At 46.5% G+C, this 70,641-nt stretch overlaps 1 protein-coding gene across 1 annotated transcript; it reads left to right on the top strand.

Annotated features, from left to right (window-relative positions):
- Nucleotides 1-20,863: 20,863 nt before the first annotated feature.
- Nucleotides 20,864-41,154, top strand: LOC118700296 (diencephalon/mesencephalon homeobox protein 1). The gene is given in 6 exon segments (XM_036404685.2): nt 20,864-20,961; nt 20,963-21,017; nt 34,632-34,797; nt 38,189-38,367; nt 39,538-39,892; nt 40,754-41,154. Coding segments are annotated over 6 exon segments (1,254 nt in total).
- Nucleotides 41,155-70,641: the final 29,487 nt, after the last annotated feature.

Raw genomic sequence — 70,641 nt, 5'->3', positions numbered from 1 at the left:
TTCATTTTGTGACAACTTCATGTTCACCAGCAGCAGCTTCTTTCACCAGAAGTTAGCATTACAAGTGGATACAGGTGTTAAAATATAAAACCGCTCTTTGTGCATGGAAAAAAAACCATCAAAACCTCTTAGATCTGCCTTAATATTTTCACTCCCAACATTTAAAGTCCCATCAATGTCATGAGAGGGATTTCACAAGATTCTTTCATTCTTTAAAATATGAGTTTAGGAGAACAAGAGAGAACTTAACCAGAGGAGTTTAGATCTCGGTGGGCTCCTCCAGCTGCCTTTCTACCATCCCCTGCAGGTGCTCCAGGGTGGATGAAAACACCATTAAATCACTTTTTTTTTTACTTCTATCTAATTTTTGGAGATGCGTTGGTCCCCCTTCTTGCAAAGGAAGACACCCAGGGCCAGCATGGATGTGTGACATTGTTTCTCTGCAAGGAATGAGGCAAAATCAGCAAAATGCAGCACCACACCCAGATGCTGAGACAGCACAAGGAAATCAGCACTGTGCTCACTCTTACAGCACTTCCTTCCTTTCTCCTCTTCCCCTGCTCCCTCCTCCTGAAGGTCCCCCCATCCAGCCCCTCCAGACACGTCCAGAGGGATCTTTAAAACTCTATAAAAAACATAAGAAGCTGTTTTCGACTATTAAGAGAGACTGTTGATAACACAGTCCCAATAAAAAAAAAGTCTATATATGTGCTTTCTACAGCTTCCCTTGGAAAATAATTCATTTCTCTCTGCATTATATTTCATGGCAACCTAGAGACTCAATATGTTCTGGATTACTGCATCCATTTCTGTTTCTGCTCTAATGGCCCACCAGAGTATGAACCTTCCAACCAGAGTCCCCTAAATCTGGTGGCTGGGGAGCAAGTTGTACTTTCTTGTTTTCCACTTGATAACTAGCCCCTTCCAGCATTGCTTTTATGGCAGTAATCTTCCTAGGCTGGTTGCAGATTGCTTGTCCTGGCTTTTTTTTTACTTTTTTTGCTTGCTTTCTTTTTTGTCCTTGTCCTCCAGCCACTAGAGCCAGTGGTCACTGTGGACTATCCATCATGTTGTTTTTTATGTCAAACTGGAGTTCCCCAGGTCTGTTTATTCCTTTTTTTTTTTCCCCTCCCATCCAAATACCACTGCAGTCTGGCAATTCCTTGTGTGAGTGAGCTGTCCCTTCCATTTAGAGAAAGGGATGTGAGATTGGCAGTGCCTATCAACAGGATAAACATATCCTGGGTTTAATTTTATGGCTCCACACTACAAATGATGGGGCAAACAGAGGAGGCTAAGCAAACACCTTTTTCCCCTTCAGAAAGTGAAAGATATTTTTTAAAGCATGAAAGGTATGGAGGAAATAAATGAAATCAAGCCCTGGCTGTCCATGCCAGCCTTGCTCAGTGCCATGAACAAGTCCTGACTGTGTGGTGCATTCCAGGTGCTGTCCATGGGACAGCTTCCACCCTGCTCCATTTGCACCTGAGATCCAGCACCAACACAATCCACATGTGGTTCTTTTTCCGCATTGCTCTGAAAAAGAGATAAGATGAAAAGCCTCAGTGTTGTGGAGGGGAGTAAATTAGAGCTCAAGCAACCAGCGCTGGTGAAAAGTAAGGGCTAAGCCCTTGTTTCTGCCTCCAAGCTCAAACATGAATCCATAACTTATGTTTAAAATTTATAGGTAAAATACTTTGTCCCCAAATATGGAATAAAAGGATATATGAACTTTTCAGAAAATTAACTCAGAAGCATGTAGCTTAGCATTTTTTCTCAAAGGCATTTCTAGGAGAAAGAGAACAATTTCTTCTACAGATCTTCTTAGCCCACAGATGTCACAACCCTTTGTCAATCACACACACACTGTGTATTTTTTCACTTTTCTGATCCAGCAATAATTCAGATCTGCATCAATTTTACTCAGTTTTAAGGTCACTTTTAGGGCTTGGCTTCTCTGTTCTCTTAATCCTGGTGCTTTTCCTCCTCAGGACACTTGCACTGGAAGTGTTTTCTCTGCCTTGCTGCCATTTGATTGTGCCTGTGAGAGAGCAGCAGAGAATCAGCTGAACTCCTCAAAGCCTTGCTCATCTATCCACAGATTTGGCTTCAGGTCCTGCAGAGTTAAAGGTGTGAAAAAGGCCTTTGTGCAGCCTTTCCCAAGGCCAATTCCTAAGGTTAGACTGATCTTAGAATCCATACCATGTTTACAACTTCCATTTTCAAGAACAGGTTGGGTTCATTGGCATTAAAAACTCTCTATAGTGCATCAGTCTTAATCCAATTTTAAAAGGCAAGGCCAGCAACTGTGTTAAAGGGATTAACTCTTATTAAATATAGTGTATTTGAGTAAGCCCTAAGGGAAGGACTCCAGTTGCTCCTGTTTGCATGGATGGAGGCAGTCATACCAAGTTACATCCCAGGGACCTGGCAGTGAGCTCAAGCTATAAATTACATCATATTACAGGAAAGCAATTTGTGAAGTATGGAGGTAATTGGAAAGCTGTGTCCTCGCCAGGCTGTATAAACATTCAGAACCAAAACCCTCCTCTCCTGTAAATCCACATGGGAGGGAAAAGGCAGGTGGGGAGCTGAAATGCCATGGCAGAGGAGCTGCTGTCCAGGTCTCACAGCAGACTAGGAGCAGATGCAGTAACATTACACTGCTGAAAGCCATAGAGAGGGATAGACCTACAGCCTCCAAACTTTGGACATAGACAATTAACAACCTAAAAACAGAAAATGGATTCTAAATGCCTTACTTTCCCTCCTGCCTCCCCACAAGGGATTGATTTTAACTCCAAGGAAGGAAAGGCAGGCAGCAGGCACATCATCCCACGCACAACCCACCAGCAAGCAGGCCAAGGAGGCAGAGCCTGAGCCATCCACAGGTCTCACAGGGGCTCCTTCCAATCCATTTTGCAAGTCCTGCAAGGTCACAAACCTCCTGTTCAGGAGATGCTCTGAGCTGGCCCAGCAAGCTGCCCCATGCACCTTCAGGTGTCTGCAAGGACTCAGGCAGGGACCAGCCTGCACAGAGGCTGCTCTCTCTTCACAGTGAAGAAGAATTTACACACCAGACTGGCATTACTGTGGCATGTCCAAGTCTAGGGATGGGAAACAAATTACGTTGATTTAAAGACAACCTAACATTGCCCAAGAAAAATTGACTTGGCAAGCTTGAATGTGTGAAAGCCTCTCTTATCCACCCCACGTGGTGTAAGCAGCACATGGGAACAGCACTTAGTACCTTCTAAAACAATGGTGAATTTCAGCCCCACTAACAAATCCCTGCTTATTCATTCCTAGCAGGAGCAACAGAAGATATACGGATTTGTAAATATTTTAACCCAGCTAACAACTGCTGCCAGGGAGTTTCCAAAAATCAAGGTCTTGGAGAATGACCTTAATTCTGATCCAAAAAAAAAATACAGCAGATTAAAGAGCAACTTGTCATCAGCTATTCCCTGTAATTAGTTTAATATGATCAGCTTTCCATGATAATGGAAGGCAGCATCAGAGCTGTCCAAAGAGAAACTTCCAGTGGATAATAAATACTGACAGATTTCAACCAGATGGCTTTACCAGACTGCAACTTTGCAAGTGATTTTGAAGCTCAAATATTAGTGCTTATTACTTAGGATCAGCCAATAGCCAAGAGAGATCTGCAAATGGTTCCAGCCCAAGGGCAGGAAGGGCAACTAAGGGCAACTGTAACATATGGATAAAGACTTTGATTAAGGGGTGAAAGATCATTTTTGAAAATTACTTTCAGTGAGCACTCAAAGCCTTGCAAGTACAACACTCTCCTCTTCATCCTGGGGCTTCTCCTGTGTGGTTGTGCTCCTGACTGAGCACCCAGAGGAGCCAAACCCAGGAGGGGTGAGACAAAACCCAGCAGCATCAGGGCTGGCGTCAGGGAGCATCAAGGTGTCACTTCTAAACACCTTTTCCAGGTGGCTTGGTGTTGCCTTCAGTCCTGGGATGGACAAAAGGAAGGGGGGACAGAGGAGGGGACATCTCTGAGTGCCTCTCCAGGCAGAGGTCCAGGAGAGAGCAGTCTGCACAGCCAAGCCCTTTGTCCCACAGAACACAGCACAATTACCCTGGGGTTGCTGCAAGGACAGGAGCACCATGAGAAACAGCCTGCAGGTTTGGTGTCAGCAGCAGAAGAAAAGGAGCATAGATCCACAGTCAGGGGTATGAGATCAGTCTCTTTTGCCAGACACAACCACTGAGGGCTCAGTAGGGTTGGCCAGAGCTCTGAGACAGGAGACCACAGAGTCACAGAATATGCTGGGCAGGAAGGGACCCTCAAGGATGAAGACCAGCACAGGACCATCCTCAAGAGTCACACCATGTGGCCAAGGGCGTTGTCCAAACCCTTCCTGACCTCTGTCAGGCCTGATGCTGTGACCACTTCTCTATTGCAGTGCCCAGACACCCTCTGGGTGAAGAACCTTTTTCTAATATCCAGCCTAAGTCCACCTGGACCACAGGGCAGCTGGAGGCCTGGAAAGACCCACACTTGAGGGGAGAGCAGCCACCTCTCCCTTAGCTCAGCCTCAGTTTAACAAAAAAACAGTGCTCAAACTGGGTGCCACAGCTCACTGAGACAGGCACTGCTGACCAGTTTCTGGCCAGGGGGAGTCCAGCTGCTTTCCTCCATGGGAACCTTTGGAAGCACATGCTGCTGGGGTGACCAGGCTGAGATCTGCAGCCACGGGACACCTGCACAAGCCACACAGTTAAAAAGGCCAAAGGCAATGCCCACTGTGTCCTACCAGCACCTCCAGGCCAGAAGAAGGAGACAGCTCAGAGAGGGGAGCGCCGGGTGGCACCCAGCCCTCCATCCCTGACCACAGTGTGGGGACAGCCCTCACGTGCCACCAGCACTGCTGTGCCAGCCTGGGGACGTGGATGTGGGCAGGAGCAGGAGGGACACCACAACAAACCAGTTTTGCCTGCCTGGGTTCAAAGATACATTTCAGCTGTCTTCTTACTGCTCCACTCGGGTGAAAGCTGCCGGTGTCTGAAGGGGCTTTCTTGCTTCTCTCGGCATTATGGCCAAAATATCATTAAGACTTCTGTAGCTGGAACTGAGCTGTCAAGTAAGAGAGAGAACTTGACTGAAGGCATTTTTGCAACCAAGGGATTTTAATTTTTCCCCCTTCTTTTGCCTTATCCAAGAGAAAGAAATATAACAAAAAACCAAGACAGGGATTTTTCAGCTGAATTTATTTCTTCCAGCATTTGCTGCAATGGGGACATGTTTGGGTTTGCTGCCTGCTTGCTGTTTGCAGGGGGTTTTATGAGCTATTCACATCCAATGTTGAGAAAAGCAAGAGAAAGTAGAAAAGGCTGAAGGAGAGAGCTGGATGCTCCAGGCTTCAGATTCAAAACCTGGAAATGAAAGTCAGCTCCCAGTCAATTTTTTAGGGTGAAAAGCAGAAGTGATATCACAGTAGCACCAGTACAGTGAACTCCACAGATTTCAGGTGGGTTCATCTAGACAACAAAGAAGAGGATTTTACAATCTTACAAAATATCATGCTGAATAATTGCATTAAGCCTCAAAATGTTCCCACCGGGTTGTTCCGTGCCCTTGTCCATAGATTGGACTTTAAAGTCAAGAGATAAAAAAGAAAAATAAAGCATAAAAAAAGAAAAATAAAGCATAATGTCACACATTTCCTTTCTGGTTTTCAGGCTTTTGAAATGATACATAGGTCCCTCCCTGCAGCTTGATTAAAAGTCAAAGTGAAGAGTCTAGCACTATCACATGACTCCCGGTCCTGGAGATTTAGGGATGGAGAACAAATGGGGTTGCTCACCAGGCTGCAGGCTTTTGCAACTTTCTTTTCAGTAAACAGATTGATTACCAGTATTGAGATCAAACTGGGTATTCCCACATCCCATCACTTCCCCTTTGAACAAAGGAAAAATATAGATTCAAATCTAAATCTAGGGGAAAAATTCTCCCCACTTCCAGTCACTACCCAACTTCTGAAAACAAAGGAGATGCCTTCAGCTTACCAGATGCTTTTTGGGATAAGCTTTACCCAAAGAACCTTTTTTTTTTTTAATACAGATCAAACCCCTTGTACAGATCCCCAGTGCAAATTCCCTGATGCTTGTTTGACTTCATTAGCACAAAAGCAAATGAAGGCGCTTTCCCCATTGTCCTGCTCCAGTGGAAGAGCACTGAAAAGGCAAAGTGCCAGTGGCCTGTGGAAACTCTCCCAGGCTGCCCCATCAGAGGGACAGAAAACATCCCATTACCTCCACAGTAGAGCTCTTTGGAGCCCCTTTACCTGCCAGCTTCCCGTGGCTGTTTTGGGAAAGGCAGAGTCCCCAGCATCAGGGCTGCATCCTCCAGGGCTTGTGAAAATCAGTTTTTCTGAAGGCCAGCAGGGAGGAGAAGAATATTGGGGGGAAAAAATCAAATTAGTGCCTTTCAAAAGCTTTGTCCCACCTGACATTTATCTCCTGGGCCTGACTATGGGCTACAAGACCCAGCCCACTGGCTCATTCCTGTTCTGCAGTGTGGGGCTGGGGCAGGAGTGGGGGTGTATTTTCACTCTGGCTGTGTTCTGAGGTTCAAAGTGTTAAAGTTTCCTGCTGATCATCCTTCTCCTCCACTGGGGCTTCCCTATTCCACATCTGGTGCTGAACACAGACCACATCAGCAGGTAACACAAGGTGCTATGAAATCAGTCTGTCACTGAGCAGTCCAGACCCATGCTGGCCACACCAAAGGCTGCTTCCAAAAATCCCAGCTATGTGCCACATCACTTCTGCAGGGTCGTGATCATCTGGTTGAAAACCACTGCTGCCTGGGCCTCCAGAGGGGAAAACAGGTCCAATAAAGGCTCTTTGCACGAGCAGGATGGGGGCTCCACTCAGCACCCACCAGCTCTGCTGCTTCCCTTCCCCTCGGCCGCTCTGAAGAGGGAAGTGAAAAGCTCCCACCTTGCTTTGGGAGGAAGAAAAGAAAACAGCTTAGCTGTGGAGGGAAAGACAGCTACTATTTGCTATTCAAATCAGGAGTCACTTCTGGGCACAGGTCAATGAGAAAGGGAAACTTGAAGGCTGAAAGGATACGGGCTTTGGAGATTTCAGCCCAGAAATGGTGTTTACTGGTTTCATGTGCTGTCGGAGGGCAAACACACCCCGCAATGCTGGCTGGACTTCAAAAGGGTCCTTTCAGTGTGGCTGAGCAGAGACAGCCTGGGGGTCCTGGGGGAGCTTAGCCAAAGATTATACACGTCCCTCTGGCTGAGGACAAAGCTCCTGGGCAGCCAAGGGCCTTGGGAAACACGTTCCTGTCACAGCTGCACAGGGAGTCAAGTGCAGCCAGCGGGTGCAGTGCCAGCACTGGGACCAGGTAGAACATCTGGGAGACCATCAGCGGCTTCCCTCAAAGGAGGATCCATGGCCATTGGTGCAGGCTGGGCTGAACTGCAGCAAGAAGGGGCTTGGGGCTCCCCCACGAGCTGGATTTATGGGGAATGTTCCCAAGGAGTCAGGCAGAGCCGTTCCCCATCTGACTGCAATCACATGACACGTGGCAAAAAGATGTCATGCTCAACAGCCTCCCATAATGGGAGAACATCCAAGGAATATGCCCGGAGTTTCTCTGCACACTGAGCACCAAAACTGCTTTATTTCAGCAAGTTTCCACACAGTGGGGAGTTCCCTCACTTTGTTTGGCTTCTACGTTTATGCCATGTCAAAATATTCCTACAGCTTCAGTTTATTGAATACCATGTTCGTGCTGTATTCAATGTTTGCTCACATCCTGTGATGTCAGAACTCCAAAATTATCCCCAGATCATTTTGACTTCCCAGTGGTATTTGCACCAAAGCACATTTCAAAGTGCTGGAATTCCCCTGGGGAGAGAAATGCTAGTTTGGGTTTTTGTGCTGCTCCCCAGCCAGCTTGCAGGAAGGACCTGTGACAAGGAAAGGTCCCATCCCCAGTTTGGGGCAAGGTCACCAGCGTGGGAGTAGATGGCTGGGGTTCCATCCCTTCCCACCCAGGTGTGCTGAGGGAACTGAGACCTGCTAACATCCCCCTCCTCACATCAGCAAGGTGGCCAGGCTGCATCAAACGTGTTGGAAAAATGTGGGTACAGATTTTACTTGTTCCCTGGGAGCAAAGCATGAGTAAGGATGAAACCATGATGCTGCAATGACCCCACTCTTCGTCCTCCTCATCCTGCAGGCATATTGCTGAATGTCAGACTAGATGCTGATGGATAATGAAAGTTCCTCACAGTAAGTGCTGAGATATAAACCAGGGGAAGAAACCAATGGGTTTAGCTGGCTTCCTGCAGCACCCAGGGGACACGATGGGAGTGAGACAGGCACCTGCTCAGTGAAGGGGCTCAGACCAGCAGGAACCACAGTGGTAACCCCTGATTGCTCCAAGCCCAGCATTTTCCCACAGCTGAAGCCAAGCAGCACTAAGCCACACACACGCTGAGCCCCCAAGTCAAACCATAACACTTCTACATCTCACAAGGAAAAAAAAATTAAAAAGGAAGGAAAATTCAGCACTTGGTTCATGTTTGGAGGGAAAGCTTGGCCTGACTGTTTAAGAGCTTGACTTCTCCTCATTACCATCCTTACACACAACCATCCTGAAATTAATAAAGAACTATCTTTAATACAGTCAAAGTGGCCTCAGATGTGAGCCACTTCCTCGGCCCATTATCAGCATCATGTTTGTTTTTCCATATTGACCGTGTGTGTAATATAATCCTTGTTTATGATAATTGATTTTCCTTGGCCTGCCTTCCTGGGAATAATATGCACACTTTTTAACTCTCTCTTTAAAGATCAAATGGCATTTGGGCCTGGTGATTTGAATCTGAGTTGGTCAGAGCATTTAATACAATAAAAGTGAGCTTAAAGGAAAGCAGTTAAACCCTGGATATTTTTCTTATTGCATAGCCTGAAAACCCTTGAATTGAGAGGAAAGTTTGCATCTATTTTCTTGTCGTCTATTTTAAAAGCTGTCAGAGTTGGTTAGTCTCTCTTAAAATTAGTCCTTTGGATCATCTTCTTACTAAAAACAAAATCTGAGCTTTTTTTTTTTAAAGCGATAGCGGATTAGGGCAAGAAGCTTTGTTTAGCTAAAGCGAGGGATTAGAGGAGATTTGCCCCCATAAAGTTGTGGTTTGATGGTGCTTTTATCCCTGGATGTTGCTAAAGCTGTGTTGCTTCAGGATTAGGAGCATACAAAGAGTCTCCTTGTGCTGTTTCACAGCCAAGAGAAAGACAGGGGGGAGAGGGAGAGACAGGGGAGCACATGCAACAGAACTGGGAATTCCTTGGTCACACAAATCTAAAGTTTAAAACCCCTGACGCAAACTTTGCTGGACACGTTGTGAATGCGAGATGGCCAGACCTGCAGTGGGAACGGTGGGTGCTGGGGCAGAGGGGTGAGGCTGCCTGAGCCTCCCAGGCCCCTGCCTCAGACTGCTCCAAAATGGCCAAAGTTCAGTGGGGATGGCAAGAGAAGAGCGAGGGGAAGGCAAGGTCTCACCAGGGCTTGGGCAGCACTTCTCCTGAGTGAAACTTGCATTTCTCCTGAGTGAAACTTGGACCACCATCAGCAAACCTGGTGAAAAGAAGCCACAGCACTGCTCCGGACACACTGGGAGATGAGGGAATCTCATTTATTCAAACACAGCCAGCTATGCAAGGGAATGGTGATCCTCAGCCTTCCCACCTTTGGGAGATGCTTAAATCTCAGCGTGTGCTGGTGAGATGTCCCCATCAGCCAGACCCAGGTCCTCTGCCATGATTCTGTAGGAGGCAGAACAAGCTGGAAAAGGCTCATGTGATGATATCCTTGCAAAAAAAGCTGTAAGTAAAATAGAAATAAATCAAGACCGAGCACCAACTGATGATGGCATTTCATTTTCTCTGCCAACAGGATTTCCAAGCATTAGAAGAGAGACCGTGGGGTTTTTGGCAGGAGACAGAGAACCTCCAAAACCCTAAGGTTTTACACATATGAGAGATTTACCCTTATCCAAATCAAAATACAAAGGGGCATTGCACTTGCCAACCCTTCCTGCCTGACAAGATCATTTTAAAAGCAGGGATGAGGAGCAAGAAAAAATAAACCCCAGCTCAAATCCAGAAAAACTCCTGAATGACAACTTATTTCTATCCTATTGGGATTTATGTATGTCCCCAGCTCTTTCTTGATTTTGGGGGACATGGGGTCATGCCTTGATACCCACAGCACTTGTAGCAAAGCTGTGAGAGTACAGATGCAGCACCATATTGGGCTGCAGGTCTAAAGGATCCTCATCCTCCAAACCCCAGTGTGTGTGACCCTGTGCAGCTGTGCCAGAATGAAAAATAAAAAAAAAAAAAAGTATCCTTGCTTAAATGAATAAGGGAATCAAGCTCTTCCCTCCAAAACAGGAAATTACATTTTACTAAAGAGATAGTACCCATTAAAAAGAAGCCCTTAAAATCCCTCTTGTCACAAGTAGATGATTACATCAGACTTTTCTGGAAAATTGAGTGAATCAGAAGGTTTTTGACTTTATCAAAGGACATTCCAGATGATAAATGTTATAGTCTAAAAACTGTAGGTTATACACTTGCCCATGTGTTTGAACGTGAGCACACCAGTATGTGCATATGTACTTTTTTAAGCAAACACCTTTGCTCACTTCATACCAAATTGAGAAGTTTTGGTTAAAAAGTTGGTTGAGAAGTTTTGTTAAAACCAAAGGGATGACAAGCAAAAATCTAAAAAACTTCAAAAATCTCTTCTGTTTTGCTTTTCCCTTTGCTTTGCCATAAGGAAAGTCCTGCTCCTGCTGGTGGAAGGGAGAATGGGTGGGAGCAGGACCCTGGGTGGTCTGGCTGACACCAAAGTGAACCAAAGTGACCCCATGGCAGGGTCTCACTGGACCAGCAGTTTGCAGAGGGGCCAGAGGTGGTGGGATGGGTGGGAAGTGCATCCCAGGGTGGGGGAAAGGTGCTTGGAGAGATGATTCTCTGGAGGAAGGGTTTTCCTCATCATCCTTGCTGGTGTCTGGCTGCTCCTCCCCACCTCTGCACAGGGGAATGCCCTTCTCCTTGGCTCACAGGAGGGTAAATAAAAGCCCTGGCTGATGTAAAGTGCAGATGTTCAGCTGTTTCTTGGGCATGTAAAGTCTGAGGTTTTATCCAAGCAGCCCTCACCTCCATGGATAGAGCAATGTCACTTGTTCCCTCCAAGTGCCAGGCATCAGAGCACACGGACATTTCAGCCTGAGATTATTTCTTTACTGATTAAGTGCTCTATCAGCTGCAAGAGGAGCCACAAACCTGAAGGAAAACAAAGCCTTTGTAGCTGGGGAGAAGAGGCAGAAGCCTCTCTCTCCTGTGCACCAGCCCAGCTGCATTTTCCTTCCTTGTGGGGCACTTGCCAGCAGCAGAGCGCTGTGACTCAGGGACAAACCTCCCTAAACAAGAAGCACTTCCCCTCCATCATCTTTGCATCATATGACCTTCAAAACAAATCAGAAGGTAAAATAAACACATAAAAGCAGCCAGGGTATTTGGCCTGACTGAACTCCATCAGGGCTGTGGAGCTGGAGGAATGCATTATCAGTTCTGAGCAATTTTTGATTTCTCCCCAGTGTGGGACTGCAGAAGTGGCCTTATTGAAAGGCCAGAATCTGCTTCTATTTCAACCAGTGACAGGTATATTTATATTAAGTTGATTCCCTCTTGAAATTATCCAAGTTTAAAGAATTATCTGTCTGCAAGGGGGGAACAAAACCCCAAAAACTAAAAAAAAAAACCCCATGCACCAGCAGTGGTTGTTCAGGATGATGTTCTGGGTTTGGAAATTACCTATTTAAGTCAATAAATGGGTTAGGAGGCATAGAAGGAAAGGAAGGTAGAGTTTGGGGCTCTTAATCATAGCTTCGCAGGCTTTAGCTGCTCTCCCACTGTTGAAAAATGTTTCAAAAAGCAAAATAAATGATCTTCTAGTTACTAAAATATTGATTTTGCCTACATCCAGTAATAAAGAGCAAGTCACCTGTAGGTAAAACTCTTGTAAAATATATTTGATACTATAATAGTCTGGAGATAGAGTTACATGCAGCTGGGAGAGGCAGAGGGATGACAAATCATTTCTAATAAGGTGTTTACCTAACATATTTCTCATGTGTTACACAAAACTGAGCGGGGCTCATTTTCCTCTCCCCTCCTCTGTCACCCCCTCAGAGAAACCCACTGAGGTGGGGTGGCACAGGGGATGGCACAGCCTTGGCTGGTGCCTGCAGCCACCACATCCCCAAAACTGGCGCCAGTGCAGGGAAACTGGGATGAAACCCTTCCTCCAGCTGCTGCAGCAACCCAGCACAAGGCTGGAGCCACTGGTGCACCAGTGCTGCTGGAGGTGGCCACTGGGCCATGCTCCTGGTCTGGGAGGAAAAGTTCCTTTTCCCCAGTCCTCTCATGTCCTTGAAATTTGTGCTGCAGAAAACACAGCCAGCCTGGCTGTGTGCCTGGGAGATGGATTTTATCCCCCAGGAAACGTATCTGTCATTTTGCTCAGAGGTAGGGACAAAATAAATGCAGTCATGCATTTGAGCATCCGTTACCGAAGGACTGAACTTAGTGCTAAATGATGTAAATCTAGATAAATATCATTGCTTTTGAATAAATTACTTGGGGTTTACACCAGCAAAATAGCACTGAGCTGCATCCAGCCTCACTGCCAGGATTGGCAGAGCCTGCACTGTTGTCCAAGAGATCAGCATTGGGGCTTCTTTCTGAAGGGATGGTTGGTGAGATCCAGCTCTGGGTCTGATCTGCTGCTGAGGGACAAATCCTGGGTGCCAATGGCAAAGCCCCCCTCTGGTTTCAGGGATGGAAAGCTGGGATCACCCAGCTCTCAGTATAAATGGAGCCTGGGTGCACGCTTGGAGCAGCCAAGCTGCAAGAGTAATGTCTTTCCTGAGGACAAGGAGAAGCAGCTCTCTGGGGTATAACCACAGCAGACAGTGATGCTGGATCCAAAGCATCCTCCAGTGCAGAGCCTGACCTCAGCTAAAGGAACAGAGGGCTGATACAACAGTGGCTTAAGGAAAGTCAGGGTCAGAAACACCTTAATTGCCCCAAACTCATTACAGGACTCGTGCCCACACAGGCAGGTGCATCATTTGCTCCCAGAGGATGCAGGTCCTATTATGGATGCACCTTGTGCTCTTAAAAAAAAAAAAAATTTTTTTTTACAGTTTACACTGCCCAAATTATGGGGTGTTGTAAGGGAAGCCCAAACAGAGACTCCCTTGCTATTTAACCACCTTTGCTTCTCATGTGGGGAGGGTCTCAAGCTGGAAAATGCAGTCTCTCCATGCCAAGCCCATGGGGAGGGCCTGAGTATAAACAACTTCCTGAAGTTTGTTTTCTGCTTGGATAACATTTCCAGCCCTCCAGGAGCTGTAACATCCCTATCACAGCCTTCCTCCTGAAACATTCACATTTCTCTCCACGAGTCCCATCAGGGTCTGAATAACAAAGCAGTGGCCACATGGAGAGCTCTTCACTTCTCAAACAGGCAAGGAAAGGCTTTTCCAGCCAGGAAACACCTGCAAGAGGAGAGGCAGCATCCCAACCTGCATCCCCTGAGTGTGGAGAACATTAAAATTCCAGGCACAGCCAAGCTTTACGGGATGTCTGTGAAGCTGCCTGGGTGGACAGGTTTGGACCAGGTTTCAGTATGACCATTGTAAAAACCCAAGAGATTATTTTCCCCTAAATTAATCCATGGGTGAGACAGACACCAAAAACAATAACCAAACCCCACCATGTTGCCCACCCTTTACAAAGGGGCTGGGCAGGCTTCTCCAGTTCCTCCTCCAGCAGCAGCAGATGGGCTGAACCTTCAGCCTCTGCTCCCGCCCTGCTGATCTGTGAGCCTGACTGGAAAGTGCCTTGTTTTCAGATGCTTCCCTGCCTTTTGTCTGTAAAATACAGAAAAAAATGTAAAAAGGAAAAAAAATATCAGCAAAATACAAAGGTGAAGGGTCTACAATGACTTTAAATTTCCATTTTTGCAGCCTCACTGGGGAGGAGGAACATTTTTCTCAGATCTAAAAACCAAGGAGCTCCCAGGTCTTTTTGGCCATGTGGTGGCTGATGGACCAACCTCCCCATGCTGTGTGCCTCAGATGGCCTGGGCGATGTCACCTGCCCCCACCACTCCATCCTCAAAGAACAGGAGAGGTTTCATACCCAAACTGCAACTGCCCACAGCAGCAGGGCCAGCTCAGAACCACCCACATTTCTCCCCTGGCTGGATTTGTTTTCCAGGCTACTTAGTTACTTGGAGGGTGCCTTCAAATTCCTGATAAAAACCCAAATCTTCTAGAAGTGGGTTTTTAAACCACCTCCACTCATTTACATAACCTTTTTTAAGCAAATAATGGCATTTCATTGGCTGCAGATTGATGAATAAAAACTGCATGAGCATAAGGAGTAGCTTGGGCAATGGATGGCCCCAGACCAGAATAAAGCCACAGATAAAGGGCTCTGAATCCAACCCAGGTGTTAACAAAAAGGCAATTTTTGATGCACCCAGACAGAAAATAAATTAGTAACATTTTAAATTAAAGAGGAGCCCTTCCGACACATTATTGCAAAATTTCGATTTTGCTGGTTCTTTCCAGGCAGCCTGTGAAAAGACAGGAGGAGAGACACCTGTGCCTTTGTGACAGAGCAGAGCAGAGGTGTCCCCAAGGGAAGATGGACCCTGAAATCCATTTCTGCCAGGAGGGCAGGGACTCAGCTGAGGGAGGCCTCTCCTCTGGACTCTGCCTCCGCTGGGCACATCCCTCCTCTATTTATTTGCCTTTTCTCATCACCTTTCCTGCTTATCTCTTTTGCCCTGGATGCCCTCCTTCATCTGCAGCTCCCGGGCTGGAAAGGGCCCCCTGTTTGGCAGGAGCCTCTGAACACAGCTGGGATTCACTGAATAAATAAATAAGTAGATCTGCCTGTCATAACTATACTTTAAATTCCCTGCACGGGAGAGACTTCCCCTTTACATTCTCTCAGCTAACACTTTTACCAGGAACCACAGGCTGAAAAAATTGATCTTTTTGGCTGGTTTCACCTAATGCTCTTGGTAGATTTGATTCCTTACAGGTATTTTTTGAAAAATAGGCTAAACTAAGGAATGGCTTATTACAGTTACAAACTGCAGTTAATAGCAAAAAAAAAAAAAAAAAAAAATTCCTTGGCTGCATTTGAGAGAACGTTGAGATCAATGAGGGAATATGAAGCATTTTTTACTCAAAAACATAAAACTAGTTATTATTACAATTAAGAGAAAGCAGAAATGGGAGGAGGAGATGAGCTTGCTCTGTATTTTGTGATATTCAGCTCACATTCTCCTGAGGGGCAAAATTCTAAACTCACATGCCTCTGCAGTCAAGGTTTAAACTTTAGGTCTAGATGGAAGTGTTCTCTCACTCTTGACAGAGGAATGAAAAGCTGGATGAAGAATTGGAGGAAGTGTAGGAAAGCAAGCAGGAGAGAGAAGGTGTTGGGTTCCCTTTAAAGCAGGTACCTAAATCTGAGGATTTTTTTTAAACCCTCTTTAAGATGAAGGCTCTGCTAATAACATGTCCAGAAGATGGCTCCTGGCAAATTGCTTTGTTATTCTTGTCAAAAAAAAAAAGTCCCTTGGAAGCAGTCAATTTTAAACCATATATCAAAATGATTAATTGCCCTTAAATGAGCAGATGTTGAAGTACCCTTGAATGGGGCTAACGCTTTTTGGATTGCAAACATAATGTATTCATGGACTTGGAAAAATATCATTAGGGCTATTAATTAGCTATAAGCACCAAAAGCTTTGGTGACTCCAAGGTGTTCACTCTCTCTCTTTTTTTTTCCCCCCGTCTTCTTCTTTTTAAGACTTAAGGGGGAGCAACTGTTTTTTCTGGAATAAGGTTAGCAGGTATTTTTTTGAATGCAGTGCAGAAAACCTTGTCAAGTAGCTCAAATTGGAAAAAACTGTAAGAAATACTGGCTGACCTCTAAATATGGGTAGGAACCTGCCCCAACAGCCAGGACTTAAGGAGGGAGCACTAGTGGGGCAAAGAAAGAGAAAGGAGAGAATAAAAAACCAAAACCTGACATTACAGGAGGCTGCTTAGAATATAATTCTACCCTCAGCCAAAGGAAAATGTGCTAAACCACAAATATTGCATCAAGGTTTGAGTCTGTTTCGGGGGGAAAAGGTGCTTTGTGTCCTCTTAATTTGGGGAGAAAGAAACTTTTATTGCATACTTGACCCCAGAGGAAAAAAAAAAAAATAAATTCCTCTCCCCACTAATCTCACTTTCCTCCAAACCTCCAAGAGCAAAAGGAGAAATGTGGCAAGCTGTGGCTTGAGACTTTTTAGTAACAGAAAATCCTTAACTGTGAGCCAACTGAGAGCCTATTTTGGTCTCTTTTCAAATACTGCATCAAATATATTTTCAATGAATTCATGAAAAAAAAAAAGGAGGCAGAGAAGAGAAAAAAACTTTTTAAATCTGTTTAAGTTTATAAACAAGATTAAAGAAACAATGTCAAGGGTCTTATGGAAATGGTGATAGTGCCCCTTTAAATAAGAGCAAGTGGAGATTTTCTATATCACTGTGCAGTTTAAATCTTTCTTGATGGACCGGACACTAGTCCTCCTTAAATCCTTCAGAAAGCTGCTTTAAGGAAAAAGGCTGCGAGGAATTTCTTCTCGCTTTAATTGCTTAAGAAACGGTTCCCACAATGAGCTGTGGCCTAGATTTGCCTCTCATTTAAGTTCTGATTTTTAAAAGTTCACAAGTTAATCCCCTTTCGGTCTCACACGAATGCGGTTGGCGTCGGGGACAAAGTACTGGACAATGTCTGGAACATTTCAAACCCCCAAAAGATGCCCCATACCAAAAAAAAAAAAAAAAAAAAAAAAAAAAAAGAGAAGAAAAAGAAAAAAACAAAAAAAGAAAAAAAAAGGAGAGAGAGAGATTGGGGGGGGGGGGGGGAGGAACCCCAAAACAATCCAAAACAAAACCAAGCAGCAAAGTGGCCTTGATTTAGTTAAGTAGCTATTTTAAGACCTTGTTGCCATTATAATTTGAGGCAAGTAGAAATGTCTCGGACTGTATTTGCCATAGATCCAGGGGTAAGGACGTTTGTCAGTGTTCTGAGTTTCCTTCCTTGTCCATCTTCCAAAGATGGAGCTTTATTTCTCATTATTCAGCCTAAAATTAAATTTTCACTTATTTAACACAGTTTACTGTCCTGGAAAGAGGTATTCTAAAATTCACACAAAAAAAAAAAAAAAGGCAAAAAAAAAAAAAAAAAGCCAAGCGACCAAACAAACAAACAACAAAAAAAATCACAAAGAGAGAGAGAGGGAGGGAGTTAATGCATTAGCTGTTTAAAACATAACCAGCTTGCCTTTGATTTTAGTTCTTCTGGAGGAAAGGACCACGATTTCTGTGCAAATGCAAACACGTTATTCTGCAGGGATGGGGATGGGGATGGGGATGGAGTGGTGTGTGCTCAATGCCCGAGATAGGGAAATTATACGTATTTCTATATAAAATGAGAAAACCACAATTTTCTTCCAACATTATACCCCGATCGTTGCACTGTTTATTTTGTTGTTTGGTTAGGTTTTTGTTTGGTTTTTTTTTTTCCCACAAAATAGGCATTTTTTCAAATTAAAAGTAGCAGCTGTTCTTCCCGTCATGCAGGTGAGGGGGCTTAGAGCCTACATGGAAGCCTGAAATTCACGGTTTCCTTAGGAAAGACATTAAAAATTGTCTTTGAAGGAGATTTTTTGGTACGTGTAAAGTCCCAGACAGTTGGCCAAAAATATTACCGTTAATATCATGGAAACTTAAAATTTCCTTGCTACATGGCGAACTAATAAATTCCTCCCACCCCGTCTCGAAGTGCAGGATCAAGTCTGGGTGACAGATTTATTTATTTCCATATTTCAATTTGTTCTGTGAGGCAAAACTCACAGAGAAAAATTTGCCCGGTATCTACCCTCGTCTCCTCCGTTCGTTACTATTATTATTATTATTATTATTATTATTATTATTATTATTATTATTATTATTATTATTATTATTATTATTATTATGGTAGGGGTGAAAAGAACCATTTCTCGCCCAGCCGAGCTGAGGTTTTGTGTCGGAGCCGGTGCCAGACACAAGTTTGAGGAGCCCCGGGGTGGATGGGGATGCTCCTGGGAGGAGCGGGGGGCTCCTGGGGGGATCCCCCCGGGGCTGCTTTCCCTCCTCCTGCGCATTCCGCATCCCTCCCTCGCTTCCCCGCGTTTTGGAGAAGAAACGCCTGTAATCTGGACACGAGTGGTGCCGATTCCCCGATGCTTTGCCCCATCGATACCTCGGGGCGGGGGGAGATGTGATAAATCGGTCCCGCAGACAAACTGGGGTCACTTTTCCGAGCTGCGCTAAATGCGCTGGTTACTCGTTTCTGCGAATAAACGCCGAATTAAACGCAATTATTTATTTATGGGGGCTGGTTAAACGGCAGGAATCCCGTCGCCGGAGAGCTCGGGAAGATATTCTGAAGACAGAGGGAAATTCTTTATTATTTCTTCGAGGGGAAGGGAGGAATTAAAACAGCCTTTTTCGTCGAAGTCATTACAAAATCTCCCGTGCTCTCAGCGAGCGGGGAGTCGAGACAATGGTGACATCGCGGTCGCAGGGGTTGGGAATTCTGGCTGCGAGCGACAATTCAGAAAGAACTGGGCAGAGGCGCTGCCCCAGCCCGGACGGGCTCACGGGAGCCCCTTCCCCGCCGCTCGCAGCGCCGCAGCCCCGCCGGCTCTGGGGCACATTTTTGTCCCCCGGCGTTGGTGTTTGTGCCCCAGGTCCGCGGGGCTGCTCCCGACCGGGCTGTGAGGGGCGAGGAGGGGCTGCCAGGGCGGCCGCTGAATTTCGGGAAGCGTCGCCAGCCGGCTGCCCGCCGTGCCCCGCTCCAAGTCGTTGTGATTAGCGCAGGAGGGAAGGTGCCGGTGCCACACTCGGGGGACGGTGGCACTGGTGGTGTCCTCTGCAGAGACACCTCAAAAAAAGCACGAAGGGACGCTCTGCGTTGTTTGTGATGCGGGGTGATGCCCAGGCCAGCCCGGGGTCGGGTCCCCGAAAAACGCACCCGAAAAGAGATCGCGATCAGTGCGCCGAGTTTCGCCCAATCGGTTTCGGGGCCAAGAGCGGGTGGTTGGTTTCGAGGGTGCGGGGGAAGCACGGGGCGAGGGGCTCTCCTCGCTCCTGGGGGCGAGCGGGACGGCGGAGCGAGGGCACGAATAGGTTGGAATAGATTTCAATAGGTTCACCGCCTCCCTCTCTTTCCCGAGACGATCACTTGGTACCCCATAACCTCTGCTTTAAAAAAAAAAAAAAAAAGAATAAATATATGCAATAAAAATAAATACAAGAAAGTGGCACTTGGAACCTTCTGGTGTCCCGAGCCAGACCGATCCCTTCTTTTTTTTTTTTTTTTTTTTTTTTTTTTGGTCAGAATTTGTACAAAATATCAAGCTCAAATTAAAAGGTCCTCTCCCCCCCTCTTATTCTTTCTTGTTCCCTTAATTCCTGTCTAAACGGTTTTGCTCTGGGAGAAGAAATCTTTTCTATAGGAGGGAGAGAGGGAAAAAAAAACCTTCAAGAAGAGAAGGGTATTATTGTTTTAATCCTCTTACCCGCAGTCATTTTAAAACAGGGTGTTTTGGAGCCTGAAATGGCGTCTCGTCTCCCAATCCCATCCTAAATCCTCCTGGGCTGGGAGAGAATCTAAAGGCAAGGAACTGGCATCTATTAGCAATCTCTCTAAAGGCTTTAAACTGCTCTTTCTGCTGCGAAGGCATGGCAAAGCTGAAAAGCAAACATAACCACCGCTCCAGTTAGTGAGCTCTGCCAGATAACCAGCCCGGCCGCTGGACGGGAAGGTACCTGCGAAAATCCCGCAGAGAGAGTAAAAAGGGAAAGAAAAGGAAATGCAAGGAAAGGAAAAGCTGGTTTTCCACTTTTTACATACCGAAGGAAAGAAAAAAATTATTTCAGGGGAAAAGTACAAAATAAAAATCATGAGCGGGGAGATGCGTTAAGCGCTCGTTCCTTGCCCGTCGGAGCTCCGCAGGGTCCCCCCGTGCCTGCTGTCCCTCCCTCTGCCTTGCCCGGCTCCCCTGGCCCGGCAGGGCCGCCCGTGCGCTCCCGGCTGAGCTTTCCCGACGGGGCGGGCGGCGAATCCCTCGCCCAACGCTCCTCTGAGCTCCTTCCACCGCTCCCATTTTATTTCTCCGTGTTGTGACCGTGTCCGTTCCCCCAACATTTTAAAGAGTACTGGAGGGGTGCAGCTGGGACAAAGCTGGGACAGCGAGGCGGCCGGGAGGAGGGTGGGAAGCCGCGGTCTCTCTGTAATTAAAGTTGGGAGATTATCCCCCACCAGCATCACCAGCCAGGGGCCGTCGGGGGAGAGGGGAACTTCAGGGTCTGATGCAGCGCGGTGCTGAGCGGGGGCGCGGGGAGAGGCACGGCTTGGCTTCCCTTCCCCGTGCCTGGCGGACCCCATCACCCCCCCGGCCCTGGCTCCAGCCCTCCTCCCTCCACCGGCTTCCCGTCCGCTTCCAGGGATTTAATTAGGCGTTTACACCTCGGCTTGGAGTAAATGACTAGTAAGAAGTGTTGGGGGGGTGGGGGGTGTACCAGCAGCCCCGTTTTGATTGACAGGGTGGAGGACCATTGAAAATCTTGCTGGGTAGCTCCCGGGTCGCTATGAAGCTCCTTTTAAAAATCCTTCTCCAATGCTGCCTCCCGGTAGATGGCAGCTCCGCCGGGCGCGCAGGCAGCGCGCAGGCAGCGCGGGCGGATGGAGTAGGGCGGGCCGGGGCGCAGCGCCGCGCTCCCACGCGTGTCCCCGCTCCCACGGCGGGCCGGGAGGCTGCCCCACCGCCCCAGGTAAGAACCCCCCCGGGCAGCGCGGGGCCGGGCGGGCCGGGGATGCCGACGGGGAGAGAAGAGGACTTTGGGGATTGCTTGCGAGGAGGGGGAATCTGTCCGCGGGGGAATGCGCGGCCGGCGGAGGCACCGCTGGCAGGGATGCGCGCACCGGAGAGGAGAAACCCGGCCCGGGCTCTCTGTCCTCCTGTCCCTCTTTGTTTCTTTTTTCTTTTTCCTTTTTTTTTTTTATTTTTTCTTGTTTATTTGAAGTATACCACGTTTGAAAAAAAAAAAAAAAAGACCAAACTACAGCGAAAGAAAAATAATTCAAACCCCCACGAGCTCGGAGCCTCGTTCCTATTGACTCCTATTGAGTGCCAGCCCGCTCCGGTGCGGGTTTGGGCAGCTGGCGGGGTGCGAGGGCTGTAACCCGGCTCGGGGAACGGCGGGGGACGCGCATCCCTCCGTGAGCCGGGCTCCGCCGGAGGAGAGCGCAACTTTCCCCCTGTTTACATAATGATGTTTTAGTAAACTGCGCAGCCTGGGGAGAGCTGCCGAGGGCAGAAAGAGCTCCGAGCAGGGCCGGGAGCCGGGGACGATGGCGATGGCCCCGCTCGGGGTGGCTCCGGGATTGGTTTTTCTTTCTGGTGCGGCTGGAAGTTGAGTGCGGAAGGGACCGCAAGGGAGGGCAAGATGCCGGCAGCGCTGAGAAGCCTCTCTAGGACAAACCGCGCCCCCACATCACCCCGCTGCGAGGTTAGACGGCAGAACGGACGGGGAGCCCCCGTAAGGAGCTGGCAGGCCGGTGTTTGCGGCCCCCCTGCACGCTCCCCCTCTTTAAGGGGTGTATAAATCCCGGACCTGCGCTGTCAGCCCTTCTTGATAAATTAAGGGCTTCGCAGTCGAAACCTATTTACACCTCCATTATAGGGCTAACCAAATGGGGATCCGCATGCATATTTTTACCGCAAGAGATCTCATACATCTCCGCCTGAGTCGCCCCTCGGGCCATGGGATAACAGATAGGGAAGGGGGGTGGGTTGTGCTCCGCCGCGGCCAGCACTTGAGCGGAAAAAAGTCCGTGTCCCTACTCGGTGCTGGCTGCCCGGGGCACCCAGGACCCGTTCCCCTGGCAGGGGACAAGGAGAGGGCGAGGGTGACCACCCGAAAGCCGGACACAAGGGCTGCTGCAGCCCAAAGCAAGGCCCTCGGGGCAGTTTCTCCTCCCATGGAAGTGGGGTTTGACTGCGACACTCGCCGTGCCTGTCCCTTTATTTGGGGAGAGGAGGGACAAGAAGAGCCCCATACGGAGCCGTCCGGTCCCCGCGGTCCGTGGCTTTTCCCGGCTGCGCTTTCCATCTATTTCCAGGCTGCGACCTCCGGCGCCTTGGGGGAAAAAGGGATCAGCGCATCTCGGGACAGGTCCTTGGTGGCCCCGAGGGTCACCTCGGCGAGGCCGTCAGCAGAAAGGAGGGAGGGAGCAGCATCCCCTGTTTCCCGGTGGGATTCCCGCAACGAGCGCTGCCCGCTGCCTTTGGAAACGAAACGCGGCCGGAGCGAGGTGGTACCGCAGCCGCAGACCCGGGGAGGGCTCGGCCCAACACCCCCGCCCTGGCTGGGGGCTTTGCGGGGTTATCCCCGCACCCTCTGCTCCAGCCGGCCGCGCTCCCCCTGTGTCCCGCATTCCGCCTCCGCCGGGGAAAAGAAATGTCCCCGCTCCGCCTCATCCCTCCGGCGGCCCCCTCCAGTTCCACTTGGTTAGCTCAAGTTTTCCATGTAAATGACAGTAATAAATATCTAATCATGTCCCGCAGCTATCGGCGGCTCGCCGAGCAGCCGGCATTAATGAGACATCCAGGGGAAGTGGGGAAAAGGAGGGGGGGGGGGGGGGGAAGAAATAAAGAGGAAAGTTTTTCCGCTCTCCCTGAAATGGTTTCTAGAGGCGAGGCCCGGCCGGGGTGACGGGGGGATGAGAGGAGCCCCTCGCTCCTCGGGAACGATCCCAACTGTGGGGTCGCGCTCAGGTTCAAACCCGTCCCCTCTAATTAACCCCCTCCCCAAAATCCCAGCAATTCCCCTCGAGGGAGGGGCGAGTCCGGCCGCATCCCTGGGCCGGGGGCTGCTGTCCCGAAAGCCCCGCGGAGATGCGTGTGCCCATCCCTGCCGCGATTCCCAAACAATTAAGGGAGCTGCGATGGGCTCTGAATGCTGATGGTGGGCCGAGGGGGGAAGGCGCTGGGAAGGCTTCGGCTGAAATTAAACCATGAGAGTTGGATTTGTTCGCCTAACGCTAAACAAATGGACTGATTACCTTCTTTCCAAACGCATCAGTCATACTACATTAAGTAGCAGAGAGCTAATTATCCCAATTAGGAGGCTGATTTATAATTAATGGCTTGGACCAAGTGATAATTGGATGTTAATGGATAACAGTTTTGTCTGAAGTAGCCTCCCGCTTCCCCCAAGGCAGGGCTGGAGGGTTTGGGGTTTATTTACCCTCTCCCTCCCTCACCTCTGCACGGAACACAAAGCAAAAGAGAAGCGAAATCTGCTCGTAGCTGGGTGGGGTGAGACCCTCCTCAGGCTGGGGGAGCCGCTGGCCACTTCCCAGCCTGCCCGGGTACCTTCAGCATCCACCTTCCCCAGCTTTTCAAGCAATTTCTGCTGCTTTTTTTCCTCTCCTCCCTGAGTTTCCAAGCCGTGGACAACTGACCCTGCTGGGAACCTCATCCACCTACAGGACGTGGGTCGTGCTCTCGATGAAGGGCAAAGGCTCTGGTGCAGATCAGGCTTTTCCTCTGCCCTGCCTGTCCCAGAGAGAGCAGGATGGGACTCACCCTGAGGATGGGAGGTTTTTCCACCCTCCCCTGCCCACACCCCCGCGCAGTGGCAGGCAGAGGGTAAATCTGCAGTTTCTCACTGCACTGTGTTTCTCCTGAGTGCATCTCAGAACTGGCTTGCTGACTGTTTAGCTTATCCCTTCCATGTTCGCTTTTCACCCATGAGTAAATTGGTGCAAGTCAATCCCACTTCCTTGTTTGCCCCAGCCAGAGAGACTTGGACCTACAACCCTTTGGCTTTTGGGTTGTGTTTCTAGGTTCAGTTTTTCCATTCTAACTAAGAACTGCAATGGGCACAAAATTCCTGAAAGGGTAAGAGTGGCTTCAACCCCGAGTTACCCCGCAACTGATGAGAGGTTCTATTAAATTGTGCCAACATAGTGCAAAAATACACCCAAAATAGTACTGCCAGTACACAGAAAGATGGTTTAGATCAACTTTCCAGCTTTTCCTGCTAATTTAAAGAGATCTTGGTGTCTAAATGGGAGATTCTCCTCATGCTCACACACATGAGAAGTGATCTTTCTGCCGAATCAGAAGGCACAGCTCTGTTTCATAGAGCTGGTGCAGATGTTGCTGCTCCTTAGTGCCAGTGTCGCTTCCTGCACCAAAGAAACAGAGTCAGAGGAGCTTCCCACAAATCACAGAAGGGCAGGCTTGCCAGGCAAGTTTTGCACAATGTAGTTGTAGAGGGAGCGACTGCAGTGGGTTTGGTTCCCGGTGTCTTTATCCTTTAAAAGAGTATTTTGCTGAGAAGGAGGGAAATCGGATGAAAAGAAGCCGGAGCGAAGAGTTTCTTTCTCCTCTCTCATTTTCACAACCAGCCCTGACGAAACAAAGCTGCTGCAGAGAAGGTCCTGGACCAGCTCTTCTGATATACATCCCTACTGGTTTTACTGGTTACACGATGGGTAAAGTGTTCAGCTAGAACTAGTCCACGTTTTCCAAGATTCCAGTGGTTTTTCAGGGGCCTCTCAAAATTCAGCTTGTCAAGTTGAAAATGCTCCTACTGAGGCACTGACAAATGTCAGCTGGGCTTAAACCCTTTCAAAAGGTTGAGTGCTGGTTTCCAGAGCTTGTGTCTGAACAGAATATTTAGAATATAGCTGCCTTGCTTCATTTGGAAAAACATAGGAATAGGAAAAATGCTGAAGAACAGGGGTTCAATAAATCCCAAATTTTCCAATCCTATACAGCTACTAATAAACTAATCTACTTTGGAGGAATTTCCATCAAAACCTGCTGGTGGAGAATTTGGAAATGTAGCCAAATAGTCAAGAATTAATTCATAGTGTACTGGGGTTAGCCAAACCCTGTGTCTTTTCCTGTCAGTTTATTTCACTCTAAGAGTTACTGAAATTGATTTTTTTTTTCCTTTTAACTTCATTAGCTTTTGGATCATACTTCTTCTGTTTCGTAAAGCAGTACTCATGGAATTACAGCTCATGGGAGGAGAGTCTCTGAGGGAGGGCTGGGAGCAGGATGGAGCAGCAGTTCTCCGAAGAGAGGGAAATGGATATTTACACCAGGAGTTGTGGGTGGCTGGCACAGCTCTCTTAGGACCAGCAGCAGCCTCTGTATGGCCAGAGCAAATACTGATGTGAGAGATGCTGCTGTAAAACTGAAAGCGTGGGTGTGATGCTTGGGAACTCCGCTAGGATCTTCCAAAGAAAGAGTCACAGTTGCACTGGGGGATGATGGATCTCGCCAGGGAGGAAATGTTCTTCCCGAGGGAGCTGTGGGAATCTGGTGTTTCCAGCCGTGCCAAGCTGCGGGCGCAGGGAGCAGCTCTGGGAGCTCTTGGCGTGTGTTATCCCGAGGTGGGTGAACGTGCCTCTGCTGAGGGACTTCAGACTCCCCACAAAACCCAGCAGACGTTCAGCAGCTCTGCCTGCTTTATAGCATACAGCTCTTTAGAGCACAGATCACCTGCTGGTGGCCAAAGTACATTGCTTGCCTTGGCAGCCGCGCTGAATTCGGTGTAGGGATCCAAAGGCTTACGGGAAAGGAAACCTTCCATGCGCCCGTGGTGCTCCCCAGCCCCTGGCACTGCTGCCACTAAGTCCGTTTTGTGGCCCTGTTTTAAGGTGGCACAAGTCTTTCCCCCACCCCAGCCCCTCCTTGTAAAAGCCACTGAGCTCAAGCATCTTTTTTTTAGTGGTAGGAGGAACATTTGTGTTACCACTTGCAGAGAAGAAAAACTTTAAATTTCTGATTTATTCTTTTAAGGTATTAGAAGTCCCCCACAATTGCATGGCTTGTGGAGCTGCCTTTCAGGATTTTTCTTTTTTCCCCCTTTTAGGCCAAAGTAGGATTGTCTGTCATTTTGCCTTATAGCTGATTTAAGTCTGAGCAGGAGCAGTTGCCGTCCTGTGTTTTGTGACTGTTGTTCGGAGTGCGGCAAGAATCATCTGCAGAGGCAGGGTCCAGCTGAACTTGCAGAAACATCCTGAGTTCAGCTCTCAGCTTCTGTTGCTCTCAAGTTTGCTTGCTCTTTCTATCTCTCAAAATCACCTTCAAGCAGGATTGCACTTGGCATCATAACCTCACGACCTTCCATCTGATCAGCTAAAAGAGCCCCTAGGAAAGTCCTTTTGTGCCAGAAGGGTTAAACTCCAGCAATGTGGCAGAGACCTCTGCATTTCACAGACACACTGCTCCCCTCCTCCTGTGGGTACCAAACTCCCTCAGTTTAACACCTAGAACTTACAGCTTCAACTTTTTGCTTTCTACTTGATGAGTAGTGGTGGTGGGGGGAGAAATCACCCTCCCTGTGTGCCTCATCCCAGTGCCTGCCCATGGAGCCCAGCATCTGGGCTGAGGCATTACCCAGGGCAAGCCTGCATTCCCTCCTGCCAGCCTGGCTGCTGAGCTGGCAGCACCTGGGAGCAGCAGGAGAGGAGCTGGGAATGTCTTAAACTGCCTCAGGAAATCTTTACAAAGCTTATCTGTGCATTTCTTGCAGGGTTTGATCTCCCTTGTTAGGGCTCAGGGTTAGATTGTCAGATCAGCGTTGTCGTGGTTGTGGTGCTCAGGATAGACACAGGAAGGGTCACAGGCTTAAAAACATATTTTGACAAAGAACTGTAGATCCTTGTCTTCTTAATGAGACTGTCATGGGTAAAATCCTCCAGGATATTGTTCCGTCTTCCAGGGATGGGAGATTCCTGAACCAGAAATCCCAAGAGGCTGCCTTCCAACACAGTCCGTTTGCACATGGGAACAATCTGCAATCAAATATGCTTCAGGCAAAAGCTGTTTTGGGGGCAGAGAGCAAGCAGGGAGCCACCCTCATGCTTCCAGCAGACCTGGGAAAGGGCAGAGTTTGCTTTGGAAAATTCCCTTTGCCAGTGTTAGGGGAAAACAAAATGATGCTTCTCAAGGAAGCCTTTTCCACAGAAACGAGGCGAAGGACTGAGCAGGTACTTTGTTGTTTATCCTTTCATAAAAACACCAAAGATAAACCCTTGAAGCAGTTTGTGAATTCAGCAGTTTGATTGCAGGGTGCTTCAGGGTTACTCCAAGTTCTGAACTCAGGGCAGTCCAGAGGCAGAGATGCTGTAAGGTCTGGAGAGGGGAGAGCAGTGGGCAGCGCAGGAGCGCGCGAGCCTGGCTGCAGCGGGATGCGACCGCGTTCCATATCCACGGATGTGCAGCTGCAGCAGCAGCCTGGGCTGAGCTGGGATGCAGGGCTCAGTTTCCATTCTGCTGTTAATGACAGCAAATCTTAAATGCATGATTTCTTGTTGTTGTTGCTGATCTGGAAGCAGAATGAGATGAGAAACGAGAGTCAAAGTGATCTTGATATCAAGAGCTTTTCTTTTTCCAGGAAAACGCTCCACTTCAGTGTAATTTCCAAGAGCTTCCACTGAGGTTTGAGTGCTGCTCTGAAGGGGAGAAGGGAGGTTTGTGCTGGTTTGATCCGTCAGCACTGCTTGTCTCATGCGAATTACGACAAGAAAAGGGTTTTGCACCGCGGTGATGTTTGGTGGTGCCACTCCTGGCTCTACACTGCAAGCTGGGCTCCAAGCCCTGAAACTTACCCCTGCTCAAAAGCAGAGCCTTTAGGGGTGTCTTTATTTTATTTTCTTTATTTTGTACCTGGAAAGCCTGCCCCCTGAGGAATGCCTCTGCAAACAGAGGCATTGGAAGGTCTTTTGCCAGGAAGTGTCCAATCAGTCACTCGATTCCGTTATCTTTTGGGTGAAAAACTATGATTTCACAAAAGCCTTAAATAAAAATCACAGCAAATCATGTGAGTTGCCCCTGTCAGCCAAGCCCTGTTACCTCAGCTGCTCACAACCTGGTGTGAGAATTTCTAGGGATCTGCAACAAAACTTTTTTGTCTCAGCAGGATGCTCTGAGGTTTATTTTACAAAAATTACAAGCCCTCATGCATCCTGTTATGTTTCCACTGCAAATAGATGAGCGTTACAAACACAGCTGCTGTGCTCATCATCAGCACAGCCTCAGAGTCACTTATTTGACAAGGTCTACCCAAAACTGGTGCCGCTGTCCCTAACTGGAAGTATTTCCAGATTTCAGCTGCTAGCAATCCTCCTGGTTTTAAGAAAAAATATCTCTTTATTTATAGCAAGGTCACTGGGAATAGCTGAGTGTGAGCTGCAGGAATTGGTGTAATTGGTCAGGTTTGGCTTTCGGTGCATTGTCACATAGATTTAACTAGATCCTGCTTAATTAGCACTTCTCTCTGCACTTAGAAATTAACTTTATTTCAACCCAGGAATATTCACAGGGGTAAAAATATTTCAGGAAGATTAGAAGTGCAGAGTCCTGCGGGGTTTTTTTGGGGAGCTGTTCTCAGTTCCTTATTTCAGTAACAAGGAAAGTCTTTTGGAAGCCTGTTTTTATAGTGCTTGCTGCTCTCAGACTTGGACATTTGGATGAGGAACTGTGATGTGTTACAGTATTTCAAATTATCAATATTTCATCCACTATAAAGGTGAAATTGTTTCCTTAGATATTCAGTGATCTCACATGAGGAACAAAACTCATTTATAACGTGTTGGTTATTATCTTACATTATTTTGGGCCTTTATATTTCTAAAAGATTTAGGGATATAAAAAAAAAAGATTGAAGAAAACCTCTTGCTAAGATCATTTATTCATAAGCCCCCAGGTATGTAATTCATTTAGTACCAAATACATATAAACCCAGTGTCTGTCTATAGAATGAGCCTGTTTTCCTAGAATGTGAGTTACACAGAGTCAAAGATTTGTTATTTATCTTTCTGATTTGAAGTGTTTCTGAATAAGGAATTAAAGCATAAAATCATAACCCAGAACAGCTCTGGGGGAGGTGAGGGGGAATATTCTGCTGTGATTCTATTTTCAGTGATGTTTTTTGCCAGTGGTAATAAGGGGGAAAGGATGTTGCAGCACAAACCATTGGCTGTTTTTCCCTGTTAGTAATGAGCAGTGGGTTCCTGTGCTTTGCATAAACACCAGCAGTGATTTGTAGCACCTTTGAAGGTGTTCAAGCTGAGGACCATAACTTTCCTTTTACCTGACATGGGGCTATTCCTATTTTTTTCTGTCACCTACAGAACCCTGAACACCAATCAAGTGCACCAGACTTCTGTTTCATGGCTTGATTTTTTTTAAACTGATCTTTTCCTTGTGCTCAAGCTGTGCCTTGCATCAGGGCACAGACCCGAGGCTGTGCCACGTTCTTCCAAACTTTAAATGCATTGGTGGTGAATCTCTCCATAAGCAGTGAATTGTACTGTTGAAATTCCCTTCTGAAAGTGACTTCCCAAAGTCCAGATTTGACTCTTTTTTCTCTCTCTCTCTCTTTTTTTTTTTTTTTTTTTTTTGGTACAGCTTATTTCCCACATTTAAAGAAAGCCTCATATACCTTCTCTCCCATCACCAACCCTCCCATTTGGGGGACAGCTTTGATGAAGTGATAAAAAAACACCCCATGGTGCCCACCAGTCAAAAGCAGACTGGCATCCTCTTCTTGCAATCTCTAGGAATTATTCAGTATTTCTAGCTCATGGATTTTATTACCCTGTTCTTTATGATGGCACCAGAGTGTCTCGTGTACATCAATGAATTTAGTCTCAGTATTTCTTTGGATTTGGGATGACTCACTTTTTAGAGGGAAAAGAGACAATGGTCCAAAGCCCCTGCAAAGCTGCATGTCCTACATCCAGCCTCATTTCACCTGGCAGAGTTTGCTTGAGAAGGGCAAATGTCTTGTTTGTGATTCTGGTTTTATGATTTGTTGGGTTTTGGGGTTTTTTTCCTGATAGAAGGAGAAATATGGATGTTTTCTAGCCAGGTATTTTTCAGAAAATTTCAATACTTCATTAGATTGTTCTCAGATATGCCTGAATTCCACATATACAGAAGCCACTAGGAACGGGGTTTTCAGCTGATGAGGAAATGCATGGATCTCTCTTCACATCTTCTCTCAGGACAGAATTACATGCAGAATTATACAAAATTAGTTGCCAGCTAAATAGGGAAACTTAAAGCCTTGTACAAAGCTGAGAATATTAAAACCCAGGGTCAGATCTCCCCTGTATGCCACGCTGTTACGTGGTGCACCATAAATTGCAGCACTCTTGTGCTGCGTGGCTTCAGGGGAACCTGAGGTTTTCAAGGCCAGTGATGGAAGGGATGGATGGGAGCCAGGCTGGCTGGAGCAGTGCAGCTCTGCCCTGGGATAACAGGGTTCCTCCTTCTGGCTGGTAAACGTGCAGATTGTTTGGCATCAGACTGAACAGCAGCAGCTGAATACAGAGTGGTGGGGTCCCTGAATTAGTCTGGGATGGGCAGAATCCTGGCCTCAAAGCAATGCAGGAATGGAGAAAGCTGGGTTTCTCATAGACAGCAGCAGCTACAGCTAGGGGAAATCCCACGTGCTGTCTGTGAGGCTGGATCCTGGCAGGACACGGCTCCTGAGGTCTGAGAAGTCTGCAGGCTTGGGAAGAAAAGTAGGCACAGCATCCATGAGCCTTCCATAGTGAAAACACAAGTGAGAGGTGCAATCCATAGGAGGGATTTTGAGCCTGGGGTAGCAATAATGCCAGGATTGTACAGACAGGAGTGGAGCCCCAGCAGGGTCTGGTGCAGGGCATGTGAGGAGAGCTCACAGCCAGTGCTGAGCAATGTGGGGAGCTGGGAGAGGGCTGGATTGGGATGCTGGGGGTGGGAGAGTCTCTGCTGCTGCCCTGAGGGGCCGTGCAGGGAGAGACCACCAGCCCAGGAGGTGCCAGCCCAGGCACTGCCCACAGCCTCCACCCCCTGTGCTGAGCAAACGCTGCAGCATCAGCCCACAGGCCCCCGCCAGGGGCTTTTTTCTCTCACCTCTTGTTTTCCTGCACCTTTCCTCAGCTTCTACCTCCTTTCTTCACTGCTCCTAACTCTTCATTGATCTCTGATGCACAAAATCAGGATGAGGAATCCCCTGTCTTTCAGGATGGACCCTGTAACCCTCCCAGCTTATCCACAGCTGCTCAAGCTCATGCCCTTCAAGAAAGCAGGAGTTCAAACTTTGCTCTCATCCTGCTCCTGGCTGTGGCTGTTCCTGAGGCCCTCCAGCCATGCAGAGACATAAAAGATGCATTTGCAGATTTTGAAAATTAAAACCATCTATACAGCCAGTGGGAAGGGATCAGCTTATTTGGTTGCTTAATGAAATATAAAGATTATTTTAACCAGTGTAAGCACTATTCGACAGCTTGTGAAACACAGCAGTGGCTTGATGAATGGCTTTCTCCATTAAAAAAAATTGCTGCATGATGTCTTTTAAATATTTAATTTATTGGGGTTGGAGTGAGCTGGGAGCTGCCAGTTAAACAGGAGCTATTTGTGGTCTCAGTTAACTTTGCTTACCCGGCTGAACTGTCTCGCTCAGTAAATTCCCTCATTTTTTACACAGAATCTGGGATGATACATTTGCTGCACAAGTGAGTAGAAGTTCTGCCTGTTGTCTGCACTGCAGCTTAGCAGGCAGTTATCACCAAAGCTGTGATGGGCATTGACTCCCATCCTGAGTCCACACCTACAAGGTCCTTCTCTTTTTTCTTTTTTTTTTTTTTTAAGTACACTTTCTTCTAGGCCACCCAAAAATGTACACATAAAATCATCTTTTAACAATCAAAACCACCAAAATATTCCTGGAGCAAGTGTTTCAGTGGAAACACTGGGCTCCAGACACACCACCACTGGCAGTGTCCTTGGAAGACTGTATGGTATGGGAAAATTCCCCTCCTCTCCCTCTTCCTTTTTCCTTTAATGTGCCAGCTTGCTGCACAGCCCATGACATGCAAGGGGGATTAGGAAAAAAAAACAGGCATTTCTGTGAGTTGGGAGTCAAAGACACTTGGCCTCCCACGTATCTCCTGGCAAGGCTGAGCCCCGGTGTGGATTCTCCAGCCTCTATTAGGGACAGAGGTCTGGCAGCAGCCCAGGGCAGTTAATAGGTTCTGTGTCCTCAGATGGTTTTCACGAGACACACAGGAACTTAATAAGCTTTGAGACCTCTACCCCGCTGGCCAAAGCTGGTGCAGCCAGCCAGCTGGTTCACAAGTGAGGTGGTGAGAGGGGAGGAGGCAGAATGAAGTTGCAGATCTCTGTTTTGCTGCCTGTGTTGTCCAGAAAAGCCAGTCCTGCCCTTGTCTGTGACAGCAGAGCAGTGAACAACTGTGTTGGGTGGCATGATGCTCTTGGGAAATGAACCACACCAAGGACGGGGTGAGGCTGCACCACAGGTCAGTCTTTCCCAGCAGATGGGAGATGTCCTCTGTGGCCATGTCAGTGGTACATGTCCCTTAACATGTGCCACCAGCAGCAAAGCTTTGCAGTCCCAGAAAGCAACATCACAGCTGTAATTTCGCTGTGAACCCCGTTGTGAGGAAAATGGATAAGAATGCCAAAAATCTGTTGGTGTGTGAAGTCCATCACCTTGATCAGAGAACCAGCAAACAATTTCATCATTGCTTAAATCTTCCCTAAGCTCCATTAGAGCAGAGCTATGGCATCCTTGTGAGCTTTGGAAAATGTCCATTTTCACATTTTATCTTAGAAGAATGGGGAGCCAGTCCAGAGTGGGTGAACAGGCATGCACAAAGCAGAAGAAGCTGGCATCAGGGGTGTGTGTCAGATCTTTGTGATGTCACCATACCTGGACCTACCACCCTCCACTGGCACTCAGTGCTGAAATGATGCAGTGGCAGAGCACGAGGGGCTTGGGGGAACAGGAGTGAAGCAGAGTGCTAAATTCCAAAATTACAGGTTTATAATTTCTGCAGCTTCTTTGAGAAGACAATCCCAGAACCAGAACTCACATTCGTGGGGGTCATCCTTGGGCTGGCAGAGTGTTTGACCAAACTGAGCTGCATGTTTCCTTCCCCTGTTCCTGGGCACCACAGTGCAGAGATGTTTGTGAGGGTGAAGCCATGAGATGCCCCAGAACCTGTTGTACCAAATTCAGCTGCTTTTAAAGGAACTCCTACTTGGTCTCTGGCTGTTACACAAGGTCACTTCATATTTGTACTTCTTACATCAAGGTGGAATGAACAGGAGTTCAGAGCAGGAGGGGCAGTGGCACCAACTCATTTCCATCTCTGCCTCTTCACCATGAGTCTGTCTCTCCATGGTATAAATAACTTACAGACAAATACAAAGGTCTTTTCCCAGTACAGAAAATACAGCCGATAATTGCTCTTCCAAATTTTCACTGTTCAATGCATCGCATTCCTCCTAAAACCAAGGGCATTTCTCCTGAAATCATCACCTCCCTGCAGTGTTTAAATTGTTTTCTAAGAGGCTGCCTGAAAAGATGTCTGCTTTCCTTAAGTTAGTCCGGCTGCCCCTCTTTCCCTGAGCGTTTGTTCATTGCACTGACTTTCCAGATGGTGACTTGCTGATGTAAACGGTGGTTTAAAAAATTTATTTTGTGGCTAATGTTTCACAACTTCCTTTCTGATGTCTTACAAACTGCAGAAACGACATCCTGGAGGCCCTCAGTCATTTACAACAGGGATGAATGAAGCATTGCTTGGCTTTTGAGATCAATATTAGCTCAGTTTTACAGATGGTCTGTAAGGAAAAAGAGCTTGAAGTCTCACGCAGACCCCACACTAGAAAAAAAAAGCCATTAGTTTTCTGAAATAATTTCCTTGCTATTGAGCTATGAAGTGTCAGTATTTATTGCAAAACTTATTCCCTCTTTAGCCATAACATTTTTGGTGCTATTATGGTGCAGATTTGTCTTCTTTTTCACCACATGCCCTTCTCCCACCCCCTCTCCCCGTATCCTTTGTGTTTTCTTAAGAAGACCTGTTAGGAAAATAAATAATGAATGGAAACAAATTATAAATGAGTGAGTTCAGATGAGAAACATTATTTGACATTCCAGCACTGGGGTTACAAATAGTCCACTGTAGGCAGTGATAGGGGCAAAATCCCAGCTAGCCCTGGGATAGAGCTAGACAATGCATTAAAAGTCACTGTAATATGATAAACTGTACTGTGGTATACAAAAAAATGAATTTCCCATATTTTGATCAGCATGAGTGAGATACAGTCAGATTCTGGGCTTCAAGTTTGGAAGCTGGACTTGTGTTGATGGTGCTTCAGGTGTACAGAAGATATTTCCATTCCTGTCCCAGAACCTGCTGGAGCTGAGATGTCAGCCACGAGCCTTGCGCGCAGCACTTCAGTTCTGGTCTCCGCATTTCCAAAGCTCTGCTGAGCCACCAGGCAGCTGGAGCAGCAGGTCCCTAAGCCCCTGACTCCCCTGGGTGTTGTTTTTCAGGTTGATGTCAGGATGCAGCACTATGGAGTGAACGGCTACTCGCTGCACGCCATGAACTCGCTGAGCGCCATGTACAACCTGCACCAGCAGGCAGCCCAGCAGGCCCAGCACGCCCCCGACTACCGGCCCTCCGTGCACGCCCTCACCCTGGCTGAGAGACTGGCTGGTAAGAACAACCCATGGCAACTGCCCTTGCCTGGCTCTAAAAACTCCACCCCAAAAAAAAACCAAAAAAAAACCAAACAAAAAAAACCCCAAAAAACAACAACGAAAAAAGCCGCGCGCACAAAGAAACCAAAAAACCCAGCACAAAAAAAGAATCCTTGTTTCTCACATTGAGGGGAACCCTTCTGGAGTGTGAGAGAGCCAAGGGGCATGGTGTGCTCCTCAGTGCTGTCCCTGTGGCCAGGCTCTCAGGTGACACCTGCCCTCCAGTGTGTGCTGGCACCTTGATTCAGACTGGACTCTGGCAGCTGGGAAGCTCAGGGGAGATGGGACGTGGCTCCACTATATGGGATTGAAAAGAGAGGTTTAAAAAGACACTGAAATGTCTTTTAACAAGTGAACAGAAAACAGCAAAGAATTTCCCTTTGTGGTTCGTAAATAAGGGCAGAGTGAACGTGATCACAAAGATTGGAATTATCTCCCCTGACTGTCTGAAAATGTGTATCTGTTCTAAGATAGCTTTCTAGTTGTCTGTTATTAAAGTTTAAAAAAAAAAAAATTGTAGAGGGATTCCTTCCAGTATAGAGTAGGTGGGAAAAATTACCTGTCCAGACAGCTTTGGTGGGCTAAATTTCATAAATAACGGCTTAAACCAAAATAAGGATGCAGAAGTTTCAGGAAGGTCCTCCCAGGTGGGCAGTCCACAAAGGCATGATGATAAAGGTCTTGGACTCTTCGGATCAGTGAGCCACAGCTGCCTGTCAGATCTTTGTGCCAGCAATGTTCCTTTACCCAGCTGCTATTTGTGACCTTCTTAGCATGGTTCTAAGTGGCCTGTGGGATCTTTGGGGTAGCACAGGGCAGAGCAGGAGTCACTGTCCTCACCAATAAACGACCAGACTGGAATCAAAGAGACCTGGACTCTTCTCCCCGCTCTGGTGCTGGGCTGCAGAGTGATGGGAAGACCACTGTCCTTGTCCTGGTCATCCTCCCCTTGTTCCCTGCCCCTTTCCACTATGCAGGTTTTAGATGGGAGCAGATGGCTCTGAGCTCTGCAATGTATCTTGCAGACCCTGGGTCTCAAGGTGGCCCTTTTTTAACTGCAAGAATCTCTTGAAAGATGTTTGTGCTCTCTATCTTTTACAGTAGAGCATGGAGGACTTAATGTCTTTGGCCCTAACTGGGCTAAAGCAGAGGAAGATAAAAAAAAGAATTAAAAACCTATTCTCATATTCTTGACCGGAAGATTCAATTGGTTTCCTGACCTCTTATCTTTAAAATTAATAACCCACGTGGAAGAATTTCCAGATTAAATCCCACAGTCCCCTTGTCTGCTTATCATTGGCAGTGTAGGCATTATATACCTACGAGCTGTTTCCTTTGCAGTTGCCTCACATTCTGTTACTTCTGAATATCTTTCAGTGCAGGTTATAGATCTCATTTGCCTTCCAGGGACAGTCAGAATAAAGCAGCACAAAAGCAAATGACCTTAAGTCAGAAAACAGAGGTTTCTGGTGGTAACTGCAAAGCCTCACCTGCAATTTATATTCTCCTTCTTGCACAAAGCCTGAAAACATAGTTAAAATATTAAGATAATTGCTGGTTGCCTCTCGCTGGAGTGGCCAAACTTGATGCATGAGCTGCTGCCTCTGGGGAGCTGGTAGGTCTAACCTCTACTCTAGAAATTTGGGAATATTCCAGCCTGCAGGTAGGGTGTTTAGGTAGGGTGTTTAACCAGTGCCCTTTCTCCTGTTTCTGTGTACTTGAAACACAAATGTTGGCTTTTTAAAATGTTTTGAGGCTCCTTCAATTTCATTTCTTGTGCTGGAATATCCCTTCTCCTTGCCTGGCTGCTCTGTCAGCTGTGCCTGGATGCACAAGGATGGTCCCTCTGCCTCCCCAGGGGCAGCTTTATCACCAGCATTTGAACTCCCCAAGGAGCTCTGATTCCTCAAACACAAAATTCTCTTGTATGCAACCAGCGCTATATTGTTGAAGACCTTTGGCCTGATCACATCTCTGCCAGGTTGCCAAAACCACGCAGCTTTGTCAATCCCCCAGAAGGGCGCTGCGAGTGCTGACCTAGAATGGAACAGCTGGAAGTTTTGGAAGAGGAATGTTTGAGCAGTGCAAAGCTGATTTGCTACGCTCGTTAGCCAGTGGGTCTGGGGCCTGGCTCTGTGGTGCTGGGGGACAGCAGGTTTTTGTTTGTTGTTTGGATTCGTGTCACGACGCTCGTGACAAAAGCACAAACAAACAGCAGCCAGAGCCTTCATCGGGCTCCGTGTGTTGATAGTGCCAGCTTTGCTCCCTGCTCTGTTGTTTTCTTGTGTGTTCATTCCTCCCTTCTACTGGAAGTCACATTCTTAACCGAATTAAAAATGATACCAGACACTGCTCTTTCTGCATTTCCTCTATGAGAGCAAACCTCTTGCCAGACTGTTTCATTCCAGGGCTGTAGCACAGCATGTCCCAACTTGCATAATAAAGGGTGGGTTTTTTTCATTTTCAAGTAACTTATTTTCATTGATTTAAGATCTTTGTACTCCCACTAACTGTTGTGCAATAATAACCCCTCTGGTAAAATAATAAGCCCTTTACGGTTGGCCTCAGATTTTCCCCAGTCTGAATTTCTTCTCTGCCCTCAATTTTCCAAGCTTGGTTTGCAAAGTCAGACCTTGTGAGTAGGTGCTCTGCTGAGAAGAGTTCAGCACATGAGCGCTGGGCTTGCACCCAGTGGGGCTAGACGTGGCCTTGGCTGCTGTTTCCACCCCAGATGCTGGAGAGTGTCCATGCTCAGTAAAGGATGTGCTTTGGAGCAAAATGCACAAAAGCACACGAGATTAAATGCTCTCTGAACTGGAGCCCAGAACAGCTCTCCAATATCATGACTTGAAGACTGCAGCGAGCTACGCAAAGACATTAAAGAAGTACAAGAGTGAATATTCCCACATCATTTTTAGTTGTGTTTCTTAATGGAAGGTGCTTATGCCATGGTAGGGTTTGGGCATCTGCATGTCCTGCCCCTCTGATGTTGGAGCAGGTTGAGTTATTTCAGCCAAATTCAGCACTGGAGTCTCAACAGCTTTCACAGCTGTCACAGAAAGAGGTTCTCTCTCCAGAACAGGCTTTTAGAACCATAGAATGGTTTGGGCTGGAAGTGATCTCAAAGGTCATCTAGCTTTAACCCCTCTGCTATGATTTTATCTCTTTGGACACCTCAGCTAACCAGTAAAATCCATACGTATGTGTTTCACTAGCTCCAAAGCAATGGAAAAAACATTCCATAGTTTTGTCTGATGTTAGCAAGTGCTTTATTCAACTGTCAGCGTACAAATTCCAATAATTAAATTGGCCACTTTCCTTGTCTTCCAACGGCTGTACATTTCAAGACATCATTTTGGAGGCACGTTATGGATCCCAGCACCGCAAACAGAGGCGGAGTCGCACGGCCTTCACGGCCCAGCAGCTGGAGGCCCTGGAGAAGACCTTCCAGAAGACTCACTACCCAGATGTGGTGATGAGAGAGCGGCTGGCCATGTGCACAAACCTGCCTGAAGCCAGAGTCCAGGTACTGATACTCTGGGGGTTTGCCAGCGGGGATGTTTAAAAGAACACAGCCGGGCTCCCAGAGGGCTGACAGCTCCCTTGACCTTCCAGGATTCTTCCAGTGGAAGCGAAGATTTTGGGGCAGTAAAGTTGTGAAAGACAGGGGCAGGGAGGATAAAATTATCCAAAGTCACACATCTGCTTAAGAAACTTCTAATCCACGCGCACATTTTTTAAATTTAGGATTGTCTGAAGTGTATGCTGGTTTTCATTTGTTCTTTCACATTTCTTTGAGGGAAATTTTAAAAACAGCAACAGAAGTCTATTTATTTATTTATTTAATTGTGAGGCTTTTCTGGCTTTCTCAAAAAAGTAGAGACCCAAGTAATTCCAGCTGCTCTTTTCCACCAGTGTCAATATTTGTGACATCTCAGGCCAAGGTTTGGGTTTGCTTTTTGGTTTTGTTTGCTTTTTATTTTCAATTTGTGAAATGTGCTAGTTCATAACCTGCTGGCGAAGCAGTTCTTGTCTTTTAAAAGGCAAATATTTTTAACCGTGAAGAGAAAAAGTTATGGAAAAAATTAGTTCTTTTATATAACTATCAAGACATTTTGATCTAAAAAATGGTTTGTCCCCTTATCTAACCAAGCAAACAACAAACAAGATTTGCTAATATATTTCTTCTAATACATGTCTACTGATTTAGGTTAAAAAAGTAATAGATTCTCTCCTCCTTTCCTATGCAGTTCCTAGACAACAGCTTATGCCTGTAATGACTTACTTTGAGTGTTGCCATCGTAGTTTTGATACACTTATAACCAAATGGTTTTAGAAACTTAACAGACTGTAAGCCAGTGTAATGTCATCAGACATTACAGCTGCAAGACATTCTTTTTGGATGAGGAGCCTAACCAATTTAGGGGAAAAAAACTAAAAAAAAACCCAAAAAAAGCAGTGGAGGCTGTAAAATATAGAGGCTGGATTTTTTTTGTCTGTTTGAAATGCTATTTGTAGATTCACTGAAAACAGTCAAGCTCTAAGGTCCAGCAAAGTGGAATGGCGTTTGGGCACAGTGGGCTCGCAGCAACTCATTATTTGGGGTTCCCTGAAGCTCTGAGGCTGAGTGATGTTGAATTTGGCCCTGAGCAGGATTCTCACTGTTTTTTCTCCCTTGCTGTTTGTGGCACGGAAGGTCTGGTTCAAGAACCGGAGAGCCAAATTCCGGAAGAAGCAGCGCAGCCTGCAGAAAGAGCAGCTGCAGAAGCAGAAGGACTGTGAGGGGAGCCACAGCGAGGGAAAGATGGAGCCCCCTGTGCTGGAGACCCAGGCTCCCACCCCGGACACTGAGAAGGTCCAGAGCCTCCCCAGCGAGGTGGGCACTGACCTCAACCTGACCCTGTCGGAGCAGTCTGCCAGCGAGTCGGCACCTGAGGACCAGACCGACAGGGAGGAGGAGTTCAAGAGCACCTTGGATGAGGCCAAAGTGGACAAGAGCCCTGGTGTGGACAGCAAGGCTTTGAACTGCAAGAGAGCGAGCCCAAAAGCAGGTGAGGGGCAGCTTCTTGGTGGAGGTTGGTGTCGGGACCTGGCAGGCTGGTGGTCAGGACCCCTTTCCAAGGGGGATGCTGGTGGTTGGGTATGGTCCCATATTCCCTGTGGAGTTGGTGCTCATGGATAGGCTGCCCAGGCTTGTCCTGTTATCCTCAGCACAGAACAGCCCCAGAGAGGGCAGGATGTCCATTTACACCTATGAACATCACACCAAAGTGAGCTTTTAGCTCATGTTGAGTGGGGGGTGTACCCAGTGAATAGAGGGTATCAGTGGGTAAAGCCTGCTAGGATTGCAAATACTGCCCCTGTTGACAGTATGTAGTGGAAGCAGGCTACCACATAGTAGGTGGCATGTAGGGCAATGTCTAGTGAGGAGTTTGTTAAGACAATCCTTGTTAATTCTCTGATGGTGAATCAGAAGATGAATCCTCGGGCTCATAGTATTGGGGGATCTCATTTGATTGTGCCTCCATGGAGTGTGGCTAGTCAACTGAACACTTTGATGCCGCACTGAAAGAGCAAAGAACTGCTCCAGTTAGATCTTGGGGATGGAGTGCTGAAAGAGCAAAGAACTGCTCTGGTTAGATCTTGGGGATGGAGTGCTGAAAGAGCAAAGAACTGCTCCAGTTAGATCTTGGGGAGAGCAGTGCCCAGCAGCAGAGAGCTCAGCTCCATTTCTACACTCTGAGGTGCCAGGTATAGGAAGGGCACACATTGAGCTCTCGTGAGCTGTCATACCCTCTCTCATTTGCAAGAGACAAGCCCGTGCTGCTGCCCAAACCTTTTTGGGGTGTGAATAAGCACCAGCTTATCCAGCCTGCAGGAATAACCCCCATCCCCTCTGTCTCCTGCTGCAGAGTCCCCTCTCAGCGTGACTGTGACGCCTTCGTCCAGCAGTGGCCTGGCTCAGACTCACTCCTACTCCTCCTCGCCCCTGAGCCTCTTCCGCCTGCAGGAGCAGTTCCGCCAGCACATGGCAGCCACCAACAACCTGGTCCATTACTCCTCCTTCGAAATGGGGACGCCGTCTGCCATGCCCTACTTGGGCATGAACGTCAACATGGCCCCGCTGAGCTCCCTGCACTGTCAGTCCTATTACCAGTCGCTGTCCCACGCTCAGCAGGTCTGGTCCTCCCCCATCCTGCAGGCCTCCAGCTCCCTGCCAAGCCTGAACAGTAAAACCACCAGCATTGAGAACCTGAGGCTCCGGGCGAAGCAGCACGCGGCGTCCCTGGGGCTGGACACCCTCCCCAACTGACTGCCCCTGAGAAGGTGCACCAGGGGCTGGCACCACACCTGGCACTCCTCGGATCCCCGTGCACCCCCACCTGTTCCTGGAGTGAGGTGCTCCCTTGCAGGGAAAACTTGGCGTTCATTAACGTCCTTGTTAGCACCACGGTTGTGTCAGACATTGCTACTGGCCTGGTCTTCACTAAATATTTAACGAGGAAAGGGGAGAGGATCTGTGTTTAGACAGATGAACTGTGCTCTGGACCGCCATGAGTTCAGCCTGTAACGTTCAGGAGGAGCCCCCTCTCCTCATCCCCTCGATAAGGTGCCAACTGTGTTTTATTCACCTTTTGTTTTGTTGCTGTTGTTATGTTCTTTGGGGGAAGAAAGAGTCCTGCTTCGTCTTGTATATAGTTTATAATGTTGACAGCACCCATCATCTGTGTGTTACTGTCAGTGTTACAGAACTGTGACCTCTTTTGCTTTTATTCCCCTTTCCTTTCCAATTTTAGTAGCTAGGATCAGAGTTACAAATCAACCATCACCTTGACCTCAGCTGGTAGCTAGTTGCTCTTCTTGGGTCAGCATCCTAAAGGTGTTCATGAGAAAGCGACATGATCGTGCACTTCACCACTCCACTTCTCCCTTCTCTGCTAAAGCTAATTTTTTAACAACTGGGAAATGATCTGAAGGTGAATTTCCTGTTTAAGCACTTCTTATAAGGCAAGAATTTTTCTTTTTCTTTTTAATAGCACTTGCTCGAAGAGGACAAAATATTGGCCAGACGCTGCTGGCTGGGAGAAAATGAAGGCCAAATTTGCAGATTATTTTTATCTATATTGTTTCCTCTTTGATCTTCAGAGAAGTGTAAACTTTATTTACAAGTTACAGGGTTTTCTTTTTGGAGAGCATTTTGGTCTTACTTTGATAATAGATAGTAATAAAAATTTCATATGGACTTATGGTGTGTTCACACACCATGAACTTTATGGTTCTTTGACAGAAAACTTGATAAATGCAAGCTGTGTCCAGGAAAAAAATCTCTGATCACCCAATTCTGTTCTCAAGCCCTCAGTCCAGAAAGTGGTTATCAAGTGAAAATGTAACAAGCGAAAAATGCTGAACTGCTGGAGGCAAAGCAGGTGTAAGCAGGGGCTTTATATTCTCTAGGGAGCTGAGGGGGGATAGATGAACTTGCCAAAAATGCAGAGTTTGCAAGTAACCAAAATTCACCAGCTTCAGAATTACTGCACTGAATAGTTTCAGTCTCATTTCATTGGAATTATCCATCATTCACCCTTGGGTGGTTTTCCTTGTTTAAAAGGAATGTTTCTGCCAATTTAAATCACTTTTTTTTTTTCTTTTTTTGCCTAAACAAATCCAAATAAACAGTTTGGACTTGCTGCTTTTCCTCTGAGCATTGAGGGATGATGTTCAGATTTCATCTCTAATATTTTATTATTTTATTTAGGCAATAAAATTGATTTTATTGCCTAAAATCAAAACATCCACAGTGACTCTGGGGCAGGTGGTATGTTTGTGTCCCAAGAGTGTCGACTGGGGATGTCACTGACAGCCTGGGCAGATCTGTGCTGTCTCTCTGCAAATAACCAGAATTGATTTAACCTGAAGTGTAGACCCATAGCCACCCAAGTGTGGCCCCTCTCACTCCCACCTTCTTCATACTGGGGGTCAAATTACCTATTTAAACGTGGAGGGAAATAGTGCTTTCAGCTACATTATTCTTTTTTGAAAAAGCATCCAACTCCCACAAATAGAGACGTAAGAACAGCTGTTTGAAGGGAAATAATGGTTTATCCCTCATAAAGTTGTAGCAGGAGCAGACCTCGGGAGGGGGCAGCTCATCAACTGCACCAGCTTCCAAGGAAAATGGAGTGTCTTCCATAAATACTTCTGTTGTGCCAAACACTTCAGTCTGGGGCTTTTCTCTCATGCTTTAGTTTTCCTGACTGTGTCAAATCAGCCACCGTGACCGGCAGAATTCTCCACTTTGCCAAAACCAAATGCATTTGTAGGAAGCAGATTTTTGGCTGCCGCTTTCAAAGGAGCCTGAGCAAATTAAAACCACCAAAGCACATTTACTCTGTCCAGAAAGAAAGTCCCAGCTTTCATTTTTTGCTGTCTGTCACCCAAGCCAGGGACACCCAAACAAAGCTTTAATTTTCCTTCTCCTTCCTTGAAAGGCTTTACTCACCTATATTTTTTTCTGTGCCCTGCTGACCTCTGCACTGCTCTAGGCTGTGGAGTTGCTTTACCAGAGCAGGGCAAACACAAATTTAATGAACACCCCTTCTGGTGTTGTTCCCTGGTGAACAGTGAGGTAATGGGGTGTGAGATCAGATCTGCACTTGAGCTTTTTTTTAATTAATTAAGATTCCCACGAAACTGCAGCTCATGTCAGTGGGTGTGTCAGGCAGAGAGCACAGGGTTGCAGCCACTCTTGCAGCATCCCAGGTAACACAGGCATCTCTTCTGTGTCCTTGGGGCTGGAAAGGGAGGCATCAGCTCCCACCAGGGCACACACAGCCTTACCCGGGCTCATGATGGTACCACAGCATCTGCCACAGCACAGTCAGAACACCTGGATTTATGGCCTGCTCCTGCAAGGCAAGGGCAGAGAGCACACGAGATAAGCTTGATCCAGCACTAGATTTGCCATGATCCTCTGGAGGGAGGCAAGACCTTCTCCACTGAGCCAAGGAGTGAAACTCTTCCTTGTGCCTCGGTGCAAAAATTCATTTTAACATTCACAGCCTTCACACATCTCAGCTGGCCCTGGAGCCTGACCCCCTTCATCCCTGTGTTCTGCTGATCTCCTTCCTCACAGAGCCTTGGAGCTGCTACCTGGGACTTCCCCAGTGGAGCATCTCTCACCCCATTCAAAACCAGCATTGGGGTGAGGCCAGCACGGCTCAGGGAGCAAACTGGGAGAGGAGACACCTGGATCTCCATCAGTCCACAGGGGTATTTGTTCAGCACCCTCCTCATCTGCCTCTGCAAGGAGCAGCAGCTGGCTGAGGTGCAGCTGGTCCTGGACCAGGGCAAGTGAATCATTCCCACCTGGAGATTATTTCTCTCATTCTGAATCAGGGTGAAAATACCTAAAATTTAAAAATAAACAGAAAAAATAGGAGATTTTCTTAAATACAGATGAGCCCCTGAAGTAATTTTGTGCCAAGTTTGGGGTTTACCTTCTTACAGTCAACTTGAAACATCCATGAGGGGAGTGAGCTGACCTGAAAAGCCAAAATTGATTTGGAAATGCAAAAATGCAAGAATCTAGGCTCTCAGCTTGTAGAAGTATAATAATTAATTATCTGTCAAAACTGAATCTTTCCTGCATATTGCTGTAAGGTGTCTGAGATCTTGGGCTATTTCTGACCAAAAAAAATTATGAAAAAACATAGGGAGAAACTCCCCCAGCAATATAAGCCTGTGTATGTATTGGGAAGGCTGAAAAGACTGATTCTGCATCATTCCTCTTTGAATTTAGCTGGATGTTTCTCCAGGTGGGAAAAAGCCCTGCAAATGTCCTGATGTGGGATGTGAGCTCTGCTTGTCCCCTTTCCTTCCACCAGCCCCAGCTATTTAGGAAAATGAAGTCACTGATATCAGAGTCAGAATCAAAACAGATTGAGGTTCCCCTCCTCACTTCCAGACAGAGATCTGGCACTTCTTAACAAACATCTTAATTGGATATAACGTGGCTTCTTCCATCACAGGCATAAAATGATTGGAGTGTAACACAGAGACCCTACAACTGAGCTGTTAGAGGGGAGAAAAAGAGTTTCCCATCCCCTCTGGGTGCTGTGCCAACCTGGTGCAGGGCAGGGCGTTCCTGGGACAGCTCCACCCACGGGGAGGTGAAATGTAGAAAGGGAAGCAACCTTTTGTGTTCTGTGGGGCAGAGGACCAAGTTGATTTTTTAATGTGTGAAAGGAATGCCAGACATGGCACACAGGCCAGGAAAAGAATTTGCCAAATCCTTTAAAAATGGTGGTGGAAAATCTGGCAAAAGTCTCCCTAGTTCTATTTGGAAACAGGTTCTCCAGATTCAGATACTTCCTCTGCCAATCTTTTACCCTTCTTATGGCTTTTTTTTTGCTTTGCCTCTCCTTGGTGAACCAGCTACAGCTCCAAACCCTCCTTAGCAAATTTATAAAGGTTTTATACATGGTTCTTGCAGGACCAAGTCCCAGGAGAAAATCAGTCATGATATTGAGTGCAAAGGTTTGCAGTTAAATGTCTTCTACACTGCAAGACAAGTCTAATAAGTATTAATTAAAGAAAAAAAAAAAAAGGAAATTTTTAAACAGTGCAGGAGAAATGCTAAATGAGAAAGTATCCAGTAATGATGCTGGAAGGCTGAAAGAAAACACCCTTTTTTTTTTTGTCTTTTTAATTTTTTTGGCTAAGAAGGGGAAATGTCCTTGATGGCAAATATGGGAATAAAGAGAGATACTTTTCTCCCTCTATTTCCTCCAAGAAAAATCATCATTTTCTGTGTAGGAAACACAAAAAATGCTGCCAAATATGAAAATAACCATCAGCAAACAGATCCCTCCACATCTCCTCTCTCATTTAGATGTTTCATCATGTGAAGAATTTTAATGAGCTCTAGGTATGAGTTGCGACTGCAGCCAGCAAGAGAGATGCTCATTTTTGCTGAAGAAAAACCAATGTGGGAGGACACAGACATGGGAACTGTAATTATTTCTGTCCCTGTGTTCCATGTGCAGTACTTCCACTGACATGACAATTTTGAGCAACATCAGGAGATTTCTGAAGAGTTCATACATAAAAGATTAAATAAACCTCTCTAGAAAAGGAATGCAAATTAAAATCCGCCATATTCTATTAGTTTAATTACAGTAGCTATGAAACATAATTCAATTAAGCTTGAAAAAGTCAATTACAGAACTTTCCTGCTGGTTTTTACAAGCTGTGTTGATTTTTCTTTTCCTCCCTTCTCAGCCCTCCATGTGCCCCTTGCTGGTTTTTTATGATCTGTTCTAGAGCAGCAGAATACATCTAATTTTTTTTTCTTCTTTGGAGTGAAAAAAACCTACTTCTCTGCGTAGGTCTGCTCTCAGCCCAAATCCGTACTGGAAGGATAAGAAGAGGTTGGTGCAATAAACAGCAAAAAGAAAAACCCCCAAAAATGTCAGCAATGCAAGATCAAACAAACAAAAAAAATCCCCTGCTCTGCAACTCTCCCACCGTGTTCCACACCAGCCCACAGGGATGGAGGTTCCCTCCCCTGCTTCCCACAGACTTTGGGGGTGCTCTTTGCTTCCCAGCTGCTCAGGCAGCAGCATCCACACCATCCCTGGCTGTCCCAGGCTCCTGGGGAAGAGATGCGAAAGCTGAGGTGCACAAATGAAGACACTCATCACTTGCCAGAGTGGAATCATTGCACCAGTTTCACTGGGGCACAGCTGGGAACAGCACTCTACCCCCACATTGATTTGTAAAGAATATACAATTTCCTGTATACTAACAAAAAAAATGCCATTATATTTTTAATAGTCTGGGTTCCAGGCTGGAAGCCCTCTTCAAAACCTCTGTAAGACACACATTAAACCCACAGCAAATTAAATGGTGCAGCTGATGCCCTATGAATGGCCAAAGCCTTTCCTAACTGCTCTGTCCATTGAGTGGGGCCATCCCATAAAGCAGAACCTTAGATGTGTCTGTGCAATGGAAAATAACTTTTTTGTTTATTTTGTCATGCCAGGAAGCAGTCCATTTATGTTTTTTTCCCCAGGTTCTGACCCAAGGTGTACAGTTAGCTGCAAAGTGTACCTGTGTTTGTATGTCAAACCCATCTTGCAAAGGAACAAAGGCTTTTAAATTGCAAAAAGGAAATCAAAGTAATATACTGTACAGATCGCTGTAAAATTGAGCTGTAGTGTAAGACCTTGTGCTTTAGAATTCACTATTGAGGAACTCAAATGTGTATCATATTTATTTATTCTGGTAGGTAAAAGAAGAAGAAGAAGAAAAAAAAAAGAGTTTATATTCATTTCTGAAAAGCTGCAGCATGATGCTATGTACCAATTGTGCCAGTCCTGCTTTCTGTAAAATTATTGCCTGTTTTCATACTCCGCTAATAAAAAGGAAAAAAAAAAAACAAGAAAAATGCATTTTGTGAATCATTCATTAACCTGAGGCTGGAGCCACACAGAAAAAGCTGCACAAAAAGGTGCTGAATATCAGCTCCTTGCTGTTGGGGTGGCAGGTGAAAATCCCCCCTGGCCACAAGACACCACTGCAGTGGCTGCAGCAGCTCTTGTCACCTTCCTGCACAGCCCAGGGGAAAATTCCCACCTGGTGAGGTGAAGATAGGAAAGACCTGACCAGACAGCCCATCTCTAAAGACAGTGGTGCACAATAAATGTGACCACTCTCAAACAGCTGGGGTTTCTGCGTGATTTTGAGGATGTTTCTGTTCCTTTGGTGGAAAACCTGTCCCCTTTTCTACACCTAGCCATGGGGGGCTGTGCTCCAGGAGATGGCAGAAAAGCTTCTGCAAACTCCTTCCTGCGCCTCCTGTTCTTTCAGGCTTAGTTTGAACCTAAAAGTTGAAACTACTTCTTGGGCAGGAAGCTGGTAGTGATTTCATGGGCTTTTCACCTTGGGTATAGGCACAATTTGATGCCTGGTAAAGCAGATGGAAAAAAATATTTTTCTGAGTTTATCGATATTTTCCTGAAGTCATCTGATCATCAAGCTCTTTTTAAAAAAATCAGATTGTTCCATTTCAGAATGTCATCCCCCATTAATATGATTTCCCAATTTCTTTTCTCAGCTGTAGAAATAATGTAAAGGGAAACACATAGAAGGGAAAAAGAAATCTGGAAGGAAATGCAAGTGCATTTGTAACAGTGATTAATAAGTTTTTAAACATTCTCAAGAAAAGTGGCTTTTTCTTAAGCCAGGCAGAGAACCAGAACAGTGGGAATGTGGGCAGAGACTGCAAAAATTTTAGTGCTAATAGTTTTGACCCAGTTCCATCAGTGCCTTTGAAGACTGTTTGATCACATGCACCCAAAATATCAGCCAGCCACAACTGCCCTACACTGCAGCCATTGCTATTTTTTTTTAATCCACAATAAGGGAAATATTAATCATTAGATCTCCTTTTCCACTACAGTTACAGGTCTGCTTTGAGTATTAAAAACCAAGTGGGTAGGGAGTGTCCGTGACCATCAAGGACACCAAATTGCTCAGTAAATTCCTGCCTTCACAAAGAGGGAAATAAATGGATGAACTACGATCACGTCCTTGCACGTGGTTATCTTCAATTAATAACTCAAATTTTCCCTCACACAAGGTTGATGAGGTAAAGTCAGCCACCAGCTAAAACTGAAACCCAAACTTGCAGGAAGTTTAAGGTGGTGTTTTGGCCTTGAAGACCATGTCCTAAAGTTATCAGGAGGTTTGTTCCAGAAAAATACAATGTGAGGGGAAAAATAAGATTTGAAAGAGCTCCAGAGCTCAGTATTAACTGCACATGTGGCATTTTGATCCATTTCCATAAGGCATAACATAATATTTGCTAAAGAAGGAGGAGGAGGAAGGGGAAAAAAAAAGACCAGAGTTAATATTCTCCTTCAGATTCCCCATTTGCTGATTACTCTGCAAGCTGTGTAATTGGGTGTCTCTGGCAATATGATGAAATGTGCCACAAACATCAAAAAACGGTGCTATATTAAATCTGCTTTTCATAATCTCTTCTCATTTCCCAGACCTGAGACATTTTATTCAATTTTTCCTGACTAAGTTGATATGTAAAGCCATATAAACATATCAATGCAAATAAATACATATATATTTTTCAAATACTCATCGGAATGCACTCATTACAAAGATTTCCATCAAGGCTCTCTCACATGACTGCTAGCCAAAGAAACCAATTTTTTTTTTTTTAACATTGCATTATTTTTAAGAATAGTTTACAAAGGTACAGGCTACTTCTTTGTATTTCATTAACAAACCAAACTCCAGCTATCATCTTTCAGCCTAATCTTACCTGATTAGAAAATCATTCCCCTATTTGCATTAAGGGCAAAAAAATCTATGCAAAGTCACCATAATGTTATTCAAGCCCCAGAACAGCAGTGAAGATCCTATTATACACTGGGGCTGCCTCTGTTTTCAGGAGCTGCAAGTCCAGCAGGGACCATGCTGGTGTTTTATTTTAACCTGCTGCAAGGCACACGTCAGACAAACCCAGCTGTTAATAGTGCCTAAGTGGCTTAAATACCTGCAGCTTTTGTCGGTACATCACCTGGGGCTCTTGCTTAAGGTTTACCTGGTGTCTCCATGCTTTGCAGCCCCCTTTTGGGTTAAAGCTGCTTTTAGCTCAGCCCTGGCAAATTCTTCAGTGCTGACCCTCCAGTCTCTGCCAGCAGGACCCCCAGGTGAGGATGGAGGATGATGGGGATGATGGGGATGATGAATCCCAGCCTCTCCACTGTCAGACTGCAGCCTGTTCTTTGCCTTTTGCAGCTGATGAAGGAGAATATTTCCTTTCCCGTGGTGCAGGGAGAGTGCCCAGCTGCAGGAATTGTAGGATTGCATCTCTCCTGCACCAGGCTCACCAGATTAGACACAGAGCCCAGAAGGTGTTTAACTCTCTGACTCCCATAAAAATCAGCAGATGTCAGGGAAACGGGTTCCTCCAAGTGCTGATTTACCAAAGACCCATCCAGGTGACTCAGCCAAGTCCAGATGGTCCCAGACTCAGGTCCATGTTGCAGGACTAGGAGCAGGGTGACCCTGCTGCCCCTTGCAGCCCTAATCCTGCTCCTCTTTCACAAACCTGCACCCCAAGTTGTTTTCCTGCTGGGAAACAGGAAAACAACTTGACTTTCCAAGCCAAGTCCATTTCTCAGCTGTGCTTTTGCTGGAAGCCACCAGAGCAGAGATGATGTTTACAGACCTTTGAGCTTCCAGCAGCATCCACTCTTTTCCATGGTTTTCCAAATCACCATCCCAGCAAGTCCTGAACAGGGAATGCAGTGGCCTAAAGCAAAGTTAGTTCACTCACACACAGATGCAAAAAGCAAGGTACAGATTTCCTTCAGCTTGGCTTTCTTTCCAGCACATTCTCTCTGCATGAGTAAGGTGAAATATCAGTGTGGGATTACAACCTGTCCACAGGGAAACACATGGGCAAACTGATGCATGGGATGGTGAGGTTATTTCAGCAGAACACACCACCATCAGGAAGCCCAGCTGAGGCACCTGTGATTCCCAGGCTGGCTTTTTATCCATCATTTTTGTGCAGTAAACTTTACACCACCCCTTATTTCGAAGGCAGCTGCAAGCAGTTTGGTCTGACATGCAATACTTATGCTAATTTTCCAATTATTTTTTTTCTTATGGCGTCAATGAGTAGGTCGTGAGCATCACAAGGGCTCTGTGAGTTAAGCCAAATGTCATCTCAGTGGTTTGGTGGCCATGGCCAGTGTGGCTGCTGGGGACAGGAGACCATCTCTCCAATGACACCATGAGAAGAAGCAGAGAAACACAAAGCAGTTTCAAAGCCACCTTAAAATCTCCATGCAGGTCCTCACAGCTGCCCTGGGAAACATGAGGAAAACTGAAATACACTGTGTTAGCCTGGAAAAACCTTTGCTGATGGATTTTCATGTGTACAGTCTCATTCTTTAGTTAAAAAATGAACTCTCCTATAACAAGATAAATCACTCGCCTGGTGGAAGCAGCTCAGCTCCCTCCAGCTCGGCCTTGGTGAAGACAAAATAAAATACTCAGAAATTATTTGTCAGCTTCAGTTTTGCTTCATGTCACAAAAAAAAAAAAAAAAAATCTTATCTGATATTTCACATACTCCAGTCCTCTCTTCCACGGGGACTGGAGCTGTTTAGTAAAAACTTCTTGGGATTACCCTGTGGAGACCACCAGAGGTGAAACTCTTCGCCCAGGAGATTACCTGCATAGAGGGACCCACACGTGGAATCAGTGTCAGGGGAAGAGAGAAGCATCACAGCTTCCTGAAGACCAACCCTGCTTCACCCCAGCAACCCATACACCATATTTACTTAATCTCCCCAAAACAGACACCATAAAGGGAAAAAAAAAAAAAAAAAAAAAGGCCTCTGATCCACTCTGAAACATGAGATATCTCTCAAACCTTCAATAACATCTTAATTTCCTCTCTTTGCTCCCTGTGCTGGAGATGATTACACAGGCAGGAATGTTTCTGAAGACCAAAAAAAAAAAATTACATTAGTGGGGAACAATAGAGGGCAGACCTGGTGGAGCAGAAGTGAATTAGTTTTGCCTTCAGAGACACCCATGGAGAAAAGAAAGGTGTCTGAGTTACCTCAAAGTAATTCCTCTGCACACAGAGCTCCTCTAAACAGCTTAGGCAAAGAGAGACGAGAGATGTGCTTTTGATTTCAGCTCCATTTCCCAAATTTTATTTGTTTGCTTTGCTTCCACCTGGGTTTTGAAGTCCCTGCACCTCCCAGGATGTTTGCAGGGCTGTCACCTGCAGGAATGTGTTGTGGGCTCAGCACAGGAGCCGGGAGTGGGAGGGGGCTTCACCTCTGCCCACCTTCCTGCAGCTTTCAGCAAGAACAACTGCACTTTGCAAATAAAATTTATGGACAAATCGACCTGGGGGATCCAAAAACAGCAGGGAGGGATGCAGGGCAAGCAGGGGAAAACAGGAAAGCAAGGAAAGGAGAGGAGCCTTTCACACAGGGAATCTGGAAGGGCTGAAATCCCAAATAGTTGGAATTTTATCTGAATGCATTTTAGGTCCAAACACATTATCACATACTTTTCCCCATTTCACTTCATTTTTAACTTTAAAAAAATCAACCACATACTTCTTTTTAGCATGAAGTAGAATCTTGCTAGTGGACCAATATTTTTTTGTTTTAATATCCCAAAAATACCTGCAGAAATCTCTCCCCCCCAAAAAAAAACCCAAACCCCAAAACCTAACAACTTGCTTTTCATTCATCTTCACTTGAAAAAAATGCTGAGGTTAAGCCTTCAAAGGTTGAATCAGGACCTGAGCCTAGGCCTTCCAGTTGGCCTTTAAAACACTGCTTTTTTGGCACATTTCTGGGGCCACGAGGGGCTCCTACCTCTGAACTTTCAGGCTGTCAGGCCAAACAAAAGTGAGCACTGCTCTCTTTTTCTTGAGGGGGAAGTGGAACACACACCAGCCAGGACATTGCCTCCTACATTGAAAAATTCCTGTGCTGTCACGCTAACTCATAAATTATCGAGCTGTGTAAACAGGGCCAGGGATGCTCTTTATTTATTTGTTTGTTTGTTTGTTTGTTTGTTTAAAGGGGGGGGGGGAAATAAAAGGTAGCTTGTCCATGGGTTGCTTGCAAAATTCGTGTCAAGGGGTGGGGGGAGGAAAAATCAACAACAAAGGAGCTTAAAGAGGAAATATTAAGAACCCCAAATTGGGTGAAAATTGCTTTCTGACAGATATCACCTACTGCAAATGAGACAGAAATACAAGTAATCTTGTAAAATGAAAGCCAAGGACAGACTTGTACCTGCCTTAGATGAATAAGTATCCCATTATCTTGAAGAATGAGGGCCCCAGGCTGTGATTATGCCACTATTGTATTCTAAACAGCATGGTTTGTCAAAGGGAATAAATCCTAACAAAATCAAATAAATAAAAAAAAAAGGGATCCAATTTGAGGGCCAGCACACGATTTATTATTTTGTTTGATGTCGCCCTCTCGATGTTACTGATTATTGGGCAAAAAGCGCCGTGTTTAAGCATGTGCTTAGAGCCTGCTGTCCCCCTCACAGGCTCCCTGCTGTCCCCCTGAATGTCACCCAGCACTGGCCTTGTGTTTGCTGATTGCCACCACCCAGCTCAGCAGCCCCAGAATGGCTCCAGATGGCCACAGCCCAGCATCCTGGGGAAGGAAACTCAGTTTTTGGGTTTCTGCTCGGATGAGTCTCGTGGTGACACTGAGGGATGGGGGGAGAGCACTTTGCACCGTGCTGGCAAAACAAGCAGGAGCTAAAGGCAGAGGGTTGCATCAAAAATTTATGAGGTAAAAGGAAATTTCACACCCATCTTCTTGTCCTTTATGGATTTGGGATTACAGTCCATCTCCCACTGTATCTTGAAAAGGTTTCTCCTCTTCCAAAAGTGCCACTTCTTGTTTTATGATGTCTTAAGCTTGATAAAAAAAAAAAAAAAAAGAAAAAAAGAAAGGTGATTAAAAAGACCAAACAGGTTACATATGTTATGAGGTGTTCTGTGAAATTCTTGATGTTGCTTTACCTGCTTGAGTCACAGGGAGGACTGGACATGAACCTGCCTCTGCACAAGGGGGAGGCATTGCTGTAAAACTGGGATTATGAGTATTAAGGAGCCAGATCCAGAATCACAGAATCATTTAGGTTGGAAAAGGCCTCTAAGATCACTTGGACCAACCATTGCCAAGTCCAGCCCTGCTTTGCATTCAACTGACTTCCAAAAGTTGGAGAAAGTTTCTGAAAGTTGGAAAATTCCTCAGAAAGCTGACCCTGACATGTCCCACTTGCACTCAGGAGTGGATGTTCAGGAGAAGATGGTACAATCACAGGCAAATGCAAATAGGAGGGAGGCTCTTGGAAATATTCCTGGGCAGCAGTTTGCTGAGGAAGGAGCATTCCTGTGCCCTGGCTCACTCCAAGGAGTTACTGCAATTTCTTGACTTTTCTTTGGTGGGGCTCTGATTTCCTCAGCTGTGAGAGGAAGGTTGCAACACTGCCTTTAACAGGCATAATCTATTCACTGTGTATAAACCCTGGGGTTACATAAAAAACACTGAGCCAGGAGCAGAATGGGAGATGGAACATGAAAGTGACCCCTGTGGACATGGACCTCAGAGCCCCCTTTGTCCAAAGAGCCCTTGTGATGATCCCTTCTCCTCCCATAAACCCTATATCTTTCAACTCTCCGTGAATGAGCAGTGGCTGTTCATATTCTGGTTCTTCAAAGGAACAAGGGGGTTTGGAAATGTAAGTTTTAAATCCAAAAATGCAGCAGTTTGTCAGGTCCTTAGGGTAGGAGCTCTTAGGGTGTGAGAGTAGATTGCCCTCACACAACAAGGGCTGATCCCAGCAATGAGTGAGCTGACAAAGTCTAGGAATAATAGCAAGAAATGATGGATTTAAAGAGTCAAAAATAAAGTGGACGCATTTTATTTAGGCAAAGTTACAATTGAAATCAATAAGAACTACAGAATGTTGCCTTGTAATTTGACTTGAAAGCATTATTTGTTAAGGACTACAAAAACCAGAGGAATTTTAAAAGTCTTAATTTATTTTAAGTCATTTTGTGTGGACTATTTAACTTTCCTGAACCTCATTGCTTCTGGTAATGTCACTCAGTCTCTGTTTCTCTCGAGTTTCATGGAATTGCCAGCCACAAGCATAAAGAAAGTTACTCTCAAGTTTCTAAAATAATTAATGAGATTTTGTCATGTACATCAAGGACAACTTGATTTCTGTAGTCAGCTGTCAAATTTCTGTAAACCACGAGGAAAAAACTCATTTAAAAGCAGAGTTGTTTTCATATTCACAGGTGTCCAGGAGCTGGATTTTAACTCCTTTGGCTTTCACCCACTTAGTCCCCAAACAGTGCAAATTCTGGGCAGTGAGTTCCTCTTGCTGGATTTCTACAGCTTCTGCAAAGTTCTTACTCATCAGCAGGTCTCTTGACAAAGTTTTCCTGATGCTTTCAATCAGGCAAGTGCTCTAGAAAAACACAAATCCTCATTATAGAACAGCTACAGGTAGTCATGATCCAGAAGGTGAAAAAGACAGAAGTTGCTCCTTTCCCCAGCTGTTTTGAGCAGCCCAGAAATGACATTACCTGCAGGACTTCCTTTTCCAACACAAACCAGAAGCAATGGCAAGGTTTCTGTTTGCTTTGTGCAGAACAAGTGAAAAACATTCCACACCCACAGAGTCAAACGAAATCCAGATTTTCCTAAATGGATCTGAATATTTTACCAGAAATGCTTCTTTTCTACTGAAACATACAGGTCTGAGAGGGCTCACACAGGTCCATCCATCATGTTTCAGGCTAGGAAAAGTGAGGACACTGGACCCTTCAAAATCTTCTCTATCACAAGGTTCTAAATTGTAAAAAGACAAAAGCATCTTCCAGGTGGGAACATCAAAAGCCTGTATGTCCTTAGCTTTCTGAAATGAGCACACAGGGGAATTTGATCCTGATTCCATTCCCCAGGAAAGCTCTGTGTCTTTGTGGTTTTTGTTTTATATGAAAGTAGCTTCAAAACTTTCCAAAATTTTTTCTCTTTCGCAACTATTTTTGCCTCTTGGTTTTCAAAACACACTTTGAGTTTTCAAAACACACTTTCTGGTTTCCCCCCACCCTCCCCTCCTTATTTCAGAATTGTTCTACTTTTCTGGAACTTCTGTTTCCTACCACCTGGAATGTTCAGAAGCAGGCCCCAAATATTTCCAATTAAGTTCTCACCAGGACTCCAATTCCACCTTAAGAAAAGAAGGAGAAAAAGAAGGAAAAAAATCCCAACTACCAAAATGCTCAGTGAAAGCCACGAAATCCCATGCTAAACAAAAAAAAAGAAAGAAAAAAAAAAAAAGAAAAAAAGAAAGAAATCAAGAAACCGAACTTGGAACTTTCAAAAGGGAATATTTTCCTCTTACTATAGAGATTCGCACCTAAAAATCCTCCAGCCATTTCAGCATTACCATTGAGTTTTGCAGGGTTTTTTGGGGTTTTCTGGTGGTTTTTGGGGGGTTTTTTGTTTGTTTTTGTTGTTGTTTGGTTAGTTTTTTGGGGGTTTTATGGGGTTTTTTGGGGTTTTTTTTTTGGTGGTTTTTTTTTTAGTTTTTTGTTTGTTTTGGTTTTTTGTTGTGGTTTTTTTGTTTGTTTGTTTGGGATTTTTTTGTTTGGGTTTTGGATTTTTTGGGGGTTTTTTGGTTTTTTTTTTTTTTTGGTGGGCCTTTTTTTTTTTTTTTTGGGGGGGGGTTTTGGGGTGGGTTTTTTTTTGTTGTTTTTTGTTTGGGTTTGGGATTTTTTTTGTTTGTTTGTTTTTCTTATTTTTCCCAGGCTGCTGCGCTGGCTGCCCATGAGAGCCAGCACTGCCCTGAGCCCCTCTGGCAGCTCCTGCGCCATGGGGCGATGCTCCCCAGAGCCCACCTCCCCACTGAGGGCCACGATTGTGCTCTCCCCAGCAGGCCGAGAGCCCCGTGAGGAGGAGGAGGAGGGGAGGGAAAGAGGGGAGAGGAATCCAAAGGCATTCTGGCACCCCGGGCCGATAAGAAACTTTAGCCCCATTCAGCGGCTGACAGGCGCTTGTAGAATATGATCTTAATCCTGTTCCCAACACTCCCTCGCCCCTCGGCCGCCCTAGTCCGGGCTGTATTCTTCTAACGCCGCTCCAGCAAATCCCCCAAAGAGAATTACTGCGGGGAGATAAACATCAAAGGGAAATTCAAGAAATCTACAGTAGGTTCACACACTGGGGGAAAGAGGGGCAGGTGGGGGCCGCTGGAGAGGCTGGCTCTGCCCTCGCCCTGCTCGCATTCCTCTCTGCAGAGCAGCCCCCCAAACCTGCTCAGCAGAGTGCCAGTTTTAGGATTTTGGTGGGGTTGTTTTATCCTGTTTGAGGCTTTTTTTCCCCCCTTTGGGAGTAAGAGAGCCTGGTCATGCAGAGCTCTGTACACTGTGTGTAAATCAACACGCCTTCCCCTCTCACCTAAACAGAGAAGATGGAGGTGGGAGGAGGAAGGGACATTTTCCTGGTAGGAAGCAGAAATGGGGAGAACCAATGGATTTGCCCAGCAGCACGTGAGAAGTCTGCTGTAGAAATTAAATGAGTGAACATCATTTGGGAGCTCCCAGTAATGGCCATCAGGTGCAGGAGCCTTCAGCACTCAGAGACACAGCCCCAGGGTCTTCCCTGAAGAGCTTCCAGCAGGTTGCCAGCACCAGCTTGGAAGGAGCTTCCCTCTGAGCCCATGGGAAGCCATTCACATTTATCACAGAACTGTGGGTCTCCTCTGATGTGTAACCTCCAGGACGGAGGAAAAAGTGGGATTTTGAGGACAGTGTCAGTCTTTCCATCCTGTCTCACTTCAGTCCTCCAGAAATCAGGGTGCTGCTCTCTGCTTACTGTGCAGCTGGTGGAGAAGGATGAGCTCCTACCACCCCCAGCTTCACATGCTGCCTCATGACCAAGGTGACACCTGGACCAGACGTCCTCCAAAGACCCCTTCCAACCCAAATTACTGCTCTAAACACTGTGATTCAAGAGGAACTGACTTACAACAGGGCACAAAAAAAGTCAGATTGTTAAAGAGAGTGCAGAAAATTGAGATGGCTCACTTATTCCCAGCACTGCAAAAGCATCCCCTTACAAACTCCCCTGAGCTCTTTCCTTCCTGCTGGCCCTAGTTCACAGATATGTTCACACAAACTCCACCAGCCCTTTCTAGCAGCTGTGAAACTTGGGTAAACACAGCCTTGACCCGGTGTTGGCAACAGCCTGGCCCTGGGCAGGAGGTGGGTTTGAGTTGCTCACAGGTGCCCTAACCCTACCCAAACGTGCTCCTCAGTTCCCAAATGTTGAAAAAGAGATTTTATCCTGGAAAAAAAAAAAAAAAAAAAAGTGCTGTCTCAAGAGGAGCACTCTGAGGCTGTGTAGCAGCTTCCAGGAGGTAAAAATCTGATGAGCTGTAAAATAATAGAGACACCTAAAAACAGAGCTCCCACCACCCAAACGAAAGGATTAACTTTCTCTTAGGAAACAGGACAGCCTTGACCTTGAGCAGGGCAGAGATGCCTGGCTTGCTACTGCTGTCTTTGCTGCCCCATTACATGTGGTTTGGAGAAAAAGCTTCACATTCTTGGTTCTGGTTTTCCTGTTTGTCAAAGGAGGCTGAATGTCCTTGTACATTTATTGATGCTGTAGATTCACAGCTTGTCAGATTTACCCCAGATTTCAAGGGTCTGCCTGGACTGTGATGAATCATCTCCAGTTAACAGGGGAGGAGCAATGGTGGAGTCCTTTCAGCTCTTTTCTCTTGCAATTCTATGTCAAAACCTGTTTTATTTGATGCAGAAAACCTTTAGCTGTGGAACAGTGATGAAGACATCCACCTTACAGTAGTTATTTTGCTTTCTTATAATTCATTCCGTGGTTTTGGCATCTCACCTTTGCAGAGAAAGTTGGGGGCGGGGGTGGGTGGGAGGAGACACATTCCTCATTTCCATCACATTCAACAGGAAAGAAAAAGTCACAAAAGAGTGTTCCATTTCCAGCCTACACAACCCCTGTCACAGATTTTTGGTGTAACTGCTTGGTTAAAGCCATACAACACCCATGAGGTACTCTTACAGACATGGACAACCCTCAGAGAGGCCTTAGGATATGGGAATGCATCTTCTTTCTGCTCGTCTCTGGTCAAACCTGAGATGGAAAAACATGTCTGGTTCTGAGAACCAGTTCAAGAAAGATGTGTATTAGCTGGAGAAAGTCCAGAGAAAAATAATAAGAATGACTGGAAAACAGCATCCATAAAGGAAAATTAAGATTGTTGATGTTGTGTGACCTGGAAAGAGAAAGCAAAGGGAGTTTCAGATACACAGGTGCTGTAACTATATAAAGGTCTGTTAAGGGCAGGAACTAGTCCCTTTACTATGTTCTCACAGAACAGGGCAAGATCCAGGCATAGAAATACAATATTTGAATTTTGCTGATCAGAATACATCCAGGGCTTTCTGCCCTGTTAGCATTTCCTAGGTCTCCTATCTCCCTGGGATGGTCTCTCTCTCCCTCATGTCATTTAATACTTTGGGAATAGTTATTTACTTCTCACACGTTGTGTGGCCTGAGGACTCAGCTGTTGCTAGATTGGTCCCCAAACCTCTGTTTCAGCCTCATAATCTAGTCTGTCACTGCACATCACAAACAAAAGGACATCAGTGAATTGACTCCCCCTTGAAACAGGGAATCCATCCTCCAGTCTAAAGTCGGCCAACAAGGAGGTACCCCCCACCTCACCCTCAGCAAATAATTACTGTGGTTAATTACCCTCTCAGCCCATGTTAATCTCACTATGAGATCCTGTCTCATCCTAAGGCTCATACCTCCTTCTCGGGTTGCTTGAGATTTCACCCCTGATTGCTGATGGCATCCATGGTCCTGATGGATATGAAAAGCCCAGATAGATCAGTTGCACAGGGAGGCTTAAGTGTTTCCAAGGCCATAATGAAAATTCCTTTCAGTAGAAACTGTGACCCAGACATGAAACCCAACCCTCCCTCAGTGGGAGACTTCTGATTTCACAGGAGACAAAAGCCAAACATGCTAAAAAAAAATTGTCACTCCCTCAGAGAATGGGAATTTATCATTCAGGTGGGAAGTGCTCCATTAGCCTCCACACATTGGTTTACTTAGGCATGTTTTTCTTGGGATTTATTTTAAATCAACAGAATGGGTTTGGGAATACTTGGTGTTTGGCTTGTGTGGACAACAGAACAACCAAAACATTGTGCGGTTTTCAGTGTTCAAGGCTCCTTGAACACAAGGCATCCAGAAGTGTTTATTTGGACTTGAGGACTAGTTTGTTGAAGATTAGGGAGATGAAGTGGTGGCTACACATCACTCACTGAGATGGTGCCACTAGGCAGAGGAAGCAGCAGGGGCAAGCTCATCCTGTCCATAGGGATGGGTAATCCATCCACCTCAGCCTTGAATCCATGGCAACTGCATTCTCCAGAGTCTGCTCTACAAGTCCAAGAACCATATCCATGCCCAGCTTGGTGTCAGGGTGTAGGAGCCCAGATCCAGAAATTCCATCACATGGAAAAGAGTAAAGATATCTGGGTATACACATTGTTATTTGATTTCACTCACAACAATGTTAGCTCTGATTTAGATTTAATAATCCCACAAAATCTGTGCTTAAGGGAAAAAGACCCCATGGAAATCCTCATCTCCATCCCCATGGGCTACCATGGTTTTAACAGAGAGAAGAAGAATCAAGTCAAGGGGTGTGGTGATGCTGTCCCCATATTGGTACAGCAGCTTGGTGATTTAGAATCCCAATTCACTCAATTTCCTTGAATTTGTCCCGTGACCTTTCTGCTTTATCCCTCCTCAAGCAGGGCAAGCAGGAATGTGCCCATGTTCAAAGTGCTGTAGAAATGGGTTACAAATATGGGCATTCTCTGGGTCCAGTTCAAGAGATGCTTCTGTATGGCCAAGCTCAGGATTGATCCTGCATGTTCAGGCTGAGCATCACTTCCATGGCCAGATGAGTGCCAGGATCCCACCATATTCCTGCTCCCCTTTCCCAGGGAATGCTGTTGAAGAGGAGAGAGCTGGAGGGGCAGGATTTGTGAGCTGCAAAGTGCCCGCATGCCACACAATGTGATCACAGCCACAAGGATATGCTCATGCTGGGGAGGCTCTTGCCCTTTCTCCATGCCAGACCATTGCAAAATCAGCTTCTGGGAGGATTCTGCTTCTCATTTATTTCTCCTGGGTCTGTCCATGCTTCCCCCCATTAGCTTTGCCAAGTTTTAGCTCATTCTGCATTCTGAAAACAGTTCCAATTAAATGGCTTTTCAATCAGTTTGATCACAAGCGCACTTGCCAGAAGTGCGGCACGTCCATGAAATCAGGAATTTCCTGCAGGACAGCTACTCTCTGAAAAAAAATATTTGGATTTTTTCTTGGAAAATGATCAGTTCAAAAACTATTTAGCCTCATAGCCAACATTTTTCTTTTTATTTCTTCCAGAATTTGGAGTAGATTCTCCCCCTTCCCCAAAAATTTTGTTCTCAACAAAATATTTCATGGATAAAAAACAAACCAAAAGCACTCTGTCCTGGCTCGGAGTTCAAACAGGCAGGAATTTGCACACAGCCCAGACCTGGGGCTTGGAAATACTCTGGCTTCTTGACAAAACTCATTTGGTAAAGAAGCTCAGAGTGCCCATGTCTGTCCAAGGCACACCTCCAACCAGTTTAACACCAGAGAGGCAAACCCAGTTTGAATAATTCCTAATACAGGCCTGCTGAGACTTCCCTTTCCAGTAAACATTTATTTTTGTTAGCAGCAACTGTGCAAGACACAGACTTTTGGGGTTGACTCTTTCCCTTTTTCTCAGCTTCTTGAGGACCTAGTCATGCTTTTATGTGTTCTTTTCTCCCTCGTTCCACTCTCACCAGTCCAGAGGATCGCTGTGATTTATTCAAGAAACAAGGGAGCACCTGGTGGTTATTCCCTGGACCAGACTGCTGTGAGATAGCAGAGCTGGGCTGTGCTCCCCCCCTGCTCCTGATGAGGAGAGATTAGATGGGGAAGCCTGATAGCCTGGCTCTGGAAGCAAATGAGCAACCCTAAATACCTCTCTGGACCCGCTGACCGTAAGTCCTTGCCGGTGACTGGTCCTTGTGGGATAATGCCAGGAATAGGCATATTAAGCACATGAATGTCAAGTCCTAATTCATCTCTCTAATGTTGTACAGTAGCAGGACTGTACCCCCCTGCTGTGGTGTAATTTCACGCTGAGGAGTCTGATGGGGCTTCCTGCAGACTGATCCTTTATGGATCAGAAAACTCACTTTCTCTTTGTGTTGGAGGGTCCGCAGATTATCTTATTAACCACATCCATGCCAGCTCTGATAAAACACCAGGCTCTGCCTCTGCTGAGGATTCCTTTTCCTGCTGCTTTTCCCTTCCTGTGGGTTCACATCACAGAGGTGAAGAACATTAAACTCAAGCCTCTACCAGCAGGTCTCACACTTGCATCACCAAATGGAATATTTTGCATTTTCTCAGTTTAGATGCAACACTGACCCAGCTTGAACCCTAAACCAGTTTAAGAAGCTTGGTGCATCCACTTTAGGGCTCCTGTATCTCCTTTCCAGGTTCCCTTCACCTCTCCTTTCCCCAGAAAAGTCAATGTTTAAACTACTTTGGGTGATGCCCTGCAGGTACCACCTGCTCCATAGAAGCAAGTTGGAATTCAGGAGTGGGTCCACCTCAAGTACTGCTCTCTGTAGGACCTGGCCACCTGGAGGAAGGGCTTCTTCTCTTCCACTACCTCCATCCACCAGACTGCCTCTTCTCACCCCTCTCCAGACCACGCCATGGGGACAGCAGGACGTGGCAGTGAGCAGCTGGGATGCTCTTGTGGCCTCTGAAGGTGTCAGGCACTGCACACAGGTCAGGAAAAGGCTGCAGGAGGGAAGGCAGGACTGCATACATTCTCAGACACTCCTCAGGATGTGGGCTTTTCCAATCTGACAAGACAAAAGCCTTCTGCTTTCAACTCCAGACCACGGCTGCCTCCCCGAATGATGCCAGAGGGCCACCCTGCAGCCACGTCCCAGCGTGTAACAGGGGATGATAGTTTATAATCTCATTTTCTGGGCTGGCTGCCCTTCTGGTGCCCCTCATGCTCCATGTAAATCATCTGGAGTCTGATTTCTTTGGCTTGCAGCGCTGTTCTTTCCTTGTCTGCTTCTAACAGGCTCCTGGCTCGTCAGGGACCTTGTCAGTGAAGACAGTACCAGGACACTCCCACCAGAAAAACTTCAACTCAGTCTTGCTTGGACAAAATGCTGCAGCCAGGGCCAGGCTCCCATCCACATGCAGTTCCAGCAGACTGGGGTGGCTCTGGCATGCTCACATCTCCTGTTCAATGTGTGTACACTTCCCAATCCAACAGCACAACTTCCTGAATCAGGGTTATCCCACTCCTTTTTGCTTCACCTGATGCACTTTGAAAAGGCAGTTCAACAGAGCCCTCAGTGGATTTCAGTTATTTTTATGATTTTGCTCCTCTCTGCTCATGTTGTGTCGAGCTACAGACCTGGTGGCAAGTTTGCCACCACCAACAGCCTTGTGCAGTTAATGAAAAATAACCTGCTTTTTATCTGCAGAAAATAGCATCCCCTGGGTCCTGCCATGGAAAACCATTTAATGGCACTCCAAGAAAAAAAGTCCTTCCCTGTCTATAGGGCTGTGCAAGTCTCCCCCCAGCTGTTATCTTGCTGCATTGCTGAGCACCTCAATTTGCAAATCAGAGCTACAAACTGTCCCATTTCTAGGCAGGGAGGCAGAGTTCCACTTGTTTGTAGAAAAGGGAAAGCCACTGATCCCACCCCAGCACCTTGCACAGAGCCAGAGCATCCTCAGGAGAGCCCAGGGCAGGAGCCCAGCCTGCAGCTGCCTCTGCCACAGAGGTATGGTCAGAAAAAAGGATCTGTCAGAGGGATGTTGCTCACTCAGGGCTGGTTTTAAGAATTTGATCATTAATAGGGTGATTGGGTTTTCTTCTCTAGTGCAGGGAGAGTAGTGAAGGATTTAATTTGTTTAATTGCAATATTCTTCTTGTTCTTACTTTATTTTCCCATAAGGAAGAAACAAATCCTTCTGTTCTACCCCATCTTCCTTTTACAGCAATATGGCAAATGGACAGTAGTAAGAAATATCATCAAATTCTCCAGGAAGACTGAAGTTGGATTTTTTTTCCTTCTTTTGTTTTTGGGTTGGGGTTTTTTGGTGGTTTTGTTTTGTTTTGTTTTGTTTTGTTTTGTTTTCTTTTCTTTTCTTTTCTTTTCTTTTCTTTTCTTTTCTTTTCTTTTCTTTTCTTTTCTTTTCCTTTTTCTTTTTTTTTTTTTTTGCAAACAACCTACTTAAGAAACACCCTGAGGAAAATTTATTTGAACCCTGTATTTCCATATTTACTCTTGAACCCTGTATTTCCACATTAACTATTTGGCAACTCTCTCCTTTGCCCACATGAGCTGGGTCAGGTTTGGCTTGGACTTGGGACGTTAAGGCTTTTTCCAGATAAGCTTATAAAGGTGACAGGGAAAGGCTGGGGAAGGTGACAGGGATGGGCTGGGGAAGGTGGTGGGAGAAGGCTTATGAGGTGTATGGGGCCTGAGATTCCTGGATGGGAAGCAGCTGGCAGCTATGAGGAAAGCTCTCCAGCCACAGAAGCAGAGCTGGAGCCATCACTAGCAGAGATCTGGGCAGATCACAGGTGAAGCTGGAAGGGAGTTCCCCAAAGGACATGCCAGAGTGATCTGGAGCATGAAGAGCTGCCCACTTGCTGTGGGACTGGAGCAAAAGCCATGGGAGAACTTTTCCCACCCTGTGCTTTTTCTGCCCACACAGCTGCGGGCAGAGTTAAGGGGACAAGTGGGGATGGAGCATCCCTGTGGCACAGACCAGGGAGAGCCTTCATCCTGCAAAGGGGAAGATTTTCAGCCTGAATAAATGCAAAGCCCCCTATTCTGCCTGGCACAGTAGGTTTCCCTGAGACTCAGCCCGTGCCTTACCGAAGGACCTTTTCCAATCCGCAAGCCTACAGATCCCAGAGCAGAAGGGAGGACTGTTTGTTTAGACCTATGTGGGTTAGGCAGCTCAGACTTTATTCTTGCACTTTGATAGGTTGCTAAATGAAAATCCAATAATATTTTAAGCAGAACGAGTTCCCATGAAAGTCATTTCTAAATCGCCCGGCTCATCCTACCTGTCGGCTGGATTCTCCATCCCCATGGCCTAAGCCCGGTGTAACTGCTGTCCCTCTGCCAGCACTTTACTCCAGGGGCTGAGTCTGGCCCTGCTGCAGAGAGCAGCACTGCTGCTGCCTTTAATGAACATGTAAATAGACAGGAGGCTTCGGAACAGAGTCACCCTGCAGTCAGGAAGTTCTCCAAAGCAGCTCGGCAGAAATAATACTTTATTCCTGGCGGTGCAAATAACTGATAGGGACTGGCTAAGAAGGGTTCATGCAAATACTCCTGAATTAAGCTCCGTCTGAAGTTAGAAAGGAAAGATGATAAACACACCCGGCTTTAAAACTGCAAAATATGCTTTGCAGGCATGAAACCGGAGGAGTAACAAAACTATCTGACATCACATTTAACAGCAAAGCATTTCTTATTCTCAGGGATGCAGTTACCTAAACTAGAGTCACACTAAAGAGTCCTACCTATTATTTACATTTCTAAATCTTAAAACCATTAACAAAAGCCACTTAATTCAATTACTTTCCCTGAGCGCTGCTGTTATTACATTATTGTCACGAAGGCGAGTTTTGGCTCTGATTTTTCTCTTTTTTTTTTTTTCCTTTCTTTAAATTCATTCCTCTTTTCTCCACGCCGAGTGGCTCCCCACCACCTCCCCGTCTTTCTCTCCCCCGATGTCATTGTGTAGAACTAATGGGGTAAACTGAAATGGTATCTGTCCTCATTGACAGGTTTATGAGAATTTAATAAAGCGTGGCGCGGATAAAATGAGATATTACAAGGCCACACAAAGCTGATTGACTTCTCCACGTCAGCATTTTTATTTGGTTATTTATTTATTTATTTGTTTTCAGCACAGGGCTGATCTCACCAGCCCTTTGGTGGTGCTGGCCCAGGAGGGATGAGAGGGGAAGGGAAGATGCAGGCAATGGGAGGGGCTGATCAATCCATTGAGGTGTTTGCTGTGCCCACCGGCCATGATGCTTTGTGGCTTTCCAATGACTTTTCCAATGGCTCTGGGAAGATGACAGGGCAGGAGTCACCAGGGGCCTCCCCAGCACTGCCCTGCACATCTCTGCCCCTCGAGCCTCCACGGTGATGGGGTGAGCTCACCAAAACCAGCTCGGCATGGGCAGGGCTCCCCACCACTGCTCCGTCAGGGGGCTGAGCCAGGGACCAGCTGCTGCTTGTACAGACCCTGCAGAGACTCGGCATGGACAGGGCAGGGGGTCCACTCCTGCTGTGCCCTGAGTGTGCCTGCAGAGGTGACATCTGTGGTGATGCTCAATGGACCCGCACAGAGAACCCACCTGAGAACCCACCTCAGACCACAGGGATGTTTGCACTGATCCACACAGAGCAACCCCAACCTGCAATGGGGCCCAGGAGGTCAGCACCAAGATGCCACCAACCACATCCCTCCAGGCATGGCCCTGCCCTGTGCCTCAGCTTCCCCTCCTGCCCTGTGCCTGTCTGGCTTGTGTAAATGTAAATTGCAGGTCAGATGAAACCTTCTCCCTCGGAAAACCAGTGTGTATATCCAAAGTGTGCTCCCTTCCATCCCAGGGCAAACAAGGAGAGCTGGAAATCTGGGCTGTGCTGTAACTGACTGCCTGTCTCCCTCTCCTGGCCTGTTCAGAAAGTAGGAATCTCGAAAATGAGAGAAAGAGAAAGAGAAAGAGAAAGAGAAAGAGAAAGAGAAAGAGAAAGAGAAAGAGAAAGAGAAAGAGAAAGAGAAAGAGAAAGAGAAAGAGAAAGAGAAAGAGAAAGAGAAAGAGAAAGAGAAAGAGAAAGAGAAAGAGAAAGAGAGAGAAAGGGAAAGGAAACAGAAGAGGAAGAGGAAAGGGGAAAAGGAAGAGGGAAGAGGAAGAGGAAAAGGAAAAGGAAAAGGAAAAGGAAAAGGAAAAGGAAAAGGAAAAGGAAAAGGAAAAGGAAAAGGAAACCTCAGTGTCTGTGTACTTTTTTTGCCAGGCAAGTAAGCCCACAATGCCAGTGGCCAAGGAGCTTTGGCTTCAGCCCAGTCACTCAGGGCTTAGGACCCTGCTGTGACTCAGGACCCCATTTGAATCCAGACTCCACACTAGAGAATAACATCACTTCTGGGGAAGACAGTCAGGTTTAAACTTGGGGCAGCCCCTGTTAGCCTCAAAACCTGGGCCATGGGGCTTCAAACACAAATAATATCAAGTGTTTCCCCTTCTCTGCAATGTGCATTCAGAGAGGGTGGAGATGCCCTTGCTCATTCAATTCATTCCAGTGTGAACAGGCTGCCCGGGGAAGTGGCTGCATCACAAAACTGGAGGCCCCTAAGAGATGTGCAGATGTGGCACTTGGGGACGTGGATTCGTGGTGTACTTGGCAGTGCTGGGTGAAGGCTTGGGGTCAGTGACACCACAGGTCCCTTCCAACCCAAATGATTCCATGGTTCCCCTCGAAAGGGCAGGCAGCCTGCCAGACTTGAGGCATGGTCCTGGCCACAGCAACAAATCCTGGAAGCAGCAAAGCTGACAATTTGCAGGATCAGGTTCTGCTGGGATGCTCCCCTTAGCAAAAACAACGTGGTCCCAAAGGATCAATGGCAGAACTTCCAGCACTTCATAAGAGCACTTAAAACCACCTGAAATCAAAGTGCTGCTCTCCACAGACGCTCGGGCTGTCTCATCACCCAAACAGCCCAAAAAGGGCTTTCTGCTTTGCACAGTACTCCAAGTTCAAAGCATTTACCACAGGGTTTAGGGTGCAGAAGTCTGTGTACAAGATTTCTGCCAGGCCAGCAGCTCAATCCTGCTCTCTGGTGGCTACAGCCGAGAGGCCAAACGCATCCAGCAGCGATTTCTCCTCGGTGCTGCAAGGAACCTGGTGTTTCCCCAAAGGCCCTTTGCCCTTTATTCATTTGGGTCAAGGTTGAGCTCAGAAGGCAGCTGTGCACAAGGAGATGGAGGCTACGGAAGGTTTCACATTCCCTGCTTGAGCAGAGTCCATCACTGCAGGCCCATGGGCTCTGTAAAGGGGCTGGAACCATCACACTTCTTTTAAAAACCCTTCCAAAGCCTTTGGATCATGGAAAGCATCCTGCTGCTCTGCACACACTGCCCACAGTCCCTGAAACAGCTTTTCCTGAAATGCCCCAGCCTGTAAACATTCCCCTCAGTATCATGATTCCCTTGAAGGGCCACAGTGTGGGGAGCAAGCTGGGGAGCATTTCCTCTGTATTTCTTCACCCACCCCTGCTGAGACACGCCCATGCTCCAGCTCCACAAAAGGGCAGCACAATGGGCTGTCCCAAAGCACATGGCATGAGCAGATGTCCCTTGGGGACAACACCTCTGCCCTTCCCACCATCCCCATCAGTCTCCCAGGGCTGGGCAATGACTGCCTGTGACCCCAGGATTGGTTTTATCAATTGATCACACCATGAAGCAGCATCCTTCAAAGACTGGACTCATCCCTTGATACTCTGAGGAGCATTTAATCATCTTCTCCATACTGGCTTCACCCTGTAAAGTTTTAAACAGAGATTACCCCCACTCTTCACTCTGTAATGCACAATAAAGTAAAAAGATGTGTGAAACTTGTCTCCCTGCTCACCAGCTTTGCTGCCCTGGCTCTGCTCCCCCCTGCCCCAGCTGCTCAGTGTGTCAGTGTGTGTAAATCTGAGGCAGTACACACAACACCCCCACCTCCTGCTCTCCTCCTCTGAGCACACAGAGTAATTACAGTGCAGCAGTGCCAGCACGAGGCATTTCTGCTGATGAATGCACTCAATCTAAGCACAGTTTTATGTATCATTAATTCCTTTAGCGTTCAAAAAATAACTTTTTTGATGGCAGATAATACTGTAATCACTCATGATTGCCAATAAAATTATCTTCATTGAGCTGTGTAAAACAACTACAGGAGTAAAACAACTGCAGGAGTAATTTTACTCACTTAACTTTTTTTTTCTTATTTATTTTTTAATGCAAAGCTGTTTGGACTCAGATTCCTGAAACATGGAGACACTGTTAGAAATAAGTCCCTACTCCCTCCATTTATATAGAAAGGAGCTTTTCAGAGACAGTTGCTTAAAGTGCCTTCAGCAATATCAGGGATATCCCAAGGGGTCTTTCCCACCTTAGGGATCCCTCTGTTATGATCTCTTCAGCTTTTCCTTCAAGCTACCATGCAACAGCTGCTATGTATACAAGGAGCAAGAGAGTTTGTGCAAATCCAAGTTGGCATGTGCAAGTCATGGTCCTCTCCCAGGGCAGCTCCTCCTCCACTCTGCTGGTGGAGAAAATGCATGAGCACTTCCTAATCTGCTTCAGAACAGAGTCCACAAGGCTGGCAACAAACCATGTGTTCAAACTGATTGGGGTAACTCACACACTCCAGCTTGAAGAAGTTTTGGGAGTAACAGGTCCTCACACTGATAGAGCTCTGGGGAGCAGGCAGTGAGGAGTTCAAACACCTTTATGTTTTATAACACATCATAATAAAAACATCACCGAGTGAAGAACTTGCTTGAAACATACAGTTTTCTGGCAGGGACAAAAGAAATCACTCCCACAGGGCACTGCCTCTTGCCCAAGCTGCTGAACAACCTTCTTGCAGGGGTTACACAGCTCTGAGTGGAGCTGCTTTACCTTCTTTCTCTTCATGTTGACTAACTCCACTCGAGAGTCAGGAACCAACAAGGAGAGGAGAAATGAAGCAAGAAGGACTGCTGGCTGTTGTAAATGTAGCTTGGATCTTTTTCCAGAGAGCAGGTGACTGGCAACTGGAGGCAGGAACAGGTTGTTAATTTCTGGGAAACAGTCTAAAAGCAGCAGGGTGACCTGGAAGAACAGAAGTGTAAAGTTCCTGGGTGAATAGCAAACAATTTCTTATTTCCTCCTATTTCCTGAAACAAGAAGAGTAAATGAAATCAGCTGTGGGAGGCCAACAGGAGATGCTGCTTCCCTACAGCACACAGATAAACCATGGATCTCCCTGCTCCAGGATGCTGGGAGTGTCAGAATCAGATTGCTTCACACAAGAAATATTTGTATGAGCACACAGCTATTAGTCACTCCAATAGAGCCCCTGGCCAAAGGAGCCACAGCATTCCGGATGCTAGGAGACAGTGCTAAGGAAAACACCACTGGGTGTTTACTGGCTCTGAGCACTGCTCTGGTGTCAGGTGAGCAGGAACAAGCTGGTCCTTCAGCCCCAGCCAGTCTGGCTGACCGTGTGTGATTTGTCACAGACAGAAGATGACAGCTTTGTGCCCTCTCCTTTAACTGCAGGGTTCCAGCATCTCGGGGGTGTGGTGGCACCCACCCAGTCACAGCTCTGTGGACAAGGGAGGTGTGTGAGCAATGGGAAAGAAAGAACCCTTCACAGATCCAGCAGATCCTTTCATCTTCCCTTAGCCACAGGCTCCAGCCCTGCCAGGCAGTGGAGGAGGGCAGGAGTAGGATCAGTTCTCCATTCCAGCTCTCCAAGATTCAAGCAGTAGCATACAAGCATACAAGCAGCCCTGTGGACATAACAGCAGGAAAGTGCTCATCCAGAAAGGAGACACCAGTGTCCCAAAGGGACATCAGGGCATCACTTGGCCCACAGGCCAGCAGCTGGCCACCACCCAGGCCATGGGGAACAAGAGCAGACCCATTTTAGCTCACTTAGCCAGTGCCAGGCACATCATCCTGGGCAGGGCATCACCAGCCAGCACCTGCACATGCTGGAACTCCCGTCCTCTGCCCTGGCTCCTGCACTGGCTCGTCTCTGCTGGCAGCTGGGCCACAGCTGCACCTGCTGCATTTTGGGATTTCCCATGCCCTGAGTCACCCTCCTGGACCTGGCTGGCCCCAGCAGAGAGCCAAGCCTTACCACTGCCCTGACTGATGCTTCAACCACTTATTCACCCACACACACTTCTCCAGGAAAGGGGAGAAGGCGTCTCCAGCAGCAGCT

The sequence above is a fragment of the Molothrus ater genome, unplaced genomic scaffold (assembly GCF_012460135.2).
Source record: "Molothrus ater isolate BHLD 08-10-18 breed brown headed cowbird unplaced genomic scaffold, BPBGC_Mater_1.1 matUn_MA608, whole genome shotgun sequence".
Lineage (NCBI taxonomy): Eukaryota > Metazoa > Chordata > Aves > Passeriformes > Icteridae > Molothrus > Molothrus ater.
The sequence above is the reverse complement of the archived record's forward strand: the minus strand, read 5'-3'. Positions and strand labels throughout refer to the sequence as shown.